Here is a 72,089-nt window from a genome sequence, read left to right as displayed (position 1 = left end):
TACTTCGTTACTTGACACCTCTGGTAGTAGCCCAAGCATACCATGGAGTAGAAGAGGACACTGGCAACAACAGGCTGTTAAAACATCAGCAGTAGTTTCTGACAGATGTTGAAGGACCTCAGCCTCTGTCCAGCAGCAGCCCCAGGTACTTGTAAGACCTGACCACCTCCACAATGTTCTCCTTTATGTAGACAGGTTGTGGGTGAGGCCTGGGCCTCTTGAAGTCTAACACCATCTCTTTAGGTTTTCATCTGCAGGTGGTTGGCTCTGCACCAAATCACAAAGTCATCTACTAGGCTTATGTACTCCCACTTCTGTCCATCCCTGATGCATGCCACAATAGCAATATCACCCGAAATGTGGCACAGCTCACAGTTGTATCTGAAATCAGACGATGATGTCATGAGGGCAGGGAGAAACACACAATCTGAAATGCAGTCAGCTCATACGCAAGAGATTGAGAGATCTTCTGTATGAATGATAACAACATCAACCTCCTCAGAGGAAGATTACTGCAGCATAAAGCTACTCTGAGGGCAAAGAGACCATAGAGTGGACTTTCAATCCCCGATAAAGAGAACTTTATCCAGGGTGTGAAGGCAGAGAAAGGGTGATGCCTGTCTCCAACCCCTCCACTAGATCCATATGCGATTTCCACAATCTCAATTGCGACCGTGGCTCAGCAACAGCGGGAACTGCTAGGTCTGCAAATATGGACACACTCTTTAAAGTGTGCCCTGAGGGAGCAGAGCATTCACATCAGGAACACGATGCACAGTCAGCCCCATCGAGATTGGGTGTATCCATGTGTAATGTGTAACGTGGGCAGGGAAGAACATACAGTCTAAAAGACCGCCTGTTTTTCTTGCTCATCATATGTTGTTGTAATTGTGCACTGTCACTGACAAACAACAATAATTTTGGACTGACAAACACAGAGCACTTGCTGGAGACACAGATGTGGTTTTATAGCTTCCTAGTCTCTAAATCTGCCCACCCATGATGTCTCTCTATTCCATTGGACTGATTTCATGCTTCAGGACATGGTCATGCAGAGGTCTTCTCAAAGCATTTCTGATGTGGTGCGACTTCCCCTCTGGGAACTAAAAATGCCTAGTTTAGCCATACTGTAATACCTAGTTTTAGCCCAATACTATTCCATCACAAAAATGGAGGTCCAGAATTAACTAAAAAATTTATCCAAAATGGCAGCTAAAGCAAAAGCATGAGAAGCATATACAGGAAATAGTTCATTGTAAATAAATGTAGTATTTTACCATTTAACCTGTTAAATGTCACCCCGTCCCGTATACGGGACGTCTACGTTGACTATACTATATTACAATCAAATCTAATCTAATCTTGACAAACTATATATTGTTGGAAAGGTCTAAGACTCCCACATATATATTTTACCAATATTTTTTGTTAAAAATTATGTAGGAAAAGAAATAGATCAATTTATGACAAGAGTGCACCCTCAGAAATCTACATTACAAAAGGAGCTTTAACCTTTGTTTTAAAAAAAAGACTTCCTCGTTGCCTTTTTCTCTATCACATTTTAGAAATCATCAGAAGTTATATATCACTTGAAAACATTAAATCTCAAAATTCATCCTTTAACCTGTTAAATGTCACTCACGTTTTTGAAGATAGACTTGAATATGCATGATACAAACCCACATTTTTTTAATTCATGACTGAAAACATTTTGTAACATGATTTTGATGTACCATTTACATGGTAATACAATGTCTGATTTTAAAATGGGTTTTGAAGGATGAATTTTGAGATTTTATGTTTTCAAGTGATATATAACTTCTGATGATTTCTAAAATGTAATAGAGAAAAAGGCAATGAGAAAGTCTTATTTTTAAACAAAGGTCAAAGCTCCTTTTGTAATGTAGATTTCTGAGGGTGCACTCTTGTCATAAATTAATCTATTACTTTTCCTACATAACTTTTTACAAAAAATATTGGTAAAATATATATTTGGGAGTCTTAGACCTTTCCAACGATATATAGTTTGTCAAGATTAGATTAAATTTGATTGTAATATAGTATAGTCAACGTAGGCGTCCCGTATACGGGACGGGGTGAAAGTTAGCAGGTTAAAACCCATTTTAAAATCAGACATTGCATTACCATGTAAATGGTTAATCAAAATCATGTTACAAAATGTTTTCAGTCATGAACTATAAAAATTTAGGTTTGTATCACGCACATTCAAGTCTATCTTAAAAAACATGAGTGACAGTTAACCGGTGATTTTTTATGTGATTTTACGCTATTTTTTATGTGATTATTAGATTATAACTCTGTTAGCTTAGCAAAATAGTAATTTCAATCAATGAGTCAAGTTATGTTCTGTAAGTGTTATTTATCTCAAATCAGTCATGTTGGGTTATATGATAATTAGCATGCAACCTTAGAAGGCAGATGCCTTTTTAGGTAGCAGAAAGTAAGGCCATTCATTAGCATTTTAGTATTTGTGAAAAGTTTGTATGACCTAACAAACCTTTTCTGAGTTGCTAAAACATTGGTAACTTTTTTTTCCCCAAAAAATATTTGTCCTCTTGCTCATAAATTACCAATTTAAATGTAATTTCTTCCATCACAGTGCTGGAAGGCTTATTTTTTAAAGTTACTTAGTTCTTCCATATTCTGGGAAAATGGGAGTTTTGTTATTTTATCAAATAACTGTGATGTTAAAGCCTTATGTCCATTATTATTACTGAATGAAAATGGCTTTCTAACGTCCACATTTTGTAGACAGTCTGTGCATTGTTATTTAATGGCTTTTGGGAAATTCAACTGAATTTCTTATTAAATAGAAAGTATTAAACAAACCTGATGAAAACTCACAGCATGACCATAATCAATTTATTACAGTATAATTGCAAAATATTCACAAAGTATGTCAATATGAAAGTACAATATATATATATATATATATATATATATATATATATATATATATATATATATATATATATATATATATATATATATAAAACTTCTTCTTTTTCTTTATTCTGTAAATTTTACAATGTTACATCTTCTACTGACTGAGTTCTCAGTAGAGGTCTCTTTGTGTTTATTTATTTTTATTTTTGTTTTTTAGATTAGATTCAACTTTATTGTCAATAAACCAAGCGGCAAGCTCCCGCTCTCCCTCGTGAAGCCAGCAAGGAAGTGACTAAGGCCCAATCCCAATTCTATTTTATACTCCTGAAAATATTGCCCTAAGATATGGGATACCACTACCATGACGTCACACGCCATCATTCGTCTTCTACCACACACATGTACTTGTGTGCATTAGAGCCTTTAATTATCGTTCTGTATTACTGAGCTGCACACACACACATATTGGAAATCGTGCAGCTCACACATCCAGGAGAAAATAAACCTGTCAACGCTGCCCCTCGACTTTTATTAAATACAGTTTAAATACTGAATCACTACATTTTATTTTCCAGCAACGAGAGGATACAATCGCTGTTTTTAACACGCAACTTCCATCTCTCTCTCTCTCTCTCTCTCTCGAATAGGCAATATTTGAGAAAATGGTTTAGCTATTTCTAATTATAGGGCTTGGGTGCCGAGTTGCATTCTGGGATTTTCTTACTTGAAAGCAACCTTAGCATGATGTTGGGCTTTTTAAGATAGCGTGGTTGTTGTGAGAGCACGATTTCACGCCAATCTGTAACTAAAGTCACGTTAGACCTAGCTTCACAAATCGCTAAGTTAGTTAATGCAACAGTTTTATAGTACGAATTTTTGCTGTCAGCAGAGGGATAGCAACAAAAAGATGAATGTTGAAATTTCCCATATTTTGGATGAGTAACTCGATAAATTTCCCTTATTTTCAAAGTTGACTTAAGCTATATAAATTAATATTCAGATGTTATGGTCTCCGTGGTCGGGCCTCCAAGCAGGAACGCGGTGTAAAGTTAATCCATTCTCATTTAATTTTCCCCATGGTGATTATGTGTTGTGCTATTACACCCCACAATACAGCAACGGTTAAAAATAGTTAAAATAGATTTTTAATTAATCTAATTAAGACACACGGATATGAGGGAGTATGTCTAAACACTGCGCAGTAGTCCGAGTGGCAGTAAAGGAGGGATTCAACGTGGTGGCCACGCCAAGTAATGGCGTCACAACGCCCAAGACCTATTGGGGGGATTAGCCCCCATCAATGTCTACGGCAGTTATCATGTAGTCTGTAATGATATGACGTTAGCAAATATTATTGATTTTTTGCAAACATTTCATTGAGTAACATGACCATTAATATGAACTCACAATTGAATGTAACATAAAACAAATGATTACTTTTTGTTCAAATCTTTATTTATGCCAAAAAAGCTTACATTAATGTGTCTTTTTTTTCACTGTAGCAGCCATGTTGCCGAGATAATTCATACCCCTTCGCTTGAAATGTGGTCCCGAAAACCCTTCGTTTGAAGGGCTATTTGGCCCTCACCCCTTCCCTCCAACCAAAAGAGAATCGAGACACCCTGACTCCTTCACGTGATCGCATGAAACGGAGGGCTAGGGGAAAGGGGAAGGGCTAAGGGGTAGAATTGGGATTGGGCCTAAAACTGCTATTCATTGACTGGCCGCTAGAGGCTGGCTGCAAAAGGGAGTCAGTCCCATTGACTCCCCATGTTAAAGTGCCCAACTTTACAGCAATGTTTACAGCCTGATTAAAAAAATTATTTTGGTCTATATAGCTAATTTTGCCCTTCATGACAACTGTGAGGTGTGTGAATTATTTTTTTTAACTCATCTGTTTAAATGATATTAAGCCTTAACGTTCTGCATAATTAAGGCATGGCCACTTGAGAGACAGGTGGATTGCCACTGCTGAAAATGCTGTAAAGCTATGTGGGCGTTGGCTTCAGCAGCCAGCTCCCGCCTTTTTGCCCATTTTCGATCGTCCGGGAGAGTGACGCGGTGATGCATGGCAATGGCCTCTGCACACTTTGAGCTTCAAAAAACGCTCTTCAGGAGTTTATGGGTGACATCACGGACACCACGTCCATGGTTTTATACAGTTTATGTGTTAAATGCAGAACTGAAATCAATGAACAGCATTCTCACATGTGTATTTTGACTGTCCAGGTGTGTGAGAGCAGATTGAAGTGCCGTATAAATGGCGTCCTCTGTTGACCTATTGCAGCGATAGGAAAATTGGAATGGGTCTAATCTAGCAGGGAGGCAGGATTTTAAAATGGGATACAACCAGCCTCTCAAAGCACTTGGCAATGACACTTCTCCATTTCATCATATTTGGTTAAATTGTCACTTGCATTGTACACTCATGAATGTATTATTGTAGCTTCACTTCTTGTTTGTAAAGAACCCCTGTTGTGTGCCCCAATGTTCTTGTAGCTATTCTGTTTGGCCTGGTATATAGTCAGCAATAGTCGGCTTAAAACTCCAGTTCCAGGACACGTATCATATAAAAATATTTATTAATTTACAGTTGACACTTTTGTATTTTGACTTTGAGAGAACAACATGAATAATCTGCAACTGCAAAGTAGTAAATCAGCTCTCCTAAGCCAAAACAAACTTCTTAGTCAATTATAATATATCCAGGAGGGTTTTCTTGATGAAAGTCAATTGAAGACAAAACAGCATCTGTTTGGCAGCTCTTTGCAATTCTGTTAACATCAAAATGAGATAAGAGTGTTAATCAATCCTGAAAAAAAAAAATCAGAACAATATGTTCCAACAAGCTGTCCTTATGCAGCTCCTACTGATTCATCTATCCTTAGCATGCAGACAATAGTCTTATTCAGTTGTCAGTATGATCCACTGCGTTAAAATGAAGAGCACCCTTTGGTGCCTGTCCTTGTATATTGACTCATCACTTTGATGACAATTTAATAAATTTATGTTCACACTGTGCTGTGTGAGTTGGGAGTCAACCATCTGCTTATAACAAGACCTTTGGTCTCTGCACTGGTGCTGTCACCACATTTCTCCCTTCTGTACATAGTCCTGGTGTGTTCCTATGAATTGGGATGGGGCAACACATGTTGTGGGAGGTGAACAATAGGAAAGTTAATGCTGAGTCATAATCGCTCATTCCAGCTATCTTCATTATGTTAATTTACGTGAGTGGACAGTTATTGACAATAATAAGAGCTCAACATTGTCTATGAAATATCACATTATGGATTATACAGAATCTGAAAACTCTCCAGTTGTTAAAAGTAAAATGTTTTTTTTTTTTCAGTAAAAAGCTCTTCCATAATGCAAATGCCTCACAAAAACATGTCCAGACAAAATGTCACCCTAAAATAACTATAATAATAATAATAATAAAAAATAGCTTTAGACAAAGAAAAGTCTACTTTTAAGGTATGAAATCACATTAAAAAAGTTAAAAATAAAATTTGCCATGTATTAAAGTTAGAATAACAAATACATAAATACTGTTATTATAAATGTAATTAATAAATGCAACTATTTCTTCTCACATTACGTCATAGTGCTGAACAAAGTCAAGTCCAAATAAAAATTGCTGTTACATTGCAAATGTTGAAGTAAGGAGCTTAAGAAAATGAAGGAATACCTTGATAATCCTAAAATTGTCTGAAATATTCAAAGAAGATCCCAGGTTTCGAGCTGTGCATTTGCGTTTGACTGGATGAATGACATCACCCCACTGTATTTAAAAAATAAATAAAAAAATCTGTCATGTGACTTGGATGCAATCCCAGTTGCTAAGACACCCTGAGAGATGGGGTATGTGTAGGCACTGTCCCTCTATCCAGAACATGTTGTGATCAACAGATAATGCCTTTCATTATGGAAGGCTCAGTGAGTATCTGATAATGTTCCCCAGGCCAGATGTTTCAGCCACAGCCTGTGTGGAGAATCCAAAATAGCTTTTTTTCATATAATATTACAAACGTTCAATCTAATTTATGCAAGCAGTAAGTGAAGGGCTGCTTTATTTTATGAGATTTGGCCACTGTATTTTAGAGCCAATATAAGTGCAGTAAACTACCCCTCTCTCTCTATATATACATTTTACTTGCTTTCTAACATCTATAGCCCTATTCAGACAGGACTAGTTTTCTTAACTTCTATAATACATTTTATTTTTTTATCAGAGTCTCTGCAGTTGATTAACTCTTTAGAAAATCTACAACTTTTTCAAAGGACAAAAGCCTGATAATGATCCTGACTTGAATGGAGAAATTAAATTAATGCTGGAGACTAAATTATAACATCAGTACATTATTATTGTAGTTATTTAACTAAAACATTAGTGGTGTTTGGACTTTATTGTCTTCCTAAAGCCATGAAATGTATCCTTGACTGTTTCTCTGTTGTCCTTGTAATGCACAGTGGGATTTTGTGTAATTTCTGTTCCACTCCATTATGGAGAATTCCCAGTGGGTTGATTCTAAACACGATTTTATACCAAGACACTTTTTTATTCATGTCAGGGATACTTCATATTGACAAGCAGACCAGAGAGAATACGGGCAGATGGAGGTTGTAAGGCTGGTTTCAGTCGCCTGAACTACATTCATATTTAAAGACTGCAGGAACTTCTTTCCATATCTCAGATCTATTTGTTCCTCTTCATGAACTGAAACTGCATCGGAGAACACTTTGGGGAATGCCTCTAGCGTGATGGCTCTGAATCATGTGTGTAATCAGTCCAATGAATGGGTGAGACGTCAGGTCAGAGACCAGGAAGCATAAAAGCACGAGCGGCGAAGCCGGCATTCAGCCTTATGTCTTCAGCAAGCGCTCTGTTTGTGTGTACTGTTCAACATTTATGTTTGTGAGTCTTATTCAGTATTTAGTTTCCCCAAAATGTATGCCAAAAGCACCCTCCAAGACCAAACACTAAAAGGGAGAAGGCAAGCAGTGTTTCAGACTGTGTGTTCCTCCTGTGTGGGGATACACACAGTTTATGCATTGTTTGCCTTGGAGCAGAGCATGCAGAGTCAGCTCTCGAGGGGGCCAACTGCCTGCATTGGGATCGGCTTGCCCTGCAAGTCCTCCACTCATGGAGGGCTCTCTTCACCCAGGGAGCCTTCGATAGTGTTCCCCATGGCGCTGGTCCCGCTTCCGCCGAGGCGGAGTGGCGATCTCGCTTGTGGGATTTGCAGTTGGATTTGGCAGAGAGAATGGAGACGGGCGAGTCCCTATCTTCTACCCTACCTGCCAGATCCAGCACCCTCTCAGGGATCGGAAGCGCGCTCCGGCACTGCTTCTCCCCGGGGAGCGGGCTCGGTGTTTCATCTATCTTCCTCTGGGGAGGTTGATGTGGTGAACATTGCTTAGGATTCGCCCCCTCAATCACCCCAGTATGAGGAGCTTTTGGAGGTGGTTATTCATGCCGTGGCCAAGTTAAACATTGATTGGCCTGCCTAAAAAAAAGACTGAACCGCAGAAAAGCAAACTGGACCAAAGAAAACCATTTTCTTTGAACTAAGCCACCACCTCCAAGTTGAAGCCTGACTTTTTCCCCTGATTTACACATTGTGGGAAAAGCCATTCTCGGCCCCTTTCTTCATCCCCATTTCTGATCACTACGGCAATGTAGTGGGGATGAATGAGTGTGGTTATAAAGCAATGCCCCGGGTTGAATAGAGGCTCGTGAGCTATCATGCTCCCAGCGCGACATCGTCATTAAAGGCTCCGGTGCTGTCCTCCAAGCCGCTGCACACAACATCAATACTGGTGGGCAAGGGGTACTCGGCAGTGGGTCAGGCTCGTGCGTGTCTGCACACCATGACGGTGTTACAGGCATACCAAGCCGAACCTACTGAAAGATTTCTGAATTCTGTTATCGACAGGTACCTGGAGGCTCGCAAGCAGACGCTGGCATTCCATCGGTTCCTCCCGCATCGCTTTCTAAATCTGGAGGCTGCTGGGCAGGGGGAGCTTCCACCGAGTACCAGCTCCTCATTCAGGGAGGGACAAAAACAGACAATGCTCTGGGTTGGCGGCTTCTAAGTCTAAGCCGGATCTGCGGTCCGTACTTATGGCTAAGAGGTCCTCGGCCAACAAGCCCTGACACCACTGGCCCTTATGAGGGCAGTCCCCTCTGTGGTGCAGTGGTTTACACTGCATTACACAGTGTCCATCTCACCTCAGTGCCCTCAGGAGATCGTTTCTGCCAACCCTGCCGGAGATAGATCACTTAGAAGATAATTTAGCAGCGTGGAAACTATGGGGGGGTTGCGTCCCATTTTAGATCTGCATCTAGTGAACCGCCCAGTGAAGCGACCGAAGTTCAGGATGCTCACACTCAAACAGGTCATGTCTCAGATCAGGTCTGAGGACTGGTTTGTCACGATAGATCTGAAAGATGCATATTTCCATATCTCCATCATTCCCGTACACAGGAAGTTTCTGAGGTTAGCTTACGGGGGTGAAGCATACCAATATCGAGTACTTCCCTTTGGCCTTGCACTCTCACCCAATCCGCTACGACTCCAGGGCATCCGCATACTGAACTATATCGACGATTGGTTGATTTTAGCTCAATCAGAGCAGATGGTGTTCGGCATCGAGATTTCGTTCTCACCCATATGAAAGAGCTGGGGTAAAGACTAAACGGCTAGAAAAGTGTGCTTTCTCTAGTACAGAAAACCACTTATCTGGGCGTGTTGCGGGATTCGACCACGATGCAGGCACACATGTCACCTGCTTGGATCGAGTCGATCCTTGCCGCAGTCATGAGAGTGAGAGAATGCCAATCACTGACTGTGAGGCAGTTTCAAAAACTACTGGGTCTAATGGCAGCTGCGTCCAGCATGATACCTATTGGCCTGCTGTACATGAGACCCCTACTGTGGTGGCTCAAGACCAAGGGGTTCTCCCCGAGGGGAAACCCACTTCGCATGATCAAGGTCACGCTAGAGCTGTAGTCAAGTCCAGCTTTGTCGAGTCCAAGTCAAGTCCAAGTCCAGGACTAGTCGAGACCGAGTCAAGACCGAGTCCAAAGAGGTTCGAGTCCAAGTCAAGTCCAAGTCCAAAAGTTTCGAGTCCAAGTCAAGACCGAGTCCAAATAAGAGAAAAAAGGGTCCTCTTCAAGACCACATACTTAACTACTGATAATGTTTGTGTTGCGAGAGACAGCATATCTCCTATTCTAAGAAAATAATTGTACATTATTATTTGTAATGATCAAAAAGCATGTGCAAAGTAACAACTCTGTAGGACAGGGATCTCCAAACTACATCCTGGAGGGCCAATGTCCTGAAAAGTTTAGCTCCAGCTGGCCTTAACACACCTGGAAGATTAGTGCCAGAAGTGAATGAATGTAAACTTTATGAATGAAAAGAGCGCAAATCAAACACCGCATTGTTGTTTCCTCTCTGTGCATCTCTCAGAAATCAGAGCATTGCAAGAGTAATTTTACCTATAATATTACATCATACACGTTATAGTATTTGTATATATTGAAAAAGGCAAATATTTAAAGCTTAGGCTACGATATGATACGAATGAATGGAATAAGCACAGCGCGCTCACCAATCAAACAGCAGTGTTGCGCGTCTCAGTCTCTCAAAAACCAAACCAGTTCTCTCTCAAGAGTAGGCTAATAATCAGCTTAGATACGTATACATTGTCTACTTGTCCTACATGTTTGCATCTTTATGTTTTGCTGGTTTGCGCGGCACACGCACATTTGTTTAGTGAAGTTCATTAACATGAAGACTCGCTCAAAGTGTTCTGCGTAATGAAAATGTGCGCATTAAATGGATTCAGTCGTGTTCAAATGATCACTAAACGTTTGTCATGACATCTCTCTGCTTGCATGATAAATATTATTTTAGAAATTAATAATTATTTTAGTTTAATACGACATACTTGTTCATTGATAACTACGAAAAAATATATAAAAAGTCTTAACAGTATTATCAAGTAACGATGTTGTATCCGAATGCAGATAGGAATAAAGTTGTGACTGTTACAGATACAAATAACAGATAACTGGCTGTTACATGAAAATTTAAATATGTAATGTCATAATTTTAAAGTTTAAAAAATGTGCATATGTAATTGTTGCATAAGGCTATAATACGCGTTTATTGATAAAAAAATAAAATACATTTTATGTGTTTTCATTTACAATAGCATGAACCACGTGTAGCCGAGTAACTCAAGCATTTTTTTTATTAAAAAAATCGACTAGTAGAAATCAGTAGTCTTGCAACCCCTATACTGTACAACAATAATTAGCATTTCATTATTGTAAAGGGTACGTTAAGGGTATCTAGGTGTAGACGTAAATAAAACACAATCTATCAGGTAACGTTAGAAAATTTAATTAGAAACATCCAAACTTTTCAGGTCGCAGTAAGTGCACCACTGGTCATGCACATCCTTTCTAGGAACAATACTGAAAGATAAAATGGAGAAAACAGATGATCATAGCTGTACAAGGATAGACATTTTTAAAATGAATCTATAAGCAGAGCTACTACAAGGGATGTTTAATGCTGGAAATCCATTTATTCTTTGCTGAAACTTCTGCGTCTTCAGGAGAGTGGGTCATGGTTGCCCAGCAACAGCAGACGCCACTGGAGCGCGAGCGTAGAGTGCAGGCTACAGAGTGCTTTGGAAAAAAGGAGAGTGGCGCACCTAGCGTTTTCCACACGTTTTCAGTCAAGACATCATGCAAATGTGGTTTTGTTTTGAAGGAGAAATTTTTTCTTTTATTTTTTTGCTGGACTCGGTCGAGACCAACTACAAGACTTGGCGAGTCCAATGGCCAAGTCCGAGACAAGTCCGAGTGCAAATGCAAAGAGCCGAGACAAGTCCGAGACGACAGAAAAATGTCTCGAGTCCGGACTCGAGTCCAAGACCGGACTCGAGTACTACAGCCCTAGGTCACGCGGCGCTGCCTACGTGCCTTGGACATGTGGAGGAAGACTTGGTTCTTGTCTCAGGTGCTGGGAGCTCCTTGTCGTCCTTGTCGTGATGGTAGTGACGGACGCATCCCTCACCGGCTGGGGTGCAGTCATGAGGGGCCACCCTGCCCACGGTCTGTGGAGTGGTCGCCATCTGACTTGGCACATCAACTGCCTGGAGATGCTGTCTGTGCTTTGTGCACTTTGTTATTTTCTCCCAGACCTAAGAGGTCACCATAAGTTGGTGTGCACCGACAACACAGTGGTGGTCTCTTATATCAACCACAAAGGAAGTCTGCGCTCACGCCGTTTATACAAACTAGCGAACCAGATCCTTGTGTGGGCCCAGGATGCATTCCTGTCACTCAAATCAGTTCACATTCCCGCCATATGAATATGGGAGCAGACATCCTGTCGAAGCAGGGGCAGAGACCCAGGGAATGGCGGCATCACACCGAGGTGGTGAAGCAGATTTGAAGAGCTATCGGCCAGTCTCAGGTGGACCTGTTTGTGACTGAAGGCTCTCTGTACGCCTTGAGGTGGAAACTTTTCACTTCTTGCTGCAGAGACCGTGAGACTGTGAGAGCTCAAACCAGTTAACTGCCTGTTTGGTACAGTGCTGGAGTTCATGCAGGCCTGTTTCTCCACCCTGAAGGTCTACGTGGCGGCCATTGTGGCCACCCCCTTATTACACGTTTCCTCCATGGTGCACTGAGGCCTCCAGGTTGTCTCGTATCCCCACGTGAGACCTGGCTGTGGTGTTAGAAGTTCTCTGTAGGCCGCCCTTCGGGCCTATTGAGGAGATCTCCGATCACCTTCTATCTATTCCTGTTGGCGATATCTACTCTCAAGAGAGTTGCGGACCTACAGGAACTCTCTGTGGCCCCGTCCTATATAGACTTTGCGCCTGGTCTGACAAAAGCTTTCCTTTATCCTTGTGCGGGGTATTTCCCTAAGGTTCCCTCTTCTACAACATGTCCTGTCACACTCCAGGCCTTCAGTCCTCCTCCCTTCAGAGAGCCAGACCATAAGAAGTTTAATTGTATGTGTCTAGTATGAGCACTGGACACATACGTCTACAGAGCTGCCCTGTGGAGAAGGGCGGACCAGTTATTTGTTTGCTATGGTCCCCCTAAGAGAGGTCTTCCTGCTACTAAACAGACCCTCATTCGGTGGATAGTAGATAGTAGTGCTTTTATGCTTCCTGGTCTCTGACGTCACCCGCCTATGACGTCTCGCCCATCCATTGGACTGATTACACACGCAATTCAGAGCCGTCATGCCGAGGCGTTCCCCAAAGCGTTCTCTGACGCAGCGTCTTATTCCCTTGAGGAACCAGGGTTACATACGTAACCTTAGACGTTTTTGTTCGTGACATGCTTTATAAAAGCCATACTAAAATATACAAGCAAAATAGCAAAAAACAAACACTTGCCACTTTTGACATGAAAGCAACAAGGTCTTCCCACTTCAATTTAATGCAGCACATTTCAGTATTAGTAACTGTACACTTTGTAATTAGCATTATTTTTAAATGACACACTTAGTATTACACTCATCCCTTTAATGTATGATGGTCTGCTGTCCCCACATCTCTGACTAGTTCTTTGTTCCTGTTCTTGTTCTGCTGCCTGTTTTTATTATAATTACTGTAATTATCTTGTTGTTTTTCTAGGACATATTATTGTTATGAAAATAATGTGTTCTGTGAAGGTCCCTACTAGCATATATCCTATCCATAATACCTGAGAGTCAGCTAATATAAACATTTATCATTGTGGTTACCATTAACTGTACATTTAATCTTAATATTTAAATACACTCAGTAAGAGCACAAGCCATTTTTGGAATGTGTGTGTGTGTGTGTGTGTGTGTGTGTGTGTGTGTGTGTTTCACTGACCATCTTTCTTTGTATATATACTATATATAGAGAATAGAAAGATGGTCAGTGGCAAAAAGTAAAATCCTTAAACATGCTTTTTTGTAATTGTCCCTTCACAGTTGTTACTGAGATAAATTAAACTGACAAAACTGTAATTTGATTGATACTGTGACACCTGTTATTTTGTCCCTCATGGTCAGAATGCAATGAAGTCTTGATTATTACAGTTTTCCCTTACGCTAAGCTGTCATTTCTTTGAAGTTACATGTCAGCCTGTTACACCCATCTGTTACATTAGCTCTAACAGATTTTTTTTTATGTGCCAACAGATGAGAAAAGATCCACTCAGGAAACCATTTGCTGAGAGATTCATAAGTTTACTCTTAGTACAATATTTTTTGGTGCGTGCCTTTAAAATTTCTCACCCATTCAAGCAATCAATCTGACCTTGAGTTTTTTTTTTTTTTTCGTTGTTTTTTGTTTGTTTCTTCACAGTCCAATAATCAAAAGTTTTGTCCCTCAAACACTTTGTGACTTTGCTATTGATTTCTAATGTAATATTTAATTGAGTAGTGTCACCAGTTTTGATCGATTTCTGTAACGCCTACAGAATCTGTTTAATTGCTGTAGAAAAAAATAATAATGTGAATAAAGGCATAGTGTATTGCTGTATGTATCTACATAATACTGAAAACGAACATGCTTTACTGCTTGAAGGTCTTCATTTCCAGTGACACGATTCATGGTTATATTTTTCTGAGGTCTTCCAGAATTCAATAAAAGTCATTTTCAGCAGTTCCGCAAAGAATAACTATGAGTTACTGTTTTGACTGCTTTGAAATTGGAAAAAGAAAGAATCCAGATAAATAGAATGTAATACATCATGTAGACAGACGTTTTATCATGGGAATAGCTTCAGTATGGTAACTCCAGAATGAACTCTCAAAGATTAAGGATTGTACAATGCGACCCAAATGTATTGAATTGTATATTGAATTTCTCTTTTTTTTTTTTTTTTTTTTTTGGCTTGTTCGTTTGTTTTTGTTTTTTTAAGCCACTAGAAATGCAGAAGGTTTTGAAGGCAGTGACAGGAAATTCAAAGGGTGCTTCACTGGAATACCATGTTAAAGGAACATTTCCCTTAAAAATGTACTAACTCTTAGGACATCCAAGATGTAGATTAAATTGTTTCTTAATCAGAACCAATTTTGAGAAACTTTGCATTACATCACTTGCACAATCCTCTGTAGTGAGTAGGTGTTGTCAGAATGAGAGTCAAAACAGCTGATAAAAACATCACAATAATCCACAGTTAATCCACATGTCAGTCCATAAATGATCCAGAATGCAGCAGCGAGGGTTGTCTTCAATGAGCCAAAAAAATGCTCACATTACTCCTCTCCTCCTCAGGTTACACTGACTACCAGTAGCCGCTCGCATCAAATTCAAGGTTCTGATGCTTGCCTACAAGACAACCACTGGCATGGCACCAACATACCTAAACTCACTAGTTCAATCTTATGTGCCCCCCAGAAGTTTGCGTTCTGCAAGTGAACAACACCTTGTTGCCATCCCAAAGAGGTTCAAAATCACTCTCAGACATTTTTCTGGATTGTGGCCAGCTGGTAGAATGACCTCCCAATCTCACTTCGAACAGCTGAGTCTTTACTTATTTTCTAAAAACATCTAAAGACTCATCTTTTTCACCAGCACTTAACCAACTAATACTAGCACTTAGCTTTTCATTTCACCTATGTTCTGTGCTAGACTAACTGAGACTTGTCACTGCACTTGTATACTATACTATTGTTGTTCTCTTGTTGGTCTGATTGCTTCTGTTGTTCTCATTTGTAAGTCACTTTGGATAAAAGTGTCTGCTAAATGATTAAATGTAAAATTATTAAATGTAAATGTAAATCTTTTGTTGTGAAAAGCTTCTACGAAACAAAATCGTTACTTCTGGCCAAAATATAAGTCCATAATCCATAATAAAAATTCCTCCATTGAAAATAAATAAATAAATAAATCCATGTCTGTTGTCCTCTTACATCAAAATCCACCGCATGGAATTGTTTTGGACTGTTTCACTTCTACTGTAAATGATGCTTGATTCGTGCATGTTTCTCTTCTGATTCAGAGGAAACAACTTTTTCACTGGATAAAGCAATATTATTTTACTTTAGCTAGAAGAAATTTATATTTGTTTCTTGCAAACACACAGCTTTTCACTTCACAAGATGTTAATTGATAGAATGGAGTTATGTGGATTACTTGTGGATTATAGTTGTTTCTCATTTGACGGCACCCAATCACTATAGAGGTTCCATTGGTGAGCAAGTGAGGTAATGCAAAATATTTCCATATTTGTTTCAATGATAAAAAAGAAAAGAAAAGAAAAAATCTTGTTTGGCCTGAGGGTGAGTATATTTTCAGCTTTTTTTATTTTTTTTATCGTTGGGTGAACTATTGTTTGAACTTCAGTACAGACCAAAAGTTTGGACACACCTTCTCATTCAAAGAGTTTTCTTTATTTCCATGACTATGAAAATTGTAGAGTCACACTGAAGGAATCAAGGGCTATTTGACCAAGAAGGAGAGTGATGGGGTGCTGTGCCAGATGACCTGGCCTCCACAGTCACCGGACCTGAACCCAATCGAGATGGTTTAGGGGTGAGCTGGACCACAGACAGAAGGCAAAAGGTCCAACAAGTGCTAAGCATCTCTCAGGGAACTCCTTCAAGACTGTTGGAAGACCATTTCAGGTGACTACCTCTTGAAGCTCATCAGGAGAATGCCAAGAGTGTGCAAAGCAGTAATCAAAGCAAAAGGTGGCTACTTTGAAGAACCTAGGATATGACATATTTTCAGTTGTTTCACACTTTTTTGTTATGTATTTAATTCCAGATATAATTCCACATGTGTTAATTCATAGTTTTGATGCCTTCAGTGTGAATCCACAATTTTCATAGTCATGAAAATAAAAACTCTTTGAATAAGAAGGTGTGTCCAAACTTTTGGTCTGTAATGTATGTTTCCACAAAATATAACCAAACATAGTTCTGTTTATGTGGTTCACATGGCACCTGATGTTTTGAAATCTCATAATTATTTGCATTTGTGCTGTTTATTTTGTCCTTTCTTATCTAATGCACAACCATGATAGAAAATAGATTAAAACTCCATTATGATAAAACATTTAATAAACAACAATTGTGCAGGAATTTAACTTGTTTAAGTTAAAAACCATTAAAACTGAATTAGCTATTAGTTGTTCCCTGTCTACCACATCATGTTTAGTATTCTACAGTAGTTTGCTCAGCAGAGTGCTTAAAGCTAGACATAAAAATCTGATTTAATATTTTCAGTAACTGCACACATTCTCTTTACTGCATAAATATCTGATATCACCTTAAGTGTCCTATTAAGTTTAACTGAATCAGTAAAGACATCTTGGCTTTCTCTATATATTTCTATTTTTCACGTGTTTGACCTAAATGCTGCATCTTTCAACACGTTTTGCATTGGCTGAGGTCAAGGGCGAAGTACAATTGACATGTCACAATCAGGTGGACAAAATGATGTGGGGAATGATAAAAACATTCTAGGTCATACCCTTTTGAAAAAGAAGTGTACTTAATTGTAATGAATGTGCACTTGTTGTTTATTTCAAATACTGAAACTACATTAAAAAAACTGTACTTTCAGACAATATAATATGAATGAAAGAGTTTACTTAAAGAGCACACTTTCATGAGTATGTTTCTTAAAACACTTTTCGCATACTTGTAAAAAGTGCACTCTGTTGCCATATTTCAAATACAATAGAAGTAGGCTACTTATGAAAACACATATAAAGATGAATTTAGGTCCTACATCAGCGGTTCAAAAATTGACCCTTAGGTTCAACTAGTTCAAGTATTTGCGTTCTGTAAGAAACACTTTTTTTAAAAGTATGCTTTCAACAAAGAATAGCTGAAGGTTGGAAATGTAAGCATTACAGAAAGAAAGAAAGAAAGAAAGAAAGAAAGAAAGAAAGAAAGAAAGAAAGAAAGAAAGAAAGAAAGAAAGAAAGAAAGAAAATGAAGGAAGGAAGGAATGAAGGAAGAAATAAAAAAAACATGCAGATTACTTCAAGTGCTTATGTTCTGATTCATATGTTGATCTCATTGGGAGAGTTGATCTTAATCTTGTAAACAAGGTTATTATTATTATTTTTTTGCATTTGCATTATGACTATTTAGAAGAATGTCCAAGCTGCTCTATTTCATAAAATGGAAGTAAATGTTTAGCTACGTGCAGTAACTCTTAATATTCCTCTCCTCCTAGAAGATTAAACTGCCATTATCTATTGGCAAATTATCTACTTGTACATTCACATTAGCACCGACTTTAACAATTAAAGTGCATAGTTCACATGCTTTATCTTCTGGCTGGTACATTTTTAATTGTCTTTCTCTTTGTTTATTGTGAATAGACCATTATTCCTGCCTGGTCATTAAAAAAAGCTGAGTGTTTTATAATTATAAATTAGTCTTCATCAATTTAACATTTTTTAAAAGTAAATGTAGGCATACAATATTTTTTTAAGTTCTACAGCTGCAACAAAAGCGATCCTTGTCTTTTACCATTAAATTTGGAAAAGTTTTGAGGAACCTGCTCTGGTGGTCCTGGAGGTCCTAGCCTGCTGATCCCTAGCCTCAGACGTCACACTAACGGGCTGACCACGCTCCATTTACTGAGCATCTAATGCATATGGAAAACTAATATGGAAACAAATCTAATTGGCTGGGTTTTTTTTACAGGTTTTCAGGGAGTCTCTTGTGTGGCGATCTTTAAAAGTCCACCCTGAAGCAAAAGTAAGTTCCAGGATTGCATCAGTGAGTGCTAAACGCTGGATAAATAATAATAATTATAATAATAATATATATTTTTTTAAATTTCACAACTTCACAACTTTTACAAGATATTCAAGCATTTTGTTTGTAGTTTAAAAAAGAGATGTGTTAATATGGTTAGTGGCTATGGAACCTAGACCTTTATTTATTTATTTATTTTTGCCAAAATTTGGCAACTGACTTATTTTGAAAAGTGAGTTGTGTAATCAAGTATAACAAATTAATTTATCTCTATCATTCTCATTTGTTTCAATCTCCTTAGGACAGTGCTAAGCAAGGACATATCCAGATGTGAAGATGCAGAACATGGTGTCCCATGAGTAGCATTAAGGGTCTCTAAATTAGAGTGACACATTAAATGATATTGACTCATCCAAAATTACCATGAACTTGTTTTCCTCACCCAGTGCCGGACAACCTTGAACAGTTTTAGCATCTGATAGGAGGCTCATTCATCTTTTAATTTGTTACTATGCAAGGTTAATTTAGAAGCTATTTTTCTACATACAAAATTGCTCTCTGGGGATTTTCAAGTGCTAGACAAAGAGGAAAGGATATCCACTAAAGCCAGTCTTCCAGCTGTGGTAAACTGTTAAAAAGGTTTGACCCTGATGCCTGAGTTTTGTAATGTGAATATCATGGGTGTCATGCTGTGAATCTCATTATAGTGGTCTATTCTCAGCTGGCTGAATGAATAAACCAAATTGCCTTTGTACGTTTGTACTTATAAATGAAAAAAATGTGAGGATCCAAGATAATTTATCAGCTTATTTACAGTAAAAAGAATGATAATTTTTCAGATAAAAGGTTATCAGAAATAGCAAGAACAAAGAGCAACAATTTCAGTGATCTACAGTATACAGTGTTTCAGGGGAAGCTACATGGCTTGGATACACAATACCCGCATACTATGAATTTTGCATGATGGATGGGAGCACTGCATGAGCCCTGATTACATTCCGGACATGCTGTGATGAATACAATCAAAATGAATTCAGCAATCATCCTACACAATAACACAATTCATGAATGCAAAGTGTGCTCTCTCGATGTGGTATAAACACTAACACATTTTTGTCAAAGGAGACGCAGGGCTGTGTGTAATGTTATCAACCCCCCCCCCCCCCCAACACACACACACACATGGTAACATAACAGCAAAGCTGTTAGGTCCTTAATGATCTTTTGTGTTTGATCTAACCCGTAACTTTTTTTTTTTTGTTTTTTTTTTGTCAGATTTAATATACAGTAATCAGGTTAATTGGGAATATGAATGGGCGAAGTCACGTGAGAAAAAATCACTGCCTCCATTGTGCTATGATTGGTTTTGATTGGTTCAGGTGATACATTTTACCTTCATGAATCAGTCTAAGGGTACGTTTATGTGACGATAATAGGACTAAAAATGGAAGCATTTTTCCTTTGCATATTTGAAAATGTTTGCATAGGCGGCAACATTGTCAAAACAATCCCTGTTCACATGGATCCACAAAAAGAATGAAAATGTATTATGAATTTCAGACCAGTAGTTGGGGATGTTACTTTGTTAAAAAAAAAAATAATAATAATAATTTTCACAAATTCTTGTTTTCGTACTTTATACTTTATAATAATGGTATCGTTTTCAAACACTTGCACTTAGAAACCTATAAAGTTTGCATTTTCAGGCCCCCAAAATGCCTTTGTTGTGTTAATGAATGGCCAACATGCACACAATTGTTTCTGTTTTTAGTTGAAAACGGTCTTCAAGTCAAGTTGAGCTTTATTGTCATTCTGCTACATGTGTGGACATACAGTGGAACGAAATGTCGTGCCTCACGGGACCACGGTGCTACATAAATACAGACATACAAAAATGAAGTAAAACAAACCTATACACAACTAACCTACTGAAAATTTTTGACTAAAAATACTATATATATACAGTAAATGTTTACCTCTACATAAGCTAACAAATACAAACTATATGCATGCTTCACGTAATACTTCAAACAACTAACCTACTGAAAGATTTTGACTTTAAATATGCTATATATATAAATGTTTACCTATACATACTGAAAAAGAAAAATATATAGACAATATGAATGCTTCCCATAGTACTGTACATGTGCAAAGATAAACATCATAAGTCAAGCAGCTGGCTGGGGTACAGTACACGATGATTTGTAGTGCAAGAGCATGTAAACTCAGATATTAGTCTGTTGTTTTTTGTGCTGTGTAAACACCCACAAAATAAATGATGGTAATAATGAGAAGACTAATTAAAAATTAAGTCAACAACATATATACCCACTCATATTCCAAATATATCACCACTTTTCACTTTAAAATGAAACTATATATTTATTATTAATTAATTTTTTTTTTTTTAAGTGAGCAATTCGGCTCACTCAAAAAAAAGGTTTTCATGACTGATGAGCCGACAATAAGTTGACTGCCAAAAATAACAGATGAACATAATTAACAGAATATCTCTCATAAGAGATAGACCTTTGATATTGTAATTGATGTTTATATATTATATACTTAATTACCTATACTTAATTAATTGCAGTTGCCAGTTAGTACCTAAATGTTATAATTTAGCTCCGGGAACAGCTTTTTGTACCTTTATTTCTGAGAATGTAGAATTGTTTCTGTACTACTACTATTACAAAAGCAGTCACTCGGTTTGATTTTCCCAAGTGGCATTCATGCATTCCCACTATTCCATTTGACAGTTTTTTTATTTTTATTTTATTTTTATATTTTTCCCAGAATTGGGTTTGTATTGTTCTTTGTGTTCGTCTGTCATTGGATCCTCTGGGCATTTGAACACGCGCTCGTGTTGAGATCAGTCAACTCCGCCTCCTACCTGCCACGCGCTCATACTGCTGGATGTGAGAGCGGAGCTGCGCCCGGCATTCGCACTCTGCTGCTGACAGCACGCACTTGATGTAACTATTTAAAACTGGCTCTTAAAGTCAGATGCAAGACTAGAATCGATTAGAATAAATAAAATAAACTTTGACTTTTGATTCAGTCAAGTGAAATTCTTTAGCATCCTGCATAGTTCGAGAACGCAGAACGCTTTGGCATAAACGAGTATGGACAGTTTCAGCATGTGCGTGGAAAAGATGCTAAACATCAGGAAGTTGTGGATATAAACGGACAGAAGAACTGTGCTCATTCGTAAAATCCTATGGCTTGAAGGTGAGGTGCATGTTACAAAACTATTAAATTCGATCTTTTTTTCTCCTCTAAAAACAAGTCTACTTGTTTGAAATTATCAGTTAAATTAATAAGGATTTTAGACAGGTTTTGCTATTGCTTCTGTTTGTAAAAAAAAAAAAAAATAATAATAATAAAAAAAAAAAAAAAAAAAAATAATAATAATAATTATTATTATTATTATTATTATTAGTTAGTATAGCGTAACTTTTTGATTGTCATGCATAAACATGCGTTTTATGATTAATTAAGCAACTGAAGTAGGCTAGACTGCCCGAATGCACTTATGTCAAATTTACAGGGAAGACCAGCTGTGGTTGCCAGAAATTCACATATTATCATTTGGCTTTTGCTGCCCGTATATTTTAAAGTTCACAAACACATATAACATATAATGTTTATATTCCAGCCTTCTCAAACTATTAAAATCTCTTTGTATCTTAAAATATATTGCTAAACACAACAGTAGGCTATTATACCATAACATCATTAAAATAACGTAATAAATAGAAATAAGAACCTCGTAAAATGTAATTTAATTCACAGGACAATAACAAGATTAAATATTAATATGTATCAAAACATTTTGGGTGAAATGGAGATATGTATGTATGTATGTATGTGTGTGTGTGTGTGTGTGTGTGTGTGTGTGTGTGTGTGTGTGTGTGTGTGTGTATATATATATATATATATATATATATATATATATATATATATATATATATATATATATATATATATATATATATATATATATATATATATATATATATATAAATGAAAGCTCTTGCTGAGCTCTTTTTACTGCCAAAAGGGCACAAGTAAATTCTAAATAATTTTGGAGATATTCATTAGAAACCAAAAGACTTAACACTTCACATACTAAACCACTTGGTGCCAAAAGGGCGTAACTGCACTTAAGCCCCTTTGACACTGAGAAATGTACTGTAGATAAAGCTTGTGGATAGCACTTGAGTCAAAATGGCTGACACTACATGTAAGCCAGGTAGGTCAACTATGAGAAGAAAACATTTTTTTTTTACTGTTGAAGATCTATTATTTATCTTATTTTGTGACAGAGCTTGATGATGACGGATACAATTAAATATCCAGAACACACTGTCAGTGAGGTGTAGCTAGCTTAACTTACATTCTGATGGTATGTCCTTAGTAAAAATAAATATACTAAAATGTATTTGTAATACATTTATTTCAGGCTAAGTACTGTATATTAAAAAAACATTCATATATGTATGTGCTTAATTAAAAATACTCTGCTATTGTACTTTTAGTATACTAATCTGGTATACTTAAAGTCTGCTAAATTGTAATAATATTAAATTTTGTGCTTAATGCACTTGTAATGAAGTAGTGCTGAAGATTACAAATATTAAATATTTATATATTTAACAGTATTTTGTATTTGGACATAGTGGGTTGAGGTATTATTGAGTAAATAGATGTGTGAGTACAGCATTGATTAAACATTGTTTAATAAACAGAGAAGTGAAGAGCATCTTATGTGAACCCGAGGCATTATTCCAAGAGGTTTTGGGGTGTGGGGTTGGGGGGGGGGGGTGCTTAACCCTTTCTACAGCCTGCTTTTTCTTGATTCATTCATTTACATAATCACTCCTTAATTATCATTCTAGATCAGCCACAAACATATTCTGGCACCATTTTAGTTTGTGCTTTTTCACATTTTGGACCCTTTACTAGATTAAATTAAAAAACACTTGCTATCCGTCTTTTACTAATCTACCAAGTTCCCTAATCTTAGACAGTTGGCAAAGTGAATCTATTTACTGCCAAGATTAATCTGTGCTAAATAATTTACATCCAGTCAAGTAGGAGAGACGGTGTCCATAAGTTAATGGAGTGCTGGTCTGTTTACAGAACATAATAGTATTCTGTAGTACCTGCAGATTTTTTTGTATTATTAATCTCTGCAAGAGTGGAATATGTGAAACTGACTCGGTTTGACATGAGGAAGAAAATATGATTAATGGGACGGTCTGCCTCTGCTTCAAAATCGATCTCTCAGTTAGAACAACCATGCATTGAAGAATGCCAGTATAAGCATAAAGCACATGAGAAATACTTTTATGTGGAAAAATAAAAGTAACTGAAAATGTTTATGGGAGATTTTTCTCACCCTGGGGCTTCTTGCGTGGAGAGGCGTGGCCCTGAGAGCATTTTCCTGACATTTCCGTGGAGGAAAAGGCACACACTACAGACTGCCCTTTTGTTATTTATCAGAGCCTGTTTTTAGGGGCTTGTAGAACAGGGGGCAGTGTTACACACCAGCTGTCAAGAAGAACATTTTAAACCTTTGAGATCAACTAGAACAGATTATGAGCTGTATTAATGTGACAGTTACTTATTGATCAAAAATGTTTATGGTATTGATGCAAGGTTCAGCTATAATTAAAAATATGACAACAGATAGCAGGGGCTGTCGGCCATGTTGTGTATCTCTATTCCAGATGCTATAGGCTCTGACAGCAAAATTTAGTACAGTACAGTATGTTTTTAGTGCACAGACTGAAAATAGACCCACGGATTTCTCAGGTTTTATGAGAAGCAAAAAAATTATAATAAGTCTCTCATTTTATGTCCTTTCTTTGGAAGTAGTGAACTCAGCCTATTGTGAAAAATCAGCAGATCTGAATACAGCACATTATGGTCTAAATATATTTGATAGGAGATGGTGAAAAAAAAAACATTAGTATTGCTGAAAACAAGTCGTCTCAGAAAATTGGTGTCTCGTAAATGTCACCACAGTGATTTAGTTATAACTGTACAGTTTGCGATCTATTGCTATTTACAGATTACACTACAGTGAAAGCATTTCTAGGGTCACAGTGTTATGTAAGACTTTATACCCTTATACCTCTGTATATCGGACATGACATCTAACTCATAGGAAGACCAATTTTAACAGTCATTTTTGAATCTTTCAAGACATTTCTTGTTTTCTGTTTACCTTCCTGTCCACTACGTGATTCTGTTTAATTTAGAGGACAGGGCAGAGACATAAGGGGCTTTAGACCATGACTAATGCTATGGATCATAACCATGGGCAAACTTAAATAAATGCTGTCTCAAAAATGTGCATGCTTCAGCAAGTGCAGGCCCAGCTGGAGAGTCATTCAGACATTTTACAACCATGTTAAACCCTAAACTAAGATGCACATTTCTTAAGTTGCATATTTTGAATGCAGAATAAAGTGTAATTATTATTTTAATTTAAACTATAATAATAATAATAATAATAAAATAATAGCATAATGATAACGACAAATATATGTCATAAGAAAAAATGCAGTAATATGGTTTTAAATGTTATTTACTTAATTGACATTTGACATCAGTGCAGATTTTCAGTGAACAACTACTGAAATGTCATGTTTTTCTCACAAAAATCCTCAGATGACTTGAAACGAAGTCTACTAATCATACTGACTACTTCAGTGGTGCTTTTGTGTCCTTTTTGGAGCTTGACAGGTATAGTCACTATGAGAAAAAACTACATAAATGTCTTTAAAAAACCTTTTACACTGTTTAAAAAAAATATCTTGTTTTAATGTATTATTATTTTACCATAGTAACTTTTTGGTGTAAGGTAAACATAGCACATTTTAAGAAATTATCTTAAATTAAAAAAATCGCAGTATTTATGTCTTGCAGTATTTAAACATGAATTTATATACTGGGATTTTCATATTACTGACATTGTAACATTGCAACTGCTCTGTTCTATTTGTGAATAGAGAAAAAAATGGTGGAGAAAAATATTTGGTTGACTATTCCTTATTGGGTTAGTTCATTAAAAAATTTAAATTCTATCATAATTTATTCACTCTAGTGTCATTCCAAACTCACAAGACTTCATTTATCTTGCTAATATAAATAAAAGGGGTCATATGATGCAATTAAAATTTTCCTTTTTCTTTGGAGTGTTACAAGCTCTTGGTGCATAAAGAAGATCTGTGAAGTTGCAAAGACTAACGTCTAAAATCCAAAGAGATATTCTTTATAAAAGTTAAGACTCATCCACACCCCCCAAACAACTCGTTCTAACACGCTCCCACATATCTACGTCACTATGTGGGAAGATTTGCATAACACCGCCCAGATGTTCACGCCGTGTTGTATAGACGCTGTGTGTTTCACTGTGAAAGCAAAACTACTTTGTTTGGCCTTACAAAAGAGGACGATATCCGCTTCATCATGCCTGGAGCTGATCCATGCTGGTCGCTGAGGAAAAACATAAACTTTGCACTGTGGATTGCCAGATCAGGTTTCACTGTGAACGAAGCAGAGTCCAGCCCGGGGTCGTCACATGTGGTTGCCGCAAGCCCAACGGACGCTCCTTTGTAGAGCCTGCCGACCACGCCGTTCTCAAGTCCACCTCTGCACACTCAAGCTGGTTCACTTTAGGCCTCCAGCCTTTGCTCACTCAAGGCCGCAGTGTGACGCTGTTTCGTTGAGAAAGTGAAACTACTTTGTTTTGCCTTCCAAAACAGGACACGACTAGAAATCATGTTTAAATCATGATTATAATGGGTTTTATGTTTATGTTTCGTTGCTTTGTCCAGACAGGACATCACAATATGTTAAGGGGTGTAACATTTCTGTTACACGCTTGAAGTATTCAGCCAATCACAACACACTGGATAGCTGGCCAATCAGAGCACACCTTGCTTTTCAGACCGATGAGCCTTTTAAAAATTTACGCGTTTCAGAAGGCGGGGAAATAAAAACGAACATGTATGTGGAAAATACCTAATAAAATGTGTTAATAAAACCACATAAACAGATTTTATTACACCAAATATTGTTCTTTTTAGCAGCATCAGATGACCCCCTATACGTAATCAAAATTTTCAAACTTTCATAAAAGTATCATAAAAGTAATCCGTTGAGTGGTTTTAACTAGTTGTTATCATGAGGAAACATGATAACTTTATATAATTTAAAAGATTTAAATTAGACTTTTATTCACATAATCTCTGATCAACATACATACATAGAGCACATCAAATATGGTCAACTGAAGCACAAACATATGTAACATGCAAGAACAAACATCACTGGTTTTCGCAAAACAAATATCTTTGGAATGACATGAGGGTATGTAAATGATGACTGAAATTTCCTTTAATTGGCGAACTATGCCTTGAAAGAAAAAGAAAAGAAAAGAAAAAAAAAGAAAAATCAGTGCACTGATCAGATTTGAATATTACTTTAACCAACAAACTTGACACACAGAAGAAAAATGCTATATACACATCTGTCCACTAAATACTTGATTAATGTGTTACATTTCTTACAGTATATGTTAATGGCATATAGCAAATTAACTTAGGACACACTCGTCATCACATCCTCATGTTTCTTATATGGATGAACTTTACACACTGCCTGCCCCGGATGAATAAACGCTACCTAATTTAAAATGCTGTACAACAATTATTTTTATAAATAGATCAAGTTGCTTTACGATGAAAAAAAAAAAAAAAAAACTCCCTTAAACACTGGTCAGGAAGTCATCAGGGGTGTTTCAGCCCCAAATCATAATTTGTTTCATGCTGTTTCCCATACTCCTGTAACAGGAGAGGTCTTGCTTGACCCTTGAGGCTAGAAGGCACCCTCCAATATAGGAAACAGGCAGGGGCTGCTCAAGACATGGTTGTTAGGATACAGTCTGGTCACAGAGTCCTAATGAGCTCATCTGAGGCTTGTTATAGTGCTTCTCCGCTGCTGTTCTCCAAGAAGCAGACGTATCTGCAGTTTCCCTAATGGTTGCTTCAGAATGAGTGAGTGCTGGAACAGACAGAACTGGAACACTGGAATAATGTGGGTTTGACACACAGCGATACTTGCATCGACGTTAGCCAACAAACACAGTGTTGCTTTGTGTGTTTATTTCATTCAGATTATCTAGAGACGTGCCTGTCTTTATTCCATTAAACCTTTGATAACCTGAGGGTGGAGCAGACACTGTGGCCTTTGGGTTATATTGATTTTTTCATCATGAAATGCCAAAAGTAGTAATTGTAGACCAAAGCATAAAAATTTAATCACAAAACCTTGAAAGTTAATTTACAATTATGTCCAAAGATAATGACTTTTTTTCTTATTGAATTTTATTGCCTTTTACAAAAGCTCTGAATAGTATTGTTGATGAGTTTTTGTCACTTTAAACTTCAAATGTTTCTTTAAATATGTTTCCTTAAAGATTAAAGTAATTTAAATGACTTTTTTCCCTTTAAAAATCTGTTTTTAGATTTTTACACATTTGTCAAAATTTCTTGACATTACAAAATTTGCTATTTTTTTTATCCTTTTGCTCTTTTGCAATTCTTTTGCATTTCTATATTTATCTGTAATAACTGTAATAGATTCTTAAATTATGGTTATCGTAGTACATTTCTGTAAAGAATGTAGCCCAGCATTTTTAGGAACATTTATATGACACTGTGTTTGAGATGTTTGTTTATCATTTCTATCATTTCTATTATTTATTAGATACACTCCTTAAATATAAATGGGCTTGGAAATTCTATATTTCCCTGTGGTTCAACTGATGTATCTTACACTGAACTATCATTAAAGTATAATTTAAAGATCTTTTCATGTCAATATATTAGATCAAAATCTGTTTAAAAAAAAAAAATGTTATTTTTTTTTCAACGCATGTAAAATTATGGCACGACAACCATTATTATAATCTTATTCTTCCAACAGCTTGTTAAATGAAAAATCCATTTACATTAACCTTCTGTGTCAAGGTTGCTGGGGCGTATCTGGAAATTTCTCAACCATTTCAAAAAACAATTCACCTTAAGATCCCGTGACAGCAGAAAAATAGAGAGCCATTATGTCTCAGATTAACGTGCAGGGTCAGCAGAGGTGATGTCTTTTATATTGAATCAAACTGACTGGTTGTGGTTAAATGTTAAGAGATTTCCACCTTTTCACACAGGTCACTGTGCTTCTTTGTAGATTCAGGTACAGCTTCTGGTTCAACAGTAGCAGTGAAAGGAGATATTCAGTGTCTATAGAATGAATTTGATAATTTAGCCATCTAGCTCTTGTACAGATGCCTATAGGTGTGATTTAATGTCAGAGGTGCAGGTGGTTTTCAATTTTTATTTCAATATCAGTAGGATGAAAGGACCCATTTTCAATATCCATTTCTCTTGTAGTGTGTATCATCATATATTTTTTAGCAATAAAGGTGCCCTATTTTTGTAACTTTTTCTTGAAATGTAAGACCTCCTACCACTTTTTCTAATTTTCTATATTGCTTTTGAAATTTAGATGCTTTTTTGGAGCTGTACCATATTCATACAGTATGTAAGTGTTTTTTTTGTTTGTTTGTTTTTTTGTACACACAGTTTTGGAGCAAATTCATGTATCTGTGTACAGACTTTTTTATGTATCTCTGTGTGTTTGTGGTACAATGTGTATAAGCTAAACAGAGGGTTTAGCACCTACAGATATGTTTAGGCATATCGATACAGTGAATTTAGCCTTGTCATTTCAATGGGAAAGACTGTCAGTCAAGAGCCTTAAATATTGAATGCGGGCTGGGAACTTAATCCACCTAGGACATAGAGGGGAAAATGGTGCAGTCAGTTATTTTTCAGAAACTCTTTGCTTACCGTACATAATTTATAAGGATGTTTTCATACTTAAATATTAAGAAAATTGTTTATTGAATTTTCAGTACTGATGGCTCCCATTTATATCTAGCTTTATAGAAAACATGGTGAACTTTTCCATTGTAAGGTTTTGAATGGGGCTGTCAAGCTTCAAAAATGAAAAGAAAAAAAAAAAATTCTCATTATTTCAGTAATATACTTGTATACCAGTCTAAATGTATGATTCTTTAATAACATTTCAATCAATAACTGGTTATTAATTGAAAACACTTAAATACAAATACAACAGAACCAAACAAACTTCAAAATAAGAGTTTTAAAAAATACAACAACAGAAAATCTTCCTAGCTCTCTGTAAGGCTAATATTGCTAAAGCTACCATTTTATCTGCCTGTTTTCACTGATGCTGCCTTCATGTGCTACCAGAATGATCGTAAATAGGAAAGTGGTAGTTAAAAATGGCATATGAAAGCAATATGAAGTCGACCGCTTGAATTTGTCAGTTCATAATGTGATAGTACACGAAGGCATCATGATACCAGCTATGTCATTATTTTTATAAAAAATGCTGTGCTCCCCATCTGTGTAACTCATAACTGGCATTTGTCATGCAGAGTACAAACAGATTGCGTGATATTATCCCGGGCCCGGAACCCCAAAACGTTCTTATCACTAAGTAGTTCTTAACCTATTCCTTAACCTCTCTCTTAACGTTATGGCACGATTCACGACATGTTCGTATGCTAAGTATATCTTCTGTAAGTCACACTTTCGTAAGGTTGGTCTGGACCATTCGTAAGCTCTCTCTTAGCGTTGTTTGAGCTCAAGGCGCTAGTCACTGCCACTGTGCAGCAGTCTTAAGAAATCAGCTCAGCACAGTAAAAGTCAAACTTTGGTATGTTGACAATGTTGTGGCTCAACAATGATTTTATGTTATTGGCATTTTAAGACTAATAATAAAATATGTTCGCAATGGATACTGGCCTATTTATGAAGTTGACTTTATTTGGTATCAGATCTAATATGGTGTAATTAGCCTAAGCTATTTCGTAATGTCATTAAAGTGTGCAATCACTTTTGATAATTAAAATCTGGCAAACTATTTGGCTCTAAATGGCTAAGATCTATAAATGGGTAAGCATGGTGGTGTCCAGTAAAGCGACCAACTATGGAAACGATCCAACGTGTCCTTGTATTGAATCAAAGACGGTGCCTGCCGCGGAAACGTTTAGTCCATGTCAAAAATAAATAAATTCGGCAAAACTTAAGCCCTTTTGAAATTTTGCCTGACTTGGCTATAAATTACAAATTTCGCCTCCCAAAAAGAATCATTATGGAGCTGCTGGACCTTCTCAGACCTGCAGAATTTTGCTTTAGGCACTGAAGTCCAGCTAAGCTTGCAGCGCTAAGGTTTTTTGCTACAGGGAGCTTCATTGAGGTCATGGGAGAGGGCTACGGCCTAAGCTTTGTGCCCTTTTAAATGTTGCTTCCCGACCATATTCTGTATCTAACTCTCTCTCTCTCTCTCTCTCTCTCTCTATGTTCCTTGTAGATAGGTTTACATATTATAGGCATATTTTTCAGTCAGTATGTGCGCTTGGACTTTATTTTATTACTTTAATTTGATCTTTTTAATGAAATGCTTACATAATTGAACAATATTTCAATGGCTAAATGCTAATGTTTTAATGTATTATTTACTTCTAATTATTAATAGCATTAATAATTAACTTTTTATTTATTTATTAATTTATTACAAAAAATATTAAAATAAAAGTTTAGCTATGTTACACGAACTGGTATCAGGAACCATGCAATTTTACTAGCATTGGTATTCAACAAAACAAAAGACATCAATTCATTTAGAGCTTGATTTTGAGACTATAATATTGAAAAGTGAATCTGGAGGTAGACTCAGTAATTCTACATTTCAGTAATGTAGAACCTGACAATGTCCACACTGATGTAATTTAAGGCACTATATCCAAGGTTAATTTGGTTAATATAGACTTTCTATATCAGGGTATCTTCTTGTTGCGGTAAATGGTTGTGTGTAGGACAAGGTGACACATTTCATACTATAGACTGCTTTTACATACTGTATATGTAAACATACTGGTGTTGGGGTGGGGGGTTAAATAAAATACATTGCTGCAGTTTCCATATAAAATTACCACTGGTGATGCTGAAAACTGAGGTGTCTGACTGAGATGATCAAGATTAGATAATTTTTATTTAGTTAATAACAACTTTGTATAATAATAATAGAAAAAAATGAATTAAATACTGTAGGTACTCAACATAAAGTAACATATGGATCCAGAAGTCCTGAAAATACCATGCAAGTCATATGAAAAAGAGCTGCCTGAGAGTGAGCAAATGATAGTGTGAACTATACCCATAAACATATGTTGTTGTGCACTTATTTTTAAGGGCATCCTGTAGCTGTGCTAATGGAGCATAGCACTACCAACAAAAAGGCCATGACTTTGACTCCCAGATCACAGAACGAACCTTGAATGTTCTGTAAGTGACTTAAATGCATCAGAAAATGCTGTGCTCTCCCCTGAGGTAGAGTTTTATATCTAAAAATAGATTCTGAATCCATGTAGATAGGTTTAGGGTTAGGGGTCCAGACCTAGATAAAAAATGCATTTCTGTTGGTTGATTTAAAAGTTGATAGAACATTATTAAAACCTCAAATGTATCCCAGAAAATAAAACTCACCTATAAAACTGTATGATTTTACAGTGGAAAATTTTCAGGTTTTGCTAAAATATATACATGGTCATATTTTCCCATGAGATTAGATTGGAATAAAATCAGTAATCTAAGATTAGTTTACAAGATTCACAGCAAGTTTCACTCAACGGGTACCTCTTTTGCTGACAGCTTCCCACCTTTTTCTGAGTAACAGTTTTCTGGCTGTTAGAGAGAAAATTAAATGCAGTCTGCAGAGATCGGTTGAATGGAGTTGATAAATTATTGGATGGTTATGATTTCCCGCATGTCAATCTAAACCCAATTTACAACTGAAGATTAGTTGTTTATGCTTCCCTTGAGTATCTCTCATCTGGGTCTGAACATTTTGGTGTACCTCCTGTGAAACAAGCATTGTCAGTGAATTGCCTACCTGAATATATTTCTGCTAAATTACCTGGCTAGATTTTAAAGGGAAAATTTCCTCTTGGTTAAAAATATAAAGTGTGATGCTTGATGGTGCTTCATTACTTTAGGTTGATATAAGACCAGCCTGCTTTAGCCTTCTGAATCCAGGCTTTATAAACTAATTAATCAGGCCACCTGAGGATGTATCTTGTGAATTATCCACCAGGAACGGCTGCTAACTCTCATTTTATACCATTTATTTTCTAACTGTCCTTTGTCGTTGTGGAGAAGAAAAAAAAACACCTTAAAGGAGGATTTTGGAGTTGAGCAGCCAACCATTAGGCCTAGATAAGAAATCTGACATGAACCAAGAAAGAAGAGCTTCTCTTTTCTCTTCTCTTCTCTTCTCTTCTCTTCTCTTCTCTTCTCTTCTCTTCTCTTCTCTTCTCTTCTCAAATTTTAAAAATACATAAATCTAAGACTAGCTGGACCATATCCAAAAATAACAGCTTGTTAAAACACAGATAATGGGCACGGACCGAACACATGAATAAGTCACAGACACTTGTTGCTAATTTCAAGATCCCATTGCATTTGTTTACTTCAATAATGAAAGATAACTCTAACAATCAATAAACTATGCATAACGATCCACAGCACAAAATATCAACAGACATATTTTAATGAATAATAGCAAAAGAAATATCAGGTGGGGCAGCTAGGGAAACAAAGAACGCCTGGTTAAAGCTGTTCTCACAAGCAGTTCTTACCTGACTCCTGACAAAATTAAACAGGTGAGTCTTCCGGGCCTCTGCTTCCCTCACTAAGCTTACTAAATAAACAATCCATGAACTAACAATTAAATCCACTACCCATTACTGATTAAAGAATAAGAGAAGAAGAAGAAAAACACCCACACAAAGAAAAATCACATATGAAATTAAACAGTGAGAGTGCTTTTGTTGCTGCCAATGCCAGGAATCCCCAATGATGTCATACTGCTCCCACAGATCGCCACCTAGATAAATGTTCCACAAATATATGTAACACAGAAAAAATACACTGAACATTAGTGCTCAGACTTTCTCGTGTTGTTCTCACAAACAGTAAACTGTTCATTGAATGGTACAGAAAGTTATTTTTAGGTATTTTCAGAAATGTCATTATTATTTTCTTATTAATATAATATATTATAATATAATATTTATGTAATTAATCACTAATCACATTATGAATATTATTTCTAAGTCCTTGAGTGTTAAGTGGAAGCAGATCGAGAACTGAATTAACCGTTCTAAATTTGGTTAAAGATGGTGAAAGATTTGAAACTGGTAAAAGTTTTAAATTTATATGTTTTTAATAGTTTTACATTTCATTTGAATCAGAGTCTGCGTGAAAGATAATTATGTATCCCATCTCTTTTCTCTTTTCCTATCCTCATCGCTCCTCTCTTCTCCTTTTATTCTCCCCTGTCCTCTTCTCCCTCTTTCCTTCCTTTCGTATGCACCCCAGCTAACTAATGAGATGAGACAGAGCAGGGGCATCAGTGGGGCAAAGCCAGAGCTCCAGTGGCCCGGGGCACTAGAATATTCCAACATACTGCTCAAAGAGACAGAGAGAGACAGTGAGCGATTCCATGGCTAGAATCTGTGATGTGACCCCAGACACACAACATGCGCACAGAACTTAGGTGCATTATCATGTTTGGATGGAGGATGTCTGCCATGAGGTCTCAGATGGGTTGTTTTTGGAGCCAACACACAGCATGAGTACTCAAATTTACTCTGTACTGCTTGATATCGTATATATTTAGGTTTCTGTAACAGAATATTTCTGAAATAATATAAATTGTACAGCACCTTTGAATAGCAATACATAAAGTGAGGACACTGTTTAACTGCAGTAAACAATATGCAGAGGGATTTTATATGTCTAGGAAACTTTTTTCTGTATAGTAATAATTGCGTTTTAGAATAAAGTGCTCACATAATGTTTCCTTATTTAAAAAATCTTTGGTCTGAGATGAGAAACAAACCATCATTAGTGTTGTTTCCATGGCAACAAAGTTTCTCACAAATAACCTGCATACTAGTAGCCAGTCATTGAAAGAAACACAAGATGTCCTCTGCAGTTATCATACACTTTCATCCTTTTAGGAGAGGCATGACAAATGAAAACAATTTCTAAATTTGACCAAAAATAAAATGGTGGGATGGGTCTGTGCCCTTCACACACAATGTGATTTTCCGTGATGTCTGTCCACTGCGCCTTCTTATAATCTGAAGACTTGATCTGATTTCAGAAACTAGTGCCAGCTCCTCTAAGGCAAAAATCTAGGCCAGAGTAATGTAGTGTATTTTAGCCTGAAGTTGTCAAGTAATATCTAAATAGGTTTATTTTAATGTCCTTGTTACATGAGTTACATGTTTTTCTATGTAATAATTGTGTAATTACACACAACTAAACCAAACCCTAAAACTAAACATATAGTAAGTCAATCCTGTTAATTAATATTATTAATTACCTATTTGTAAGAAAGGACACATTAAAATAAAGTGTGAGTCCTAAATTTTCTTTTCAGCTTTATTAATTTGTGAGTACATTAAAGGGGGGGGGGGGGTGAAATGCTCGTTTTCACTCAATATCCTGTTAATCTTGAGTACCTATAGAGTAGTACTGCATCCTTCATAACTCCAAAAAGTCTTTAGTTTTATTATATTCATAAGAGAAACATAGTCTGTACCGATTTTTCCCGGAAAAACACGACCGGCTGGAGGCGTGACGTGTGGGCGGAGCTAAAGAATCACGAGCGCCAGTAGGCTTTTGCATTGAGAGCGTTTGGAAGCTGTGACATTACCGTGAGGAAAAACCATCATCCAAAACAAACCATGACTAACAGTCAGATTCAGCCGTTTATTTATGATCCAGAATCAGATCACGAGGCTGAAACTGAACGAGAGCAGCAGCAGCAACGACTTGCTCCGAGCGGGGCTCGAACCTGGGTCTCCGGCATGGGAGGGGACACACTAACAAGGAGGCAGAGATATTTTAAGCAGTTTTACTCACCGCCTGCGGTTCCAACACACGATCGTGACCCTTTTTCGTTGGGATTGCATCATCCTTAAGAAATAAACGATACGCAAATCCGTCGTCAAACTGGGCCTTGTTTGTAAAACAAGCATCTTCGAAATGCAGGGAACAAACAAAAACACTTGCACAACTCCGTTGATGCTCTGTAAAAATAAACTCCATCCACTGGTCCCTTAATGCTGTTTTTTTTTTTTTGGTAATCTGTGCAGGGTTGTCTTGCCCTGGCAACCAAAAACACACTTCTTTTGTGACTTTTCGCGACGCTCTCGCTCTGATCAGTGAATGTCTGTTGTGCTCTCTCTGCTCTGCTATACGGGAGCGCGCTCTTCCGGGAAGAAGTGCCCTAGGACCCATATAAGAAAAATCCGCTCCATCTAACGTCACACAGAGCCATACTCGAAAAAAACTTTCCGAAACTTGTGACAAACTGGAAGAGGTTTTTTTGGAACAAAAATACTCCTTCAAACGTACAACTTAATTTTTGAAACTTTGTCCATGTTTAGCATGGGAATCCAACTCTTTAACAGTGTAAAAAACTCAGTATGCATGAAATAGCATTTCACCCCCCCCCCCCCTTTAAAGACAGGCAGTCAGCACATAGTAGCAACATCTGTCTGGAGGTGTGTTTCCCAAAACCATCGTTAAGCAGCTATGGTAGCAAATTCCATTGTTGCTGACATACTTTAACAAGTTGGTGTTTCCCGAAACCAAATTTGTGTGACTTGAACTACAGCTCTCGACCTGTACTTAGAAGCATAGTGTCTTTTTTAGCATATTATGCTCTTTGCTAACATTCAGTACATTCTTCATCTTTCATTGCATTTAATAATACAAGCATTTAAATTTTTATATTTTATTTGTATTTACATTGCAGAGTTTGATGTAAGAGGGAAGCAATTGATCAAATAATCATCAAATAAATTAAGATGACGGGATCAAAAATAGTTACAATAGGTAGTTCTCAGATTCCATTTGAATTAAGCCTAAGAGCCTCTAAACTTTGACATGTAGCTCATCTGACAGAAGTGTGCTATTACTTTTCTGACTTTACCCAGCCTTAACAAGCTTAGCAATCCACAACATCCTTGCATACAGTTTGTCAACATGACCTAACAAACTGGCATGTTTACGTGGTACATTGAGTGAAACACTGAGAGTCATTACTGCAAACAGACCCAGGGAAGCTGTCAGCTGTTTCCCTCAAGTATTAAGTGTGATGTTCCCCTCATAATATGGCAGATGAGATACAAATGGGTGACAACATTCTCCAGGTATAAGTGCCCTTTTGTAGTTATCTAATAACTACCTTCCTTCTGTTGACCTTAACAGTTCTGAGAGAAATATGAAAATTGCTCTCCCCAGAGGATTGCACATCTTCATGTACTTCTGGCACACTATAGGACCAAAAATAAGCAAAGGTCACTGCATCATTATACAAATTCGCCCTTTAAACAGCAAGTACAGCCAGGGGTGGATTTAGTGAATTGGGTGCCCCAGGCAAATATAGGAATGTGGCCCTATACATTTGCACACATTTACCTAGATCAACCTTGAGGTTCTTTTTTTTGTTGTGATGCTTGCTGCTGCACAATGGTGCCACATTGTTGTGTCCAATGTTTCTACCTTTTAATGTATATGTTATAATGGGATTCTTTCATTTACATTGACATTTATTCATTAAGCAGACACTTTTATTATTTAATGTTGTAGACCACGAAATAGTAAGTGATTACCATTGACATACAAGTAAAAAAAATAAAAATAAATAAAAAAAATTATTATAAAATAAAAACCTTTTTTAAGAAAAGGGATGAATCAGAAGTATAAATCATTATATCATTTAAAACGGATGTATTTTGCATTGGTCTGAACAAAAAACTGCAGACTGGATTATTGAAACCCACATTCATTCTCTGCGAGTAAAATAAAAGACACTTAATCAGGTAAAATGAAAATGTGATCGAAACTTTTTTGAAGAAAACCAGTTCCCTTCAGAGTTTCATTCATATAAAAACTTGAATTCGTAAGAATGAGAAAAGTGTTAAAAATATAGCCTATATTGACGAGCAAAGTCTACTGATGAATTACCAGCATCAGCCTACATTTAATTTTAATAATTTTAATTTAGGGCTGTCAATCAATTCAAATATATAATCGTGACTTATCACATGATTATCATGAGTTAATTTAATCACACATTTTTATCTGTTCTAAATGTACGTTAAATTAATACTTTGCCCCTGGTTTCACAGACAAGGTTTAAGCTAGTCCCAGACTAAAATACAGGTTTGAGCTGTCTCAACTGAAAATATCTTGCTCTAACATATCTTAAAATATGTCAGTGTCATTGCGTCAAGATGCACACCTGTAAAATTTTCTTCCAAGGCATTTTTGTAAAAGTTGCTTAAATATCTTAGTTTGTGAAACCAGACCTTCACGTTTTTAATCTAATCAACATGGGCATGGACAAATATGGATGCTTTATGTAATGTATTTTTATTATTAGTGAAACCATAATTAACAGATCGTAAAGAGTAGACATGTTTCATAGGTCATAGATGTTTTTCAGAGAACTTGTTCATGTCTATTAGACTCATGAAAAAAACACACACACACACAGCCTGTTTGTATTTCCGCAAGACAGAGCAGCTCACTTCTTCTGAACATGCAAAATGTACATTTATTATTTACTATTACATTTGTTTGCATCTCTGTGCCACATAATGTCTTTTGATAAAGCTAAATTCTAGAAAGTGTTTTTATTGATATATTTGACTGTTTTTTGTCAGACAACGGCATGAATATGAAATAGTGACTGAAATGCGATGCATTTAGACTAACCAGCTCTCCCTTCAGAGGTGTTTATCTGTACAGAAATGCTGATATATAATCGTGCTGTCGTCTGATGAAATCAATAGGCTACAGACAAGATATAGACAATAGCTGTGCTGTGATTTCGTCATTTCTGCATGTCAAATTTGAGAAACAACATATCTGTGTTTTAACTGAAAACGCAGCTCCTTTCAGCCGCTCGCTGAACTGAGCAGATGCAGAGAGAGAAGTGTGTGCACTCTGAGAAAGGGAGACCTCGCACTCGTGCAGCAGTCAGCTTCAGATACATAATATTTTCATTTGTAAGCAGGATACACAAGAAGCTCGTTCAGCTCGGATACGCAGACGGTTGTCGTGGTAATAAACACCGTAAACAGCAACCGTTCGCGTGTCTGTGCTTAATGCGCATCTCGTATATGAAAAGCATTTTAGGGGGCCCCTTGGCTTTTGGGGTCCCAAGGCAGTCGCCTACCCTGCCCAATGGGTAAGTTCGCCCCTGAGTACAGCACATGACAAATTGTGCTGTGAGCTTGGTTTACAATTTAAGAGAAACATATGTGATAAAAATGTTATACTATATATACAATTACTAATTTTCTTAAACATGTTTCTTATTTTAGCGTTCAACTTTTAAGTTCAGCTGAGGTCTCTTTATGTTTCCATTTGTAAACACATCACTGGAAACATAAAATAAGTATGTTAGACTGTTTCTAAGACATATAAACTGAAAACATCTACATTTATGTATTTAGCAGTCACTTTTATCCAAAGCGACTTACAGTGCATTCAGGATATACCATTTCATTTTACCAGTATGTGTGTTCCCTCGGAATTGAACCCACAACCTTTGCTCTTTTCTTTTGAAATTGTCCTTATTTATAGTAAGTCCACGAAATTAAACATTGACTAACAAAATGTTTTTAGTTTTATCTTAAATCATTGTTGTTGTTTTATTTTGGCTTGCTCCGCTCAGAAAACCAGAAAACATTATGATTGGACACTGATTAGACAAGTACCTGATATGATATCAGGAAATATTTGAATATGACTGAATTTGTATCTAAAGTTATCACAACTCAGTAAAAACATTCTAAGTTAAAAATTATAATGCTTCACATATTAAAACATACATTATCCAAACAGCGAGTAAATTATGGAGAAAGTGAGCAAAGAACTTTCGCATAGAAGAATATATTCTAGCCAGATATTAAGCATACAAAATTCCTGTCATAATCAATCAATTTGTACATACCCTGTATGATAAATGCATCTCTTACTTGCATAATTCATACATCTGCACTTTGTTACTTATGATGAGAAAATTTGTGAGATTAATTAAGTACTCTCACGCAAAAACTGAGAGATTTCAGGGATGACTGATGTGGATGCCTCTGACTGGCCGTTGTGTTCATGAACTCCGAAGTATTATGTGTGATTATAATGTGCAACACTGTATTACGCTTAAAAAATTGTGATTCGACATGAGCCTGTCTTAGTTTATAACGGCATTCACCACATTAAATTTTCATTAGTTTCATGTTTCAAGTATTATAGTTTATTATAGTATTCACTGAAAGTTAATTGATTTTGGACTGTTCTTATTTTTACTGCTCATTTCTGATCTACAAAATCATGTTCAGAAACCACACACACACACACACATACACATACACCACAAACAGCAGTTACCCAGTTTGCTTCATTTATCAATAAATGATGGAGAAAAACTTTCTGAAGTGTAAATTTATCATCCAGAAAGGACTTTTAAGAATAGTAATGGATTCACAGCTTTTGTACGGTATACTTTAATTATCATAAAAGCTGGACAGGTAATATCTTGAGTAAAACACTAACTTCCCTTGCCACAGTGTTTTCTGCTTAAAGGCTACTTACTAATGCTTATATTGGGTAGAAAAGACTGGTGACTGAATGCAAAAGATAATTATAAGAGGCATCATGCCCATTCAAACAGAGGGGGCTTTTTAATGCAGCTTCCAATTGACAAAGAAGAAGAAGAAGAAAAATCTTATATCTTGGCCACTGATTAAGAATTTTTTCTCATGTTCTGGTTTTAATAAATCATGGCCACATTGTACCAATTAATTGCCATAATTTTGATTTAATTAAAACAAGGGAACAAATCAGCACAACGTGACATAATTTACTTAAATGAGGGAATGAATAAAAGAAAATTAACTTAATTCATGACCAAGATTCATATATTTTTAACTGTCTGCTAAATGATATTATAATATATATATGTGTGTGTGTGTGTGTGTTTGCTATGTTAATTGATTAAACTGTATCAACACTCAGAAAGATCTTCACTCTGGGGCTTTGAAAAGAAATGTTCTTGATTAATTTTCAATACAATATATCTCCATTCGCAACATCACTCCTGCAATATGATATCCTTCCTCCTCTCGGTGCCACGGACTACACATATTGGTTGCTGTGAGATAGAGTTGAATGTTGCTTTGCCTGCAGAAACTGCAATACAATCTTTCCCCCCATCATATGTTCAAGTACATATCACGAAAAGACCCCTTTTATTGTGGGTGGGGGTGGATATGGAGAAAATGACACTGAAATTGCTTTTTCTTTCTCTGTAGTTTCCACACTGTCCTGTTGCTGGAGTCCCCATGTGTTTTGTGATATCCTACCAGCCACTGGTTTGTCTGGGGGGTCAGTTCTCATTTATGTGATCACCATCATACACTGTCAGAAACACAGCTCTTTGGCCATGAAAAACATGTCAAATACTGTATCCAACTAGACAGCTAATCAGGGAGCAACAGAATATCAGAGATCTTCTGCTGGAGGAAATATTCATTCAGTCAAATCAAAGTGTCACATGCTATTGATTGGTGAAAGATGTTTGAGGCTAATTAGGTGCGTTTACATGGACACTTTTTGCTTCCATCAGAATGAATTCGTTCTGATTGATGAATCCGAACGTAGTGTTTACTTGAACGCTAAATAAAGAGATCGGGTGGATTTGCGCGTTTAAATGTCACAAACTTCTGATTGGATTTACGCTTTTGACATGCCACACTGCATGAATAAACAGTTTCCCGCTGCTGTCGCATGCTGTTTTAAAAAGCACACATGATTATTTATCTACTTTGGGTTCTTATGAGGTAACGACCAGCACATGAACTAAAAAATTAGTAAAAGTGCCCCTTCCCGCACCCAAAACCAGTCATTTGTTAATGAGAGTCTTAAACAAGGAATCCTCCACTTCACAGACACTGAGTGAAAGGGGAGTTTTAAAATGATGGGACGCTTATTTATGACTCTTTATTCACCAGGAAGAACAGCTCGTTCCATGCCTCATACGTCATTACATTATTTCCAAGTCACTGTGCATATGCAGTACTTTACATGTCCTCTCAGTCGGATTACCAAAAGGAATAAACTAACCCTTACAATCCGATCAAAATTATAGTTTGCTCTGGCCAATTCAGTCCAATTGACGTGTTTACATATTACTTTTTTGTTCTGATTGTGCTTCTATTCCTATTACGATTGAACTGGATCCATGTAAATGCAGCTATTGTTACCTAGCAGAACCAGGAATCACCTTGTTCCTCCCCAGAATTAATTTTGATTCAAAAGCTTAATACATCTCTGCCCTCGCCTAGATTTCCCAAGAGGCAAAGTGAAGACCGCCAGGCAATCCCTGATAACAGATGTACTTTAGGCCTGGAGCACCGAAATACCTGGTCCTGCCAGACATAATTTAGATCAAGGATATTGGATTATCATATTTATATTTGTATTATTGATGTAAACGGATGTTACTTCAATAATGTATCCATTTTTAACTGTTTATATTACATTGTTACTTGTTTTACTGAAATATTTTACCTTTCAATTCAATCTCAAGTCAAGAGTATATTTATTTATTTTTTTTACATCAGTAACATTCTCTGAGGAATATTAAAGTTAAAATAAACTACCACAGCAATGAAAGAACTGCTTCCTGACTGAATATGCCTGAATAACATTATTTTCTTCTAATAAAACTGATTAGAAGTATTAAAATTAAAATACCATACAATTAGCATCCTAGTCATTTAGGACTTGAAATAAGTGAGACAAACTATTCAGATGGGCAATCCTGAGCAAAGGGAAGGTGCTCAGTGGTTCGAAGGTATTCATTGATTCTTGTTGGATCAAAGCTGGATGGAGGATCCTCTCTGCTGTGTTTGACAAAGACATCATTTTGTCAGGCAGTTTGCATCAATCAGTGGCCTTCACTTGCTCCATTGAATCTGTGGCGCCACCGTCACACACATTCACAGAAGTGATTGTGGGTAAGGGTGGAGGGCAGCGAATATAGATTGATGCTATAAAGGAGCAGGGAGATTGTTTCTGTGAAAGGGCATTTGTTTTACTGTCTGTTCTTTCTTTGTGGTTTTGTCGTAATTTTTCTTTCATTGGGAAAGAAAAAGATTCTATATTGATTTTTCTTTTTAATTGTTTTTGCCTTGATGCTTGAACATTTGTGTTTTTATTGGTTTGTTAGACTTTGCTATTATCATTTGTGAGTGTCTTATAGTGCAGCATATGGTCCACTGTGTGCTGACTTGTCATCACAAGAATGTGTTTAATTATTGATTGACTGAGTTTGACAAAAGATAAAATGATAAGTCTCCGGAGGATTCCGTGCTTTAATCAGAAGCTGAATATTCTAAAGCTCAACATCAATTCAGACTTAAAGAGGGCAAACATGAGAAATCCTGTGTAACAGAGTGGATAAGGGCATGGAGGCATTGACATGCCAGATTAGATAAACTGTCACTCTCAAGTGCAAAGCATTTGATTGAGGATGAACATAGATCAGATTGAATTTTCACAGCAAAATGCATTATCTAATTTAAGAGATTGAAGAGAGTGGTGTGTGTTGGTTTATACCTTAACCAGTAGTATATATAGTTTCACACTTTTATATTCCAATGAATATTTGTCAGTCTATTTTTGAAATTTGAAAAAGAAACAGTTAATATATAGTGCATGTTAATAGTTTGTTATAGGCTCAGAGTCATGAAACACAAAACAATTCATAAATGAGCAAAAATATGAAAGAAAATAGAAAAAAAGAATAGAAAAATACTTTCTGTTCAAAAGAAACTATTAGATAAACTTTTTATGATATTTATAAAAAATTGGCTTTTGTTCTAAGAACTTTACTGTTATACTTTATTGTATAGTTGCTTCTTTTCTCATGTATGCTTGTGTTTGATTGTGTTCACATTACTTAATTCTATAAAAAAACTAACAAATATATATATATATTGTATTTCTGACTTGATTATGACAACCATAATTTACCTTGTGACAGTCAGCGCCGGGCATACTTTGTATAAAATGGAGGCATTCAAACATTATTTTAATAAATATTATACATTTATAATATACTGTATATGATAACTGTCCCTAAGCTATGGTAGCTTGTATCCTCAGTCTCACTGCTATTTCCTGTCAGTTTGAGATATTGATTTTGGAACAGGAATAGATCTTGCTGTGTAAATTCCAAATCAATACAAGACGGCTATTATGCCGCTATTCACACAGAACAAATCAACCATGTTTCAGCAGCTGTCCAATGTTATGGAGCTTAGAGGAGAAACTGGAGGAAGGATAGAAGATAATTTCTGTAATGTGTGTGTCTCAAATATTTTACTTAGGAAATGATGAAAGGTGTGATTTCGAGAGTGTCAGGTGAATGCTGTAATTGTGCTGATTGTTCATTTACAATGCTCAGTGTTACCCATAGTGTGCAAGAGTGCTGAAGATTCCCCGTTCTAATTCATTTTCTTTCCTTAGCATCTTGCTGCTTTTATAACTGAATCATATTGAATCTGTCCTCATAAAGTCGTGTGAATATAAATTATCTCTCATTAAATGACTGTTTAATCCATTAATTCTGTTAAATTTTGTTCTGTTCTTGTTCAAACCAAGCTTCCAGTGGGAAGGAAAAAACACATACTAAATGAGTTCTCTTAAATATCTCACTTATTTCTTCTAGATAGCAGTGAGATTAAATGCAAATGAAGGCTTCTCAGTTTGGTTCTAAGAAAAACACTTCTCCTTTTTTTAGGAGTTTTTGACAACGTCACAAACTTGAAATGCCAGGATGCTATTACAGGTCTGAGAAGTCTGTATAAACTCAAAACTTTCTCATTAAATTCTAGGAACATCGAAGTTCATGAAAAAAAAAAAGAATAAATAAGGAAAGTAATTGCAACTTTTAATCTCAAAATTGTATTTTTTTTATTCTGTGTCAGAAACCAAAAGGCTAAATTGCAAGATGTAAATTCAGAATTCCGAGGGAAAGAGTTGTAAGATATACTTTCAGAAATGCAAGGAAAAGGTCAGAATTGTGAGATTTTTTTTATTCAATGGCAGGAACCAAAAAAGCTGAATTGCAAGATAAAAAGAGAGAAAATTGTGAGAATTGTGAGATGTAAATTCAGAATTCTGAGGAAAAAATGTTGGAATTGTAAGATACAAACTCAAAATTGCAAGAAAACGGTCAGAATTTTCAGTTTTATATCTCATACTTATGACTTAGGAGTGTTTCAGTAAGATGTTTAAAAGAAAATCCAAATTTTCTTTCCATTTGGTGATGAACATGATCTGTAAATTACACACTTCTGCTATAAATGAAACATACCCGAAAACTGTGATATGATAGAGCAACATCTGATCAATAATATTTCCTTTGTGTTGGTGTACTACTGCTTGGTTTCATTCCATGTTTGTGGCTTCACTGACAGTGAATTATGTCTCTCAGTTTCAGGCTTCTTCCCTGGCCACAGCTCATGGATTTCCTCACGGAGTATCCCTACAATGACACTTATTATGACAACAGGACCGGGGCACTCAACAGCACAAGCTGTGAGGCCAAGCATCAGTATAACTACTATGCCATGCTCCTGACTCTCCTCATCTTTGTCATTGTCTTCGGCAATGTGTTGGTGTGCATGGCTGTCTCCCGAGAGAAAGCGCTGCAGACCACCACTAATTACCTCATTGTCAGCCTGGCGGTGGCAGATCTTCTTGTGGCCACATTAGTTATGCCCTGGGTGGTGTACCTTGAGGTAAGAAACATTAATTGTATCAAATGGAGCCACATTTCTGGATTGAGATTATATGTAAAAAAAATAATAATAATAATAATTTGCCTCAACATTGACCTTTTAAACACTTTAAGGATATGAGGCATGATTCAAAGTGCCTCACTATTGCTTAAATATGTTCTTTTAAATTAATTTAGTAGGATAATCAGCTAACAACACCTTTAGGACATGTCCCAGAGGCTGCAGTAAGCTGGCGCCTTACAGCTTTATAATGCACGTGGCACCACACAGCTTTTGTGTCAGCTGTGTGATTTCCAATTGATCCGTCCTTTGTCCTTGAAACATATTGCACCTCAGACTATAATTTGTAGCCCCACAAAGGTTTCATAGGAAATAAAGGACTAATTGAGCTGCAGCAATGCATCAGTAGGGTAATTTAACATTTTCTCCTTATGTCCTTAGGTATTACACTCCGTATAAGACCACCAATAGCATGCATTGTGGGACTGTGATGCAATATATTTTGACCCATATTTATTTCTATAAATTCTATATAGGTGAATCCTTGTTAAAGCTACTTAAGTTATTCAGTCAAGAGCAGTGAGTGATCTTGACTCTTTCTTTTGTTGTTGAATTAACATTATGGACACACACAGGAGCAGGTATATTAGGCTGCTGTCACTTTAAGACTTAATGCACAGATCCAATACACTGGTACACATCCAATATTCTCCCAGCTGTTTATATTAACTTAAGACATAGTTAACACTGTTTATGTGAATACTCAACAAAACAAACATATTGGCATAGTTTTGTCTGTATTTGTTTATTCTGGTGCAATAAGATGCGAAAGACAACTAAATTTGTTACTTGTACACTGTCTGAGAGGAGTCTTTCTGTGTATGTGCTTCAGGCTTGTGTGGCACAGCCAGCTGTACCAAATTGAGTTCTCTTTCACGTTGTCACACTTTTTCAAATTAACCCATAGGTCTGCTTTTGTCTTTCTCCCACACGTTGACATTTTGAATGTCTTATGAGACATAAATCAAGTGTAAGCCAATTTATGTCCTGCTGGTCAGATTAGTACATTGCAATTTAAATGTCCACATCTAACCTCCCAACATTAGTTCTGATTACTTCCTAACATTTTCAATTATTAATTTAAAATTCTATATAACATTATTATGATAAGTACTGTATGAAAATGTATATTTATTTTGGAATTTTCAGAAGATTTAAGTGAAATTTAAATGATAGAAAATATCACCTAAATTTAAAAAAGTATGTAAAAGGGCTAAATTAAATATCAAATATATATATAAAAAAATCCAATATTGGCTTATACTGTATATCCAGTGTTGTTAACATATCTGGTACCAGTATATTGTGCCCCCTTCTCAACACCTAACATGTAAACCTAAAAATAATTTATGCATGCTTCAGTGCACACTGGGAACTTAACCATTAACAAATCAGCAACCTTGTTCAATATTAAAATGAGATGGGCCAACAACAGTTAATATAAAATTGTCAATCAACCATGGATTTGTATAGATGCAATATCATTCAGTTTTCCTCTGTGACACAAAATGATGGTCATGGAGAAAAACTGATGTGCATGTTAACCGATTGCTCTTGATTATATAAAGGGTTTCCTTGTGGACATTATAATGTTTGTAAATCTTAATCTTCCTGGTTAGGTAGCAGTTGAAGTCCTTCCCTCCTCTGATGGATCACTTTTGCAGGTCATTTGATAATGGTAAAGGGATCATTTGACAATGATTAACCTTCATTGATAGATTGATAGACATCCAGTGACAGAATTACAACAAATTGACTAATATTTTGTCATTATTTTGTTGTCGTTCTAGATTATGTCATCATTATAATTTGATTTATTCAGATTGGCAGCAATTATTTAAGTATCCAAGAGATACTATTACAGTTTGAATTTGTTTTTATTTTCATATCTTCAATGTATAATTAATTTGTTAGCTTTAATAAATGTTTATTTCAGTTTTAGTATTAGTACATCCAGTTATACTAAATAAAGAGATAAATGTTGCCTTGGCAAATAGCTGAGATGATGATGATGATTATTATTGTTGTTGTTGTTGTTGTTGTTGTTATTATTATTATTATTATTATTATTATTATTTTCTATTTCACTTCAGTTAAGTTTATTATATTTCAAAGAACACCTTTTTGATATAGTTGTAGCTGAAGCCAACTCTTGGATTTATTCAAACTGTGTTTGTGCTCAGGGCAATATTATCTCAAAAGCCTACAATTGAACTGCTAAAATGTGACAGGCATTCTCTGCTGAATTGCTTTTCTGTTGCACTATTAACCACAAATAATGATAATATCACTGGGAATGTAAGGAATGTGTGCTTTTTGTAGCACAAATTGAGAATTTTAATGTGCAGTCCATTATTAAGTCCATTCAGTACTATTGAGATATCAGTGACACAAACTCATCAGGCATCCTGCTCTACAGAAAAGACCATCAAAACAAAGCTAAAGTGTTTACATTTATGAAAATAAAAACTCATTGAATAATGATAAACCATGTGCCAGTATATTTCAAACCTTACAAACTCTCTGCAGAAATGTTAATGGGGCCTTGAAATATCATCCATATCAATTTTCAGTCTAACATCAGATGTGGAAAAACCTCATTGGTAGCGCAGTTTTTTTAAAGATACATGAGAAGCATTTTCATGGTTTAAATGAAGGCATGTTGACATTTTCATCCGGGGGTAACTTTGAAATTCTGTGGCCCTGCACAGTTGGCTTTTCATGTCCAGCAGGTCAACACAAAAGAGAAACCCACTTGGCATCATCATGTCGCTTATCAATGTCCATCTCAATCCGCATCACTCTGTGAAACGACCCTTTTGCTCAACTCAGCTGCTCTTTCAACCTCCTTGAAAAATGTGACCACCTTATTGATGATTAGAAGGGTTTATGCAATGCTTTCTGGAGATTTTACAATGTAGCCCTAAAGTAGCTCATAGCTCATACTGAAAACATGAATGATGTTATTCTACATTCTTGAACAGTGAAAGAATGCTCTATTTATTTTGGCCAAGATAACTCAACACGCTGCAAATGAAAAAACACATGTAAAAAGAAAAACAAACATGCAAATTAAGAAAACATCCTCATCAGTTTGACAACGCGTGATGCAAATACGCACATCAGTAAGCAACAGCAACAACCAAGAGGACAGAAACATTCAGTCATTTATAATTAGCATAATAAAAAATGGCATTTAAACGGGCGAGAGAAAGCATGCTTTTGCCATTAAATGACAACATATTGTCAGAAGAATAGTTTTTAGTCTTCTATGATGCCAATAAGTCTAAAAAAAACTAGATTTACCATGCAAAATATACTCATCTTTTAATCTGTCACCTAGTAGCGAATACAGTATGGCAAATTACCTGTACTTCCTTAGTAGACCACTACAATGTACACGTCAAAAACTGGCACTTAAAGTCTCACATACGCAAAAGCACTTTATTTGCCATTGTCATTCCATCAGTCCCTCATGATATAGTGTAACGAGGGGGGTAAAATGAATACATGATAAAGGTTAAATAAATTGATTCCAACTAAACCACTCAAAATATTGCCAATTACTGTAAACTATAAAAATCCACACAAACAACACTGTGTAATCACATGTATACTGACATAATAATGTGTTTACTTGCTTTATGATTGTCCTTACATTATTGATGTACACATTCATAAAGGTGTACATTACATTTAATTTTTAATGAGTACATTTAAATGAGGGAGGGCCAATGAAACTCAAACTGCAGCTTCTTAAATTTAGTTTTGGTTAAAATTTGTTGAATAAAAAAATATTTTCAGATTAAAAAGTATTTGACAGACCCCCTGTAGTATTACTGTGGACCCCCATCAAAGATCCCAGATTAGACCAAACGTACAACAGTGTATGCATTTTTTTTTTTTTTTTTTGCGGCAGCTACTTTAAGGCTTAAATTTAGATACTGTAGATGTCTTCAATCACTTTAGAGTTTCCTGGCAGTGTTGCAGACACACTGTATTGAGCTGTCGACCTAGACGGTGTCGTCTTGTCACCGTTTACCTGTAAATAATGAATGGCTTTATAAAGATGTGCTTGGGCAGAAATGCTATCACTGTGATTTCTGCATCTAATGATGGAGAGGATGGAGAAAGGGAAGGCTGATAAATTATGCCAGTACTGATTTAGAAAGCTATGTCTAGGTAATAGGATCGGTGTTGAAAAAGAACCGAAGATATAGTGACGAGCGGAAAAATATTGAGCAAATTTATGCTATGAGTTATGTTGACAGTTCCAGCTGACAGGACATGATTTACTAGGATTTAAAAATAGTGATGATATTGCACAAAGTGTTCATTGTTTTGTGTTTACACAGTAGGGATTTGTAAATGGCTAGGCTGAAGCAGTGAGATAATACCAAATCAATGACTTCTCCCAAGTGAAAACTTTCATCATTTCCTTTGCGCAGAAAGGGACTACCATAACAGATATTTCTCTAGAGAGTTTATAAAGGTCTTGACTCTTGAATAATGAGTAAATATAGTGTTCATAATATAGGACAATATAGGAATATTAATTGCAATGTCAAAAAATAAATAAAAAAATGTGTCCTGCAGGTACAGTTTTGGAAGGCAATGCTTGGACTAATTTAAAACAAAATTTGTTCCACTACTGCATGTATGGTAGAAAGAAAAGAAAAAAATCCCCAATCACACACAAACAATAAGCTGTATGTATTTTAACAAGTCAGAATGGGTTCTTCGGTAATTCAACACATTCTGGGATGTTCTTTCACCCTGGTCTGCAAAAGTTATTTTGTTAAATATGATAAAATACATAAGATAAATGCACATTTCTATCACTTTCTATAAGATAAATACACATGTCTATCACATCTATCTATGGCCAATAAAGCAAGGCTATCAATTCAACGTTCAAATTTTGCATTGTGTTTGAATTTCAATTTATTTTAATTCTTTGCATTAAAATTCAAGAAATTGTTGCTCTTTCTATTATGCATGCTGGATATTAGCTTCTGGGCCAAATCCTGACTGATGGCAATCCATTCTGGCCTTATTAGTTCTCGGAGTTGATCACAATGTGTGGGCTTCTGCTTGTCCACTCGCCTTTTGAGGACTGAACACAGGCTCTCTATGGGATTGTGATCCGGGCAGTTGCCTTGCCATGGATCCAAAGTTTAATTTGGAAGAAATCGCTCTTGCAGGACGTTTTGATACCATTCTTTATTTCTGGCAGTGTTTTGTGGCAGAATTATGAGAGTGCCCACTCCTTTGGTTGAAAAACAACTCCACACATGGATGGTCTCAGGATGCTTCACTGTTGGCACAACACAGAACTCATGATAGCGTTCATCTTTTCTTCTCCAAACAATTGATTTTCCAGATATACCAAACAGTTGGAAGGGAGCTTCATCAGAGAAAATAACTTTGCACCAGTCTTCTGCTCTCCAAACCTTGTACTTCCTGCAGAATTTCATTCTGTCCTTCAGTCTGTTTTTGTTGGAGAAAAGTGGCTTCTTTGCTGCCATTGTTGGTACAAGGCGGTTGTCCAAAAGTCTTGGCCTCACTGTATGTGCCGATGCTTTCACACTAACCTGCTGCCATTCCTGAGCAAGCTCTGCACTGCTGGAGACTGTAGCTGATTCCTCAGAAGGAGATGGTCCTGGCACTTGCTGGACACGTCCTGAAAACTTCTTCACTGTAGTTGAACCTATCTCCTTGAAGTTCTTGATGATCCGGTGAATGGTTATTTCAGGTGCAATATTCTTAGTAGCAATTTCCTTACATGTGAGGCCATTTTGATGCAAATAGATGATGGCTGCACGTGTTTCTTTGGAGGTAACCATTGCTAACTAGAACAGAATGATTGGAAGCACATCAGCCTTCCTTTTATAGTGTTCAATCTTCTACAATCTAAGTTATGTATAATTAGTATGATAGTGATTTTACCTGACTAGTACTCATTCACATGTTCACATGTGCTGCTGATATGATTAGTCAATTAATGTTAGCTTGTCATTTTGTGTCAGAATCAAAAAACATTTATTTATTTATTTATTTATTTATTTATTTATTAATGAATTCATTCATTCATTCATTCATTCATTCATTCATTCATTTATTGCCAATACAGATTTTAGCAATTATTGAAAATGCATCTGAACACCACACAATAATCTTGAAACAGTGTGAATGAACACCACAACAGCTTAAGCATCAAACTTTGCAAAGCACAAAATTGATGTAATTGCCAAAACTTTTGGCCATGGCTCTAGATATTGTAATTGAGGATTGTACTGTCGTGAAGGTAATTTAACATTATTCTTGAATTTATATTTCTAATGAATAACAACAAATTCAGTAAACGATTACTCTGTAAGTATTTGACTAAGTTAAAAGAAAATGGAAAGTTGAAAGTGAACTGAAAGATTAAGAAAGAAAATTATTAAATAAATGTATAATGCACAATGAGCCAGAAAAATACACATACAGTAATTAGTGTATTATCTTTCTACTACATACTTCAAATATAGTTAAGTACCTCTTTACTTATTCATACTAAGAGCTGAAGAGTTCCACTAAAAGCTTGTTGAATGTACTCAAATGAAAAGATGGTGGACTTTAAAGCATATATTAAGAGATAAAATGTAAAACCAACGCTAAATAACCATAGAAGGTATTTTTTCTTCTTCTTTAAATTGTTGAGTGTAATATTGAGAAAATAGCCTTTAATACATTAATAAGGCATGCATATATCTCATATATTCCACCTCTTTTTATTTCTGTGAGGTATTCCTGTGGCTCAGTGGTAGAGTATTGCGTTAGCAGCGCAATTCCCAGGGAACACACATACGATAAAACACACACAAAGTGTCTAAATTGAATATTTCATAGAAATACTGCTGTTTATCGGCACACTGATTTGTGTGTATTAATGGCTTCCCAGCAGTATTGCTAAGGCTCTGTGTGGTGTTTAATATCTCTCTATACAAAAGCACATGCAGTTCCTAAATGAAAGGTTTTATGAAAAACAACTGGAATTTTCCTTACATAATATAACAAGTTATTGGTATTTTTCAATCATGAGCAATCTTATATGAAAATCATTTCATGTTGTTTTTATATGGTAGATTATATATATATATATATATATATATATATATATATATATATATATATATATATATATATATAGATATATATATATAGATATATATATATAGATAGATAGATAGATAGATAGATAGATAGATAGATAGAGATACACACACACACACACACACACATATATATATAAAATGTATAAATGCGCGCACACACACACACACAGACACACACACACACACACACACACACACACACACATATATATACATATATATATATATATATATATATATATATATATATATATATATATATATATATATATATATATATATATATATTTCTTTATACTTTTATATACTTATAGAATATTCAGGTAGCACTTTGCAATAAGGTCTCATTCATGCATGATAACGAGTTAACGAGCAATATATTTTTTTATAATTTATTAACCTTTGTCAATGTTTATTAATAAAAATGTTCATGTTAGTTCACATTCACAATGCATTAATTATTGTTAACGGACAACTTTTGATCTTAAAAAAAAAAAAAAAAGTTATCAGTAAATGTTGGAATTACATTGTTTTGCAGGTGGTGGGGGAGTGGCGTTTCAGTAAAATCCATTGTGACGTGTTCGTCACCCTGGACGTCATGATGTGCACAGCCAGCATTCTTAATCTGTGCGCCATTAGTATTGACAGGTAGGTTCTGCAGTCAGTTCAGGAAAATTTTAATGATTCTCACGTATCTTTGTGGCAGTGGAATGGGGGGGTTGTTGTATGTACTGTATGAAATTGTCATCCTGTATTTTGTTGATTTATACAGATGTGCTAGCCTCCAAATGTCATTCAACCCATCAGTTGAGTCAGCTGTTAGAAATATAGTGAGAGGAAAATGAAAGACAGCAAACATATGTTTGAAGAAATTGGAGATTCTTTCTCCTGTTGTTTCAAACCTGACTTAATTGCTTCTGTGGAACAGAAAGAAAGATGTTTCATCCAAATGAGGGAAGTCAAAGGTCAACAAAAGTGTTTGGCTACCAACATTCTTCTAAATATATTATTTTATGTTCTGCAGAAGAAAGTAAGTTTGTATGAGGTATATTATATAAGGTATATTATATATTGTATAAGGTTTGTATATAGCTTACTTGTAATGTGACCACACAGCTTAACTATTTTTCAGTTAAACAAGTGTTGTATATTTTAGTTCAATAGCCTAATATATATATATATATATATATATATATATATATATATATATATATATATATATATATATATATATATATATATATATATATATTTACAGTTCAAAATTATTCAACCCCCTAGAGACTGCAGTACTTTACAAATACAAGCTTTTCTGAAGATCCAGGATAAAATAAAAATTGTATCTATAACAGTTCACTGGCATATTAAAAGTGATATTGTCAATATATAATGTAATACTTTTGAGATTTTTTAATAATACTGCTATGTCATAATTATTCAACCCCTATTCAACATTGCTGTTTTTAAATCACTTATTTGCATGGTGGGGAATAAAACAGTCTCAAAACACAATTAAGCTTTTAGAAACTCTATTAAAAACAGAATTAGCTTGAGCCGTTACACATACAGTTAGCTCATGTATGTGTTACATTTACATTTACATTTATTCATTTAGCAGACGCTTTTATCCAAAGCGACTTACAGATGAAGACAGAGGAAGCAATCAAAAACAACAAAAAGAGCAATGATATATAAGTGCTATAACAAGTCTCAGTTAGGTTAAGACAGTACACGTAGCATGGGATTTTAACTTATATAATAAATAAAAAGAAAACATAGAATAAAAAAATAAAAGAATAGAGCAAGCTTGTTAGAGGTCTTTACACATACACACCCACATACATATACAATTGCATGATAAATGAAAAGAAAATAGAATACAAAAAGATTAGAAAGGTAGTTAGATTTTTTAAAGAATAGAATTAGAATAGAGAGTGTTAAAGTTAGAGGGTCAAATAAAGATGGAAGAGATGTGTTTTAAGCCGATTCTTGAAGATGGCTAAGGACTCAGCTGCTCGGATTGAGTTGGGGAGTTCATTCCTCCAGAAGGGAACATTTAATTTAAAGTCCGTAAAAGTGACTTTGTGCTTCTTTGGGATGGCACAATCAAGCGACGTTCACTTGCAGAACATGAAAGAAATGTGTTGAAGTTGAGTAGCAAAAATGTTAACAAAGATCTCACAAAAGCTAAAGAGAATAAATATATTAGTACTTTAGAAAGGCTAAGGCTATATGAAGATTTCCAAGACATTGAAAGTTCCTAGAGACACAGCTCTCGGCCTTATTCCTTAGCTTAAAGTGTGTTTTACCAGAAAACCTTTGAGGTTGTGGAAGAAAAAGCACAATATCATAAAATGTTTAATCAGAGCTACTGAGAAAAATCTGCAATGTTAAGTCAAAGACCTGCAAGATGACCCGATGGAAGGAGGAAAATCATTTCAAAGCAGTGTGCAAGAACTAGTCCCACTAGACAATCACTAGAAAAGTATTGCCTTTTTGTTGAGACATCTTGATAAATACCACTCTTGATCAAGAAGAACAAAGGACAACTTGAACTTGATAAAATACATTTGTGTAGACTTGTGGAGCTCTGGATGAATGATATGTGGAGTGATGTGACCAAACTGGAACTTTTTGGACCCATGGATCAGCGGTATGTCTGCTACAAAAAAGGCAAAGCTCATAAGCAGAAGAACACCATCTCCATCCTCAAACTTGGAGGTGGATCAGTACTGTTATGGGGTTTCTTTACTGTTGAAGGAAGTGGAAATCATGACTGTATGAAGGACATCATGGATTCTTTAAAGTGTCATTTTGACAAGAATTGTGATGCCTTTGGTGAAAAAACTGAAGCTGATGATCAATGGACTTTCCTGCAGGCCAGTCATACCAAAGTACACATCCAAATCTACTACTGCTTGGTTCAGGGATCAGTCAAAGAATGTACCTGAGTGACTTGTTTAGTCTCCAGGCTTAATTCTCATTTCAAATATCTGGTTGAATTTGAAAAAAAGCAGAGACAATGTGAAAACCAAAGATTATCAGTGATCTGAAAGCTTTTTCAGGTGTGGAATGGGCCAAAACTGTAGTAGAGGGGTGACAGAAGCTTCTAAACACTTACAGACAGCGTTTATTGGTGATTTTAAAGAATAAAAGATTCTGCACAAAGGGGGTTTAATAATTTTGAACATGAATGTTTAGAGCCAATTCGAATTTTATCATGATTCATCAATGTTCCATTCTCAGAATCACTCAAAAGTGTATTGACAAACTTTCTCTAATACTTTACTGATGCCTTTGTTAAATTGATTTCATAAAACGTTATCCTCCACAGCAAATTGTCTTGCAAGTCAAGGGGGCTGAATAATTTTTAACACAACTGTATCTATATTTATTGGTACTAAATACTATTTGTGCAATAATTATGATCCATTAATGACTTACTGACATTAATGTTTTTTTCTAATATTTCTATTACTTATATTACAATTAGTGTAGTATTTAAGGTTAAAATAGAGAAAAGGGTTTTAAATTCCTTACAAGAGGCAAATCAGAATCAAAAACACACATTATAGTGCCATGATTTACCCACTAGGTACCTGTGTGGCTCTTTACTAAATATATCTAGAATATTGCAAGTCATACGTGCTTAATTTAAATTTAATGGTAACACATAGTGAATGCAAGCAAATACTGAATTTAAAGTGTCAAATGTTGCTGAAAAAGGCATTCAACTGCAGTCAACAAAATATTATTATCCTATTATTTTTACAGTATATACACATGATGAATTGATATTGATTAACCCCCATCCCCCCACCCCCATAAAAAAACACATCTCACTCCAAGATAAACTTAAAAGTTGGCAACTCTGAACATGAAAGTCCGTTTAATCGGGTGCTAAACTGACTGTGCTATTCCCATCCAGAGAAAGTAGGTGGTATACTAAATATTAATTAGTCTAGTTAGTCTACATTTTTACTGACCACAGTAGCAGTAATTCATCAAATCATGATTATTGATTATATTGTTGAACAATATAAACAGGTACTGTTGTAATTATTTTTGGCTTTCTGAAGAGTCCCAGTAAAGTATGGCAGATTGCAGACTGTGTAGTTCAGGCTTAGTGAACTTCCCCATAATGTAAAAACTCTTTGTAAGAGTAGACCCCTGAAAGCTTTGGAAATTATGGTGATGATCATGATGATGTTTAGGTTTATTACAGTTACAATAGCAAGAGACATGATAGCACAATAATGGCAGCTGGTATCAGAAGCATCTGGTCAGGTGTAATCATCATTGTTTCTTTCTGTGTTTAACTGCCTGAATGCAAATCCACCCCTTCTTCATCTCCTTTCCATTGGACTTCCTGTGCAGGTACACGGCTGTTGCCATGCCGATGTTGTACAACACACGCTACAGCTCCAAGAAACGAGTCACGGTAATGATCTCGGTGGTTTGGGTGCTTTCGTTCACTATTTCCTGCCCCCTGCTTTTTGGATTAAATAACACAGGTAAGGGTCTGAGTTTTTTATTTCCCTAATATTCATAAAGGATCAGTTCACACAAAAAATTCAATTCCAATGCCATGTCCAGTGGCGCAACGTCCATAATTCCATTGTTAAACCATGTCTTACTGAAACACCATGCAGTATGATTCCAGTGACAAGCAATTTGTTTGTCCACAACAGACACGACATGTCTATGTTATGCAACAAAATCACTAAAAATCTAAGTCACACACTTCAAAGCATCATTCAGGTGTTTTATTTTAAGAAACTTGTCAGGTTTTTGTCCTTAAAATACTCTGCTCCATAGGATACATTTCTAATAATTAGGGCTGTCAAAAATAGCGCGTTAACGGCGTTAATTAGTTGTTTGTCGTTAATTACGTCAAATTTTTTAACGCATTTCATGCATGCGCAGTGTGACAAATTATTCAGGTTAGGAAAGTCGCGTCGATCTCTGAATTCTCAAGATAGTAAAAAACAGCGGCGAGCGCCGCGACGAAAACACCGAAGAAGCTTAAGGTTTTACCCCAGTTACTCTCAAATACATTCATCATACATTCTTCTTCCTGTTATAGCAGTGATCCTCAAATCTGGCTCGCGAGTTTCCTGCAGAGTTTAGCGCAGACTCCAATTAAACACACCTGCCTGTGATTTACTAATGATCCTAAAGACACTGATTAGCAAACTCATGCGTGTTTGATTAGGGTTAGAGCTAAACTTCTCAGGAAAGTGGATCTCGCGAGCCAGATTTGAGGATCACTGTGTTATAGCGTCCTGTGTTTCACACTGCGCATGCGCAGAACGCCTACATGCAATGCAGCGAAAATTACAGCTGTTTGGGAAAGTATATGCATTTTTACTTGGTTTTACTGGCACTTGAAGCCTTCAGAACGTGAAAATATCGATCCTAAAGTATTGTGGCAGAGCAAATGAACACCTCCCAAAAACAAGAGTGCCCAGAGTGCTGCTTATGTGATTGTGGCGCATGTTTTTGTTTCTGAGTTCATTCTTTCGAGTTTCTCTATCCATAATTTCATAGATATGTGGCTATATTTAACCACTGGTTCACCTAAAACTCTTACACTATCTGTAGTTAAATGGCATGGTTTGATATAGTGCTCAGGTAAATTTGATCTGAGTAAATGTTAAACTTTTGAAATTCAGAAAAAAAGAACCACATGTTGAAACAATACATGAAAATTATGTATCTGTGTCCTGTTATTTATCTTTTGGTATACATTTCAGAAAAAAAATGGTTAGGATTCAGGTGTAGTGGCAAATAGTGATTAATCATGATTAATCCACTGAAAATTCTGATTAATTTGATAAAAAATTTTAATCATTTGACAGCCCTACTAATAATTTCATCATAAGACTCCTTTGCTAATTCAAAAAGAAACAAAATGTGCTTTCCGTAGATAGTAATATGTAATTTAATTGTAAAAACAAGGAAATTATTTGTTTGTTTTTTTATCCTGTTGTTTGTTATATTTAGTTTCTCGATCAATGTCTTTTCAGATTTTGGATCTTTTGCTGTTGTAGATTGTAAAGACCTTTGAATTAACTGAAATCATTTGGCCAAGTGCTACTGTAAAATTTATCCGTATTGCTGTCAAGACCTGCATGAAACTACTTTAGCTGTGCGTTTCCTGAAAAATAATTGCACACCTTAGAACATTCATCAGCCAACCAGAATCAAGCATCCAAATGTCCTGTAGTACAAGGATTATTGCTTGCAATTAAAATAAAACTTAACCCCAAAACTGAAATCTATAGTAAGTACGTTTTAGTTAATATTACCTAAGTACTCCTTTGTGCAATTACAACAGCATGACCAAATATAAAAAATCTTACTGATCCCAAATTTTTAACATTTTTCTAAATTTGCATTCAGTTTTGAGTTTTTAGTTAATTAAGGTTTTGCGCCTCAATGAACTAATTCGTTTTGCAACCATAATTAATTGTGTAACCTTATGTTCTCTTTCTCTCTCTTAGCTACACGGGATGAGACCATATGTGAAATAGCCAACCCTGCTTTTGTTGTCTACTCCTCCATAATGTCATTCTACGTGCCCTTCATCGTCACCCTTCTCGTGTACGTGCAGATCTACGTGGTTCTTCGCAAGCGGCGAAAACGGGTCAACACTAAACGGAGCTGCCAGAAGACAGACTCAGATGCTCAGCCCCCTCTCAAGGTGATATGCACCATGTGAGACAGTAGCCTCAGGGAAACTACCCAGCATTCCCCACTGGACAAGACACTGGTGTCAGTGTTGTTTTAAAAATGGAGTTGCCCTCTTTCTAGAAAATATGGGGAGCAGCTGTCAGTGTTAATTATAGAATTCCTGAGGTAATGCCAGGACCTGCAGGACACTGCCGGAAATACAGTGACCCCAAAATCTTTACTCGCCCCTGGAATCTATAATGTGTTACAATATTCTGGTCAGTTGTCAGATTAATTTAATGCATAATTGTGGTCAATGGCAGATATATATCTTAATATACGTATAGGTATACTGATAAAAATGAATGGTGGTTTGATCTTTAGACAGTCTTATTTCAGCATCTCCAATGTATATTTGGTATCTGGATATTTGGGCATTGCCTTAGCCTTTATTGAATATGCATTACCCACTGGAAACTGTAAAAGTAAATATGTTAAAGCAAAAGAAACCATTGCCATTTTTCCTGAGCTGTAAGGTTTTTAAACACAATTCCCTGTGCAATTTATGTGTCAGAGCATATACCGAATATGAAATATCGGTTACCCCTTATTCATATTCTATTTTCACCACAATACAGAAAAGCTACTTTTTTAATTCATTCTTCTGACCTTTGCACTCTTTTATCATCGATTTCTTGCACCAGTTGGTTTCAGTGACCACTTTGGATCAATGAGTTAAGCCATCAAATTTTAAAGGCTCCCAATGACTTTAAGTGGTACTTATAAATTACTGAAGCAATCTCTTTTTCATTTGGCTTTTAGTGCTAGAAAGGCTCTTTTGTGTTCAGTGGATTTATTTGCATTGTCTGTCATCAAGAGGCACCAAATATACCTGTAAATGATGTTCAAGGCTCCATGCTGTCTTTGGAATTTAATGTCGACCACATGCTGAATCCAATTCTTATTACCTTTGCCACAGGAAAAGTGCACTCATCCTGAAGATGTGAAACTGTGCACAGTTATCATTAAGACCAACGGGGGTTTACCTGCCAAAAACAAGAAAGCAGTAAGTGTGCTTTGCTTATAAAACATGTCATAAAAATTGTGTAAAATAACATGTTATTCTGTAGATATATGTATGTAGCTATGTGCACTGTTACATCCAATATAGCTCAGTGCTCTTTGCCTCATTATGGGGAGAGAAGTGCCGTTATAAAACTAAATCTGTACAGAAAAAGTATTTTTTCCACTGAGCCTGGGTTATAAGACAGCCATTTGATTTCCATGAAGAAAAAAACAAAACAAAGCAAAAACAACCTTTATATCTTTCATTTATAAATCATTTACAAACATTATATAATGCTTAACAGATAATTATTTCATGTATATTCACATATAGAAAGGTGAGAAAATATTAATGTTAATGTTTACTGATGCACTTACTAAACATTACATAATATTGAATGTATATTGAAATGCTTAAAAATGTCAGAAAACAGTTCATATGATCTTCATTTACACATATTATTCAATAATATATTAATTATTTGTTCATGTTTTTGCAGTAGCCAATCTAAATTTGAAACTATTAATAATTTGTAAATGTTTATAAATTATTACTAATCATTAAGTAACTTAATGGGCATTGGACTTTTAGCTACTGTAAGAAGTTTTGTGTAATGGGTGGCTGGTTAAGTTTAGGCAAATGATATATATATAATATATAAATATAAATATAAATATATATATATATATATATATATATATATATATATATATATATATATATATATATATATATATATATATATATATATATATATATATATATCAATCAAACAAGTGATTATGCCACTTTTACACATAATATGTCAATGCAAATGCCATTTATTTGCTAACTAGCCTATTATACATTAACTATACCTAGGCCCTTAAAACTGCAGTTACAATATAACAGGAAGACTCTTAAGAGTATTTATTTTGTATAGATCTACTGTATTAAGATTTTATTCACATTTTATTAGGAATGTAATGCAGAATGTAAAAAAGAATAGTACGACTTGAGTCATAGTATTTATTTCATGTGTGATAAGTGAATGTGCCATTGATGTTCTCCTTTTCTTTTCATTTATAATTGTATTAGAAATATTTACAGTTGAATGTTCAGTTTTTGTTTATAATAGATAAAAAGTGAATACATGTAAGTGAATAAATATAACAGGAAAAATCTTCTCTTTGGATTCTTCTCTTTTTCAAACTGCATGTTTATTACAGTTTGGTTACTGTCAGTCATATACCACATCAGATGGATTATAGTTGGATTACTGTGAGTCATACATCTGTGCTGACAGCCTGCCTGTGTTAAACAAGCGTTGATTTAGCAGCTACTTTAAATGGGAATAGTTAATGAGTCATAAGGTCACCAATTACTGCTGTCAGGAACTTTCAGGTTAGTACAAATAAGCTTGAATGCCCTATTATTTTCACACGTAACATCATTTCAATATTGTTTCGTGTGTACTGTACTGTGTACTTTATTCCCATTTTGGTCTACTTCAAGTATTCCAAGGCTTTATCTAAAATTACAATTGAGTCTGTTGGAGTGCCTCAAGAGTCAACAAGAAAATTATTAAGAGTTTTTGTTTAGGAGAGATGGAGCAAACAAACAGTTTGGGTTAGAAGTAAAATACATCTACCTGTATGAGAAGAGTTTGGCATCTTGTTACCACAGAGTCTTATCTTACTTTTTATAATAGGTCATTTATATATTTTCTTTAATTTTTTTTTCTCAAGCATTTTTCTTACTACTCCAATAATTATCCTTCAGAAACATTAGAAACGTTATTATTGCAATCCGATCAAATTCATATATTTCATCTGTTCCTTTATTTCAGAAACTTCAAAATGCTTATTCTTATTAACATGATATGAATTGCTGTCAAATATTTGTATCCAGTTATAAAAATTATTCAAATGAAGGCAATATTTCAGAGCAATTTAAGACATTCTAAAGCAAATTCACAGGTTCATTCTTATATAACTTTATGCTCTCAGATTTTCACCTTTCTTAAATTCTCAGTTGTGAAGGTCAATACTGAATGAAATGTAGGTGAATCAAACTATAAAATGGTTTATGAAATCTGGTTTAAAAAAAAAAAAAACAGGTCACACTCCTAATTTGCTGATTATTATTAGTTAGTAAGGTAGCTGATAGGTTTGGGTATAGAGTAGGGTTAAGGGATCTAAAATATGGTCATGCAGAATAAGGCATTAATATGTGCTTTATAAAAACTAATAAACAGCCACCATGCAAGTGATATGCATGGTAATAAGCCACTAGTTTTTAGTGTGAATTGGTCCCTAAAATAAAGTATTTCCATGTGTTCTTCTTTAATGTTTTTTAAAAAAGATACTTAAAAGAGCATTTTATCACTGCCTTATAATCTTGTTTACTTATTTCATGTTGTTATATCTTATAATGTTTGTTTCTGGTTCTGTTTTTTTTTCATGCTGTTATTCATTATTCAGCTATATACATTTATATATTTTTATATGTTATTATTTATTCATAGTTAGAGGTTTTTCAGCTTCTCTCTGCATTGTACATAAATTGTATTTATTTGCCTTTTATTGTATATATATTTTATATTGTGCAACTAAAAAATATACAAAAAATATAAACCAAATCTAGAATAAAAAAAAAACGTCTCTAGGTTACGTATGTTACCCTGGTTCCTCAAGGGAACGAGACGCTGCGTCAATGCGCTTTGGGGAACGCGCCCAGCGTGACGTCACCGGCGGAGTGACGTAAGCGACCAGGAAGCTATAAAAGCACGTGCCACGCAGCTGGCGTCAGCTTCGAGTACCAGCAAGCGCCGGCAGGGGTGCCGGGGGTATGGCTCCAAGACGCAGCGTCTCGTTCCCTCGAGGAACTAGGGTTACATACGTAACCTAGAGACGTTCCTCTTCAGGAACTCGAGCTGCATCAATGCGCTTTGGGGAACGAGTACCAACGCCGCCAGACTACCAAACCCCTGCCTAGTGTGCATCCGAAGAGTGAGCCTTGGCTCCCGACAGCGGGGGACGACCAGAGGACTCATAGGAAGCGTTGATAGCAGACATGGGGACTTGTGACTTGGTGACTTGGACTCGAGTTGACTCGAGTCGCTATTTTTATGACTTGAGACTTGACTTGGACTTGGAAGTTAAAGACTCGGGACTTGACTTGACTTGAGAGACGATGACTTGAATGACTTGAGTGTTAATCACATCATGTTTTCAGTTTGAATATAAAATATATAAATTATTTAAAAAAATGAAGTTGATTACTCAGCTGGAGCGCAGGCTGAGAATAGCGTTGTCATGACATGGACACTATCATCAGTCATGCCCTCTTTACCTTACGCACACCACGCCCACTTAGATCAGATATCACATCACATCAACATGTCAGCCTGAGGGTTACCGACGGTCATCGCTTTTGTCTTCAATAATTCGCGCCTAAAAACGCGTGGAAAATGCTGGGTGCGCCACTTTCTCCTTCTTTCCAAAGCACTCGGGCAGTTGCGCCCCGGAGACGTCTGCCATTGCTAAGAAAACATGACACGCTCTCTCCATGAAAGGCGCAGAAATTTTAGCAAAGGATAAATGGATTTGCAGCTCTAAAAATCGCTTGCAGTAGCTCTGCTACTAAATTTATTTAAAAATGGCAATCCATATACAGCTATAATCAGCTGTTCCTTCATCTTGGCTGAGCTTTCAACATTGTTACGGGAAAGGATGGAGCTGATTGTTTGTGCATTCTGAAAAGTTGAGATGTTTTTAACTCGATGCGGTGCGGACGCACCTGGAAAAAACGAGCGTGTCGCACCGCGTCCGCGTCGCGACCGTGTTGCTTCCATTATGAGCGCGCATACCGCGCGCCTACATTGGAAATATGTGCATATGTGAACAGCCCCTGACGATCCGCTAGCAGGCCGTCAAAAAAATGCGTTCCAAAAAACGCCAGGGCTGTGCTAAGGGGGCTTAAGCCCCGAATATTTAGTTACCTTGTTTTTGAGAGTGCAAGGCCAAAGGGAAGTACTCAATATTGGTAAGCTTCGCCCCCGAAAGCGAACCTCAGAAACTTCCTGTGTTGTGTGGAAATATGCGTCTTTGAGATCTATTGTGACAAACCAGTCCTCGGACCTGATCTGAGCTACAACATACTTGATTGTTAGCATTCTGAATTTTAGTCTCATAACTGAAAGATTTAAGACCCTCAAGTCTATAATTGGACGCAACCCCCCATCCTTCTTTGGAACTATGAAATACTGGCTGTAAAATCCGGACTTCCTGTCCTGAGGAGGGACCACCTCGATGGCCTCCTTCACTAATACGGTTTTCACTTCCTGTTCCATAACCAGACCCTGCCTGTGGCCGACTATCGTCTGAACGACCCCGTTGAATACTGGCGGCACGGAGCCGAACTGAATACGGAAGCCTTTTTTTTACTGTGTGCAGGACCAATCGAGATACATTTGGCAGTATTTTCCACACTGCTAAATAATCTACTAAGGGAATCAGTCTCTCGAGACTGATTTCTGGTGTAAGAGGCCCCCGCAGGGGCGGCGAGTGTCTCAGCCCCGCTACGCGCACGGGCGGAACATACTGAGAGTGATGCTCGCTGGGACCTGCTGCGCCCTGGAATACTGGCAGGGTTGGCAGACCGGCAGACCGGCCCCCTGAGGGCGCTGAAGACGGGCACCGTGTACTGAGGTGTGTACCGCTCTACCCCAGCAGAGGCTGCCCTCTGAAACCCTGGGCTCTTGGCCTCAGGGTTTCTTGGCCGAGGACTTCTTAGCTTCTATAACTGCCCTGAGATCTTGTTTGGGCTTGGAAGTCCTCGGCGATGCTCTGTTTTGGGCCTCGCAGTACGTGGAGCTAGGGTGCGGCTGGGCCATCTCCCGCCCAGATGCCCCAAGGGAGCGACGAGGGAGGAACTTATGGAACGCCGCCGCCTGTTTGCGGGCCTCCTGAAACCTGTCGACGACAGAATTGACTACATTGCCGAACAGGCCAGTCGGCTGAATCGGGGCGTCCATGAGGCAGACCCTGTCCCACTCTTTTATATCAGACAGGGTCAACTATAAGTGCCTCTCCGCGGCCACCATAGCTGCCATGGACCGCCCAATCGCTCGGGCGGTCTCCTTGGTGGTGCAGAGGGAGAGATCAGCGGTCCTTCTTAGCTCTGAAATGTCGTGGGACTTGAACTCATCTCCCTCATCTAGCTCCTTAAGCAGGTCGGCTTGGTACACCTGTAACACCGCCATGGTGTGCAGACACGCACCAGCCTGACCCGCAGCCGCATACCCTTTGCCCAACAAAGCCGATGTTGCTCTGAGTGGCTTTGAGGGCAATGCCGGGGCCTTTAGAGACGACGCCGCGCCAGGGGACAGATAGCTCGCGAGTGACATACGTTCACAGTGCAGGCAGTCGGCCCCCTCGAGAGCCGACACAGCGTGCTTCAAACCCAGGCAAACCACGCACAGGCTTTGTGTATCCCCACCCGTTATATATCTCGGGCAGAGAGGAACACACAACCTATAATGCGATTTGGAATCGCCATCAGTGTGTTTGACTTCCGCCTTGCTCTTTGGCATGTCTAGGAGCTCTTAACTGGACAGACAACAGTAAATAAGACTCACAAGACAAACAGTTTGACATTCACACACATAGCGCTTGCTGAAAGACCCGAAGCTGACGCCAGCTGCGTGGCACGTGCTTTTATAGCTTCCTGGTCGCTTACGTCACTCCGCCGGTGACGTCACGCTCTTCCATTGGTCTGATTTCACACGATATTCAGAGTCGCGCACGTTGGGCGCGTTCCCCAAAGCGCATTGACGCAGCTCGAGTTCCCTCGAGGAACTATTACATGCCATTCATAGAGTAATCATACAACTAATGGTAAACATGTCTTCAACAGCAGCTGATAAAGGAGGTCCTGCACCAAGGTGCTGATGTTGGAGTGGACATCGTGGCAGACACCAGCCCTCCCGAGAAAAAGAAACTGGCATCCACTCTGGTCGTCGACCTGCTGCCCAACCCAAGTCCAATCCATGCCTCTCCCGCCCATGGTGAATGCCAGTCAAATGGAGATGAGAAAAATGGGCATACCAAGGAGGTTCAGACCCCTAAAGAAGCCAAACCTGTTGAAACTCAGGCACTGCCCAATGGCAAAACCCGAACTACAGTGACCAAAACCATGAGCAAGAGGAAGATTTCACAGCATAAAGAAAAGAAGGCTACTCAGATGCTGGCTATTGTTCTAGGTGAGGTCACAATGCTGTCATTTCATACAAGTATTCCTCAGTCGTATGCTGAAACGGGTTACATAAAAGTCCTAGTTTCTTTCCCTCAGAATACCTCAGCATTTTCTTCTCTGTTGCAGGTGTTTTCATTATTTGCTGGCTGCCCTTTTTTATTACTCACATTTTGAAAACTCACTGCACAAGCTGCGTGGTGCCACTGGAAATGTACAATGCCTTCACTTGGCTGGGATATGTAAACAGCGCCGTCAACCCCATCATATATACCACTTTCAATGTGGAGTTCAGAAAGGCTTTCATAAAGATATTGCACTGCTGAGGACATTATTCACTGCACGCATAGAGGAGGTGGAGATGGAGGTTTTCGAAAGAGGTTAGTGCCATCTTTCAACGCCATGTGAAATGAGGGATTTACAAAGCCATGCTTTTAGGGCAGAGCAGAAGAACTCATTACAGAAAATGGAGTTCAAATGAATGTCACCGTAGAATTTTATTTGCGAATTTCCATTATTTCTGCCAGCGGAGTGCACATGTGAACGTGTTTATTCTCTTTGGCACTGGAGTGTAAATGTGATTAATTGTAGAATTGAAGTAAATTTGAAATGATCAGTAATTGGATCTTGCCACAAAGACTTTTACGGAAGCGGAGATCTGAATGTCGTAATTACATCATTATATCAATTTAGTGGCAATTTAGTTTACAAAGTGCTTGCAGCTCTGTTTATTTAAGTAATTATTTAATCACCAATCTATTTATTTGTCTGGGAACTTGTTAATTAAGAGATAGATATTGTAAAGGAAAATACGTAAGGTGAAAATGCCATTCATGGTTTTATAAAGCCAGGACTCAAAGATATTAAAGGTGCACTCAGTAATGTTTTGTTTCTCGGATGTTTGGACTGTCATTCTGACGGCATCCATTCACTGCAGAGGATTCATTGGTGAGCAAGTGATATAATGCTAAACTTCTACAAATCCGTTCCGGTGAACTAACAAACTTATCTACATTTTGGATGGCCTGAGGGTTAATAAATGTTAAGCAATTTTGGGGTTAACTATTCCTTTAAGAAAAAGGTTTCAATTAACAATGCGTCTTGTAGAAATGTGTTGTTTGTGGTCATTTGTGTATAAATTATTTCATGAGCTAATGATAATAGCCAAAATAAACTAGTATCTGTCTGGTCATGTGATCTCAGCATGTCTGCCCAATTAGGTACCCACTCGCTCCACACTTTTTATCAGAGCATACAGTATAATTTTTTTTAGTTATTACTTTGTGTAAAATGTTTTTAAGAACAATACAACTATTTATTTTTTAAACAGAATGCACCTTTAAGCAAACAGAAATGAATGCCTTTGACTTACCGACTATGAAGGACAATGTAAATAGGAATTAAATAGTTTTATTGAAGCCCATGACAAAAATTATCATGCATGTTGCATTTGTGCTTTACTACACTGCAGCCAATGTATGTCTATTGTGTGTGTGTGTATGTGTGTGTGTGTGTGTGTGTGTGCGTGTGTGTGTGTGTGTGTGTGTGTGTGTGTGTGTGTGCGTGTGTGTGTACATTACGAGTACACAAACTTATCTGAGCTATATAAAGTTGTATCTTTGTACTGAAGTAGGTGTTTTTATTTGACGTGACAGATCATTTTTGTGGTTGAAAAAAAAGCACAATTAATTTGTGGGGGTGGTGCAATTTCCCATGTTAATAACTGTGCTCCATTTTAACATGGCCATAGATATCCACTGCTGGATCAAAATTCTGAATAATAAAAATGTTGAAATCATCTTTTATGAAAGAAAAAAAAAAGTTTCAGGACAGAGTGAATTATTATATAGTACATGATAATGACCATTAACTTTGTTGCTTGTGAAGGTAATAATTGCACTTTAATTTAGTTTCTTTCTTTTTTTCTTTGTTGAGAAAAATGTAATTACTGGTGTGTTGTATAAAATTGTCTCTCTCAGTGATCGTTTGAAAAGCAGTCATGAGAAAGAAAATGATATGGTTCAAAAAACAGACATTGATGTAAGTCATCTTAATGCTGAATAGTGTAATTTTTCAGTGTTAAAATAGTTTATGCCATCACAGCTTATGCAGACACAGCTTACACAAACTATAAGTAAGCCTATTAATATTTATAAATGGTGTGAAGCTATAAAACATCACCGACCAGCCAGACACAGCAACACTAGGTCAACAATTAAGGCGAGTTTGGGGCATAACTATATGTTTGTTTAGTTTTTTGTTGTTTGAAATGTTCATTATTCTTGCAATTCCATTCAGTGACACTAATAGCACAAAGATTACACACTCCCTTACTTGCTTATAATTGCAGTTTAATCATCACTAAACATGTAGATCCTGTAGAAGACATTTCAGTGAGAATAAAAGCGTGCTTACAGTGAGGTGTTTTATGTAACTAATATCAGACTCTCAAGCTGAAATATTTGGCACTGTTAGTGCAAAACCTATTCAATTATTTATTTACTTCACGGCAACCTTTTTGTCATGAAGTGCTATTGTCATGAAGTTAATCAATGTGCCATACATACACAGGTCATTTAAATTTAATAAAAAAAAGAAAAGAAAATATATTTCATAGCATATTAATCACAAACTCAAACTTATTTTATGTGTATAATACAAATATTAGAGATTCTTACATATTTCCGAAGCTCTTTTTTTTTCTCCATAAATGGGTTTTAAACTTATGTGTGGAATGTGAGGATTCTGTATACTGTATTGGAAATCTCCAAAAATGATAGCGATAATGTGTTTCGTTCCAAAAACTACTGCTCTAAAGTTTCTTTATTCAATTAACAATAGGTGAATAAAAGCACTGACAACTTTTAGCAATTAAAGAAAGCTTTTAGGGCTTGAAACTAAACATATTTGAAATTGTATTCCACTATTGTAAATTGAATAAAGAAGCATAGAGTGCAGACCTTTTTTATTTGGTTATACTTGGGCTTTACACCAAAAAGCTGGGAGGCGGTAAGTTGTTTGTCAGAGCTGTGTGCTTCTTTTGACTAGTGCAGGTTAAAATCCTGCACTTTGATAGTATTTATAACTCCTAACTTGGTTATTTATAACTGCATTTCTTTCATGATGTGCATTTGCGACCCAAGAATCACAGTATGTTGTTTTACTGCTTTACACTTCTTTGTTTTTAATGACCCCTATTTCCAATCAGGATTTAATCAATAGTTTTATCAGTATGTGCTCATGCAAATATAATGGAATGTAAATGCTGTACAGTTTTTAATCAACTCCTGCTGTATGTGTTTTTCAACATGGTCTTTTCCTTGTACATAAAGTCCTATCAACTTGTTCGGCTTTGAAAAAAGAAAAACATGCAATGGATACCTTTTACATAGTAAGTAAATTTATGGTCCAAGTAAGTTTATGGTCTGTCAGATATTTTGTAATAGCAATGTAAATATTGAATGAATAAAAGTCCTTGTCAGGCATTGTGAACTGATCTTTTGTACAAAAATCTTGCTACACATCTGCTACAGTGTTATTTAAGTCAAAGGAAATAAGTGTTATTTGTAGGAGTGGGTATCAATAGGCTTCTAAAAATATTTGAAGGGTCAAATCTGTTGTACATTGATCATATGCTGGCTCTTAAATGGTGTGACATTACTTTAAAATAAGGCTAATGCAAGAAAAGGTCAATGTTTGACAGAGAGTGGAGATGAAAACAACTGGCATTCTGGGAAATCTGAAAACACTGTGGCAGAAAGGCTTTTATTAACCCAGCAAATTCAGGGCATCATTGGAAAAGGCACATCGGATCATATGTTTCCATTTGTTTTTTGGCTGTTTTGATTATTTGTAATCACCATAATTAAAATCAGAACCTTATTGGTAAAAAAAAAAGAAAAAAGGAAGGAAGGTTTTTAAGGATAAGGGGTTATAATTATAAAATAATGTGCCGTATAAATGTGAGTGTGGTCACAGAGTCTTGTATGAGGGCAGAAGGAGGTTTTGGAAGCTCAGCTATGATTAGATTGTGAGATGCGGCAAGCCACCGAGACAGCTCATAATTACGGCCCACCATCTAAAAGTACACACTCGTTTCAGTGATGGATTGAAGCTAATTACAGTGGAGGCCTTGAAACTAAAATTCCTTTCAGTCACTCATTATTCTCGCTGATTATTGACAACTTTAGGACATTGGGATCAAATATGTGTATTTGCAAATCTTTAATTAATTCAATCATTAAATCAAGAGAATCAAAGCTAAACATAAAGTGTTAATGTGCACCGCTTTTCTGAAAATTAAAGCATTTCAAAATACAAGCCCTGTGTTTTGTAATCTTCTACATTCACTTTCAATGGCCGGCCATTTTTGACCGGGAACATCACAAGTGTGACTTTGTGCCCTTTTGTACAAAATAAAAGCATTTAAAAAAAAAATTCCTGGTTAAACATTAAAGTTGGCTAGTGTGATCAACAGTGAAACTTTTTTTCACCTTTTTCACAATATTGACAAAATGATTAACAAATAATGCTTTTTTCACTCAAAAACTGAGGTGCATAAGCTCGGATAAATGACTCCTACAATTAAATAGTTTGAAAATTTAATGCAAAACCAGTCCTAATTGAAAGAGAACAAGTTGACAAAAAGATTGAATCCAAGATTGGGTGAAAACGGGGTTGGAGACAGGTCCGAGGGCTCTTTCTCCTCCCTTACCTGGGAGATCCATAGCTCAAACTCCGGTGTCGGAAGCCCGCCCTGCGGCTTCTTCAGCCCGAGGGGAGAGCTTATTGCTTCAATGCTCTAGCTCCGAGGAGTTAGATGTAACGGGCAGTGAAGGTGACACAATCAGGGGGGAAGAGGATTCGCCATCTCTTTCCCCAGCATATGAGGAGTTGGTTGAGTGAGTGAAGTGACATTCAGCCAAGTATGGGGACCCATACTCAGAATTTGTGCTCTGCATTTAACCCATCCGAAATGCACACACACAGAGCAGTGAACACACACACACACACGCACACACACACACACACACACACTGTGAGCACACACCCGGAGCAGTGGGCAGCCATTTATGCTGTGGCGCCCGGGGAGCAGTTGGGGGTACGATGCCTTGCTCAAGGGCACCTAAGTCGTGGTATTGAAGATGGAGAGAGAACTGTTCATGCACTCCCCCCACCGA

General features: G+C 36.5%; 1 protein-coding gene across 1 annotated transcript; it reads left to right on the top strand.

Moving 5' to 3' along the window:
• Positions 1–21,585: 21,585 nt before the first annotated feature.
• Positions 21,586–70,794, top strand: drd2b (dopamine receptor D2b). The gene is made up of 8 exons (XM_052591817.1): positions 21,586–21,884; positions 45,408–45,714; positions 53,473–53,582; positions 57,312–57,448; positions 59,441–59,640; positions 60,589–60,675; positions 66,574–66,919; positions 67,039–70,794. The coding sequence occupies exons 2-8, from the start codon at positions 45,436–45,438 to the stop codon at positions 67,233–67,235; spliced, it is 1,356 nt and encodes a 451-aa protein (XP_052447777.1). The 5' UTR covers positions 21,586–21,884; positions 45,408–45,435; the 3' UTR covers positions 67,236–70,794.
• The last annotated feature ends 1,295 nt before the right edge of the window (positions 70,795–72,089 follow it).

This window comes from Carassius gibelio, chromosome A5 (assembly GCF_023724105.1).
Source record: "Carassius gibelio isolate Cgi1373 ecotype wild population from Czech Republic chromosome A5, carGib1.2-hapl.c, whole genome shotgun sequence".
NCBI classification, from domain to species: Eukaryota; Metazoa; Chordata; class Actinopteri; order Cypriniformes; family Cyprinidae; genus Carassius; species Carassius gibelio.
The sequence above is the reverse complement of the archived record's forward strand: the minus strand, read 5'-3'. Positions and strand labels throughout refer to the sequence as shown.

What these genes read in the sequence shown, in the direction of transcription:
- drd2b (XM_052591817.1), top strand. Translation starts at nt 45,436, where the DNA reads ATGGATTTCCTCACGGAGTATCCCTACAATGACACTTATTATGACAAC. An exon ending in CCTGGGTGGTGTACCTTGAG is followed by an intron (nt 45,715 to 53,472) that starts GTAAGAAACATT and finishes ATTGTTTTGCAG; the next exon opens with GTGGTGGGGGAGTGGCGTTT. An exon ending in GATGCTGGCTATTGTTCTAG is followed by an intron (nt 66,920 to 67,038) that starts GTGAGGTCACAA and finishes TCTCTGTTGCAG; the next exon opens with GTGTTTTCATTATTTGCTGG.